Raw genomic sequence first — 71428 nt, 5'->3', positions numbered from 1 at the left:
TGACAGAGCCTTCTGTTGCCATCATCTCCCTGGGGAAGGTCCTAGGATGCTCCTTTCAGCCTCACCTCTCACTAACTAGCCAGGAGACTCGGCAAGTCTGGGCACCTCTCTCTGACTCAGTTTCCTCCTCCACACTACCTCCCCCAGGGTCATTATCATCTCCATTTTACAGAAGAGGAAACTGAGGCTAGGTTGAGATGAAGCCACTGGCCCATGGTTATCACCACAATTCAAGGAAGTGTCAGAGGCAGGATCTGAACCCAAGTTTTCATGACTCCAGATGTAGAGTTCTCCCCACTGCACTACACTGCCTCTGGGGTCTGACATCCCTCCATATGCTATGTTCTTCTCTGTATAGATAGTGTTTTTAGATATAAGCTATTATCATTTTTAACACCTTTATCAGTGATCAATGAGCTTTTAATTGATACTTACTATATGCCCACTATTCTATGAAGCTTTGGGGACAGGAACAGGAATAAGGGACTGTACTTGTGATATCATTCCTATAAGAGAGGAAACTCTCTTAGGCACTGGGGATAGAAAGGGGAAAAAAATGAAAGAGCCTGGGGTGGGGGTGAAGGGAAGTTTCCATTCTATTCCAGAAACCCTAGAATTCCCCAGCCCAAGCCCTGACCCTTACAGAATAAGCAACTGAGCTACAGAGAAAGGAAGATCTTTGTGGGCATGAGGAACCTCCTTCATAAAATCCAAGTGATTCCTGATTCTCTTGCCTTTGATCCTTTGTCTCTTTATCTGTTTCAAGCTCTTTCTGTTTGTCTGTCTCTTTCTATCTGTATCTCAGTCAATCTGTGACTGCATCTGTCTGTGGGCCTGTCTCTGTCCTGGCTCTTTATGTTTCTCTCTGTTTGTCTGGGACTGAGCTTGTGTCTGTTCATCTGTCTCTCTGTCTTTCTCTGTCTCTGTCTCTCTCTTGTGCTGTATCTCTCCACCCTCTCTCTTTCTGTCTCTGTCTGTCTGTCGTGCTCTGTCTCTCCATCCTCTCTCTGCCTCTTGTCTGTCTGTTTCTCTCTCATGCACTCTCACCACCCTCTCTCTTTCTGTTTCTGTCTCTTTCTCTGTATTTCTATCACTCAGCCTCAGATTGACCCTGTGGAAATATGTTTGCCAGCTGAGACAAGTTCTGTGATTCAGTAGCAAGGCAGAGATGTCTATCTGTCCTGTCTGAGGCTGGCTTCAAAGGCTCGGTGACTCGTGGATGGTGGGTGTGGATGGAGGGTGGAGCAAAGAGATAAAGGCAAGGAAACACTCCCTCCCTCCTCCTCCCCATCTTCTCCTTCCAGATTTGAGCTGCCTGCAGTTTAAATCACCATTTAGATCTGAAATATGGAAAAGTGAGTCAGGAGTGGCTGTCCTCATGTCCCTTCCTTCCTTCCAAACTTGATCACTCGTCGCCTTGGCCCCAAAGACACTTCAAGTTGGTATTGAAATCTTAGGAAGAATCAGATGATGTTAGAGGGACCTGGGGACATCAATCAAACCAAACCTTGTTTTCACAAGCCTGGTTCTGTGGCTTTTTCTGAGAATTTAATTGGATAAACATTTCTTCCAGGCCAATTACAGGCAAACTCTAAATAAATGAATTTCTATAAAGCGCAAGGAATAGTGAGGTAGTACAGCAGATAGCACACTGGGCTTGGAATCAGTCATCTTCCTGAGTTCAAATCTGGTCTCAGACACTTACTATCTATGTGACCCTGGGCAACTCACTAACCCTGTTTGCCTCAGTTTCCTCATCTGTAAAATGAGCTGGAAAAGGAAATGGCCAAGAAAATCCCAAATGGGGTTATGAAGAGTTGGCAACTCAACAACAAAAATAAAGTGGAAAGAAGGTGCTAAATACATGTACTACCTTGAATCGCTCCCTCCCTGCCCATAAGTCTGAGTTTCTTTTTCTATAAAATGAGAGAGCTGGAATTGATAGCCTTGTAGGTCACTCCCAGCTTTAAGTCAATCAACAAGTATTTGTTGGATAGAGCACCGTCCAGGAGTTGAAAGACCTGAGTTCAAATCTGACTTCAGATGCTTGGTAGCTGTGTGACCCTTGCCAAATCATCTAACCCTTATTTGCCTCAGTTCCTCATTTGTAAAATGGAGACACACTGAAGCAGTGTGAAGCAAACCACTCTGGTATCTTTGATAAGAAAACCCCATGGACAAAAGACCTGGAGAAGACTAAGCAACTGACCACCATCAACAAATGCGAGGAGAGAATGATCCCTACTCATGAGGAGTTGGCATTCTGATGGGACTCTGCGTGTCCAAGCACATATGAATGACATGAAGAAATAGGTGCAGGTTAGTTGGGGCATCAGGAAGGGCTTCATTCAGAATATGGTATTATGATGATGCCATGCCTTATTTTTTCCCACTTAATAGTATGTCATTTTTTTCCAATTACATGTAAAGATAGTTTTCAACATTCACTTCTGTGAGCTTTGAGTTTCAAATTTTTTTCTCCCTCTCTTCCCTTCCCTTCCCCAAGACGGCGTGCAATCTAATATAGGCTATACGTAATTATGTTAAACATAATTTCCACATTAGTCATGTTGTGAAAGAAGAATTAGAACAAAAGGGAAAAACCACAAGAATGAAAAAACAAAACCAAAAAATAAGTGAAAATAGAATGCTTTGATCTGCATTCAGAGTCCATAGTTCTTTCTCTGGATGTGGATAGTATATTACATCATGAGTGTTTGGGAATTGTTTTAGATCCTTGTATCGCTGAGAAGAGCTAAGTCTATCAAAGCTAGTCATCATACAATGTTGCTGTTCTTGTGTACAATGGTCTCCTAGTTCTGCTCACTTCATTCAGCATCAGTTCATGCAAGTCTTTCCAGGTTTTTCTGCAGTATACTTGTTCATCATTTCTTATGGAACAACAGTATTCCATTCCATTCATATACCACATCTTGTTCAGCCATTCCCCAATGGATGAGCATCCCCTGAATTTCCAATTCTTGGCCACCACAAAAAGAGCTGTTATAAATATTTTTGTACATGTGTGTCATTTTCTCTTTTTTATGATCTCTTTGGGATACAGACCTGGGATGGTATTGCTGGATCAAAGGACATGTACAGTTTTATAGCCCTTTGAACAAATTGCTCTTCAGAATGGTTGGATCAGTTCACAACTCCACCAACAATGATGCCACATCTTAAAGGAAGAGAGAGATTCTGTGAGTCAACAGTAAGGAGGGACTTTGTACCAGATATGGATGACATCTAGGGCCAAAGCGCAGAGATGGGACATCATGTGAGGAGCAGAGACGAGGACAGTTTGGCAGGATCACAGTGAGGGATGGGGAGTAATGTCCAACATAGCTTGAAAGATGGAATGAGGCCAAGTTATGAAGGAACTTAAGAGCTAAACAGAGTAATTTATATTTGATTCCAGAGGAAATCAATTCCAGGCTACTGAAGTTAAATGAGAAGAGGAGTCATGTTCAGATTTTTATTTAAGGAAAAGAGTTTCAAATGGATTGGAGTGGAGGGAGACAAGGTAGAGAAACATCATCTAGGGGAGAGATGAGGAGAGTGTGAACTAATATGGCAGCTGTGTGGCTGTAGAGATGGGTCAGATGTGAGAGGTGTCATAGAGAGGAAATGACAAGATTTGTTAATATCTGATATGGGGGGATAAGGGAGGATGAAGAACCATGGATAGCGATGAGTAAAGGACCTGGGAGATGGGAAGGATGGTGGTGCCTCTGGCAGAAATAGAGGAGGCCTTGGAAGGGAGGGGAATGAAATGAGTTCAATTGTGGCATGTTGAATGTAAGATGCTCTAGATCTTCCAGTCCCAAATGTCCACTAGGCAATTGACAAGGCAGGACAAACTCCAGGGTGATGCTGGAAGTAGATATAGACATCTAGGAGTCATAAACACAGAGAAGATAGTTAAACTCATGATGAAGTCAAGTTTGGATTGTAGAGGATAGAGTGAGGGGAGTGGTAATAGAAGCAGCAAGTGTAAACAGCTTTTTCTAGGATTTTTCTAGGGAGGAGAAATATAGGATGATAGCTTGAGGGGATGGTAGAGTCTGGTGAGGATTTTCTTTTCTTTTTCCTTTTAAGAATGGAGGAGACCAGTTGATAAAGAGAGACTCAAGGTTTGAGGGGAGGGGAAATAATTGAGCATGTGACCTGATGAAGAAGACAGGAGAGGATGAGATTGAGAGAACACAGCGAATGGTTGACCTTTGAGAAGGGCTGGATCTTGGTCAGAGACTGGGAGAAAGGAAGAAGGTTACTGGAGGCAGGTGGGGTGTGGGGTCTGCCTGAGCTTTGGCTTTTTGGATTTTCCCTTCTAGAATTCCTTTTAATATATAATATTATAAAATATAATTAATACAATATGATAATTCCTTTTCATTAATAGAGGAGGATGGTAGCCCTGTTGGAAGTGGTCAAAGTGAGCTCTGGAAAGAATCCGGACTGATATGGAGACACATGGGAGTCATCCTCAGTCAAGTCTCTGGAGGGTTATCACTTGAAAGGGACCAGGGAAATTGGGGGAGGGGGTCAGGAAAAGAGTACCCCTAATCATCACTGTTCCCCAAAAGAATGGGCTGCCTTGGGAGCTTGTGGCTTCCCCTCACTGGGGATCTCCATAGAAAGGCTGAAGGACAGCTCAGTGGGGATATCCGGACTCACTCTTGTTCAGGTATGAGTGGGGAATTCAGATGCTATCCCTAACAATGATGCCAAGCATTTATATAGAGCATTTTATGGTTTGCAAAGTCCTTTCCCTATATTACCTGTTTTATCTTCACAGCAACCCTGGGAGGTGAGTGTGATGATCGTTCCCCTTCTGCAAATGAGAAAATTGAAGCTTGTGGAGATGAAGTGATTTATTGAGTGTCTGAGGCTGGATTTGAACCCAGGTCTTCCTGATTCTGACTTCCCAAGATTCATGCTGTCTCCTCTGCCCTTGTCTTTCTTTCCTTTCACAGCCCCCTTTCCTTCCTTTCTCTCAGTGGCCTTCAGGGTTCAGAACCACAATAACCTTCAGGAGGAGCATCAGTGAGGAAGCCTGGGGCCCTGCCTAGGAGCCCTCAGGTGGTTCAGAATGCCTCCCTACTTGGTCTGCTAACAGAGAGGGTGCAATCTGCCTAGTGCCCTTGTGGCATGGTACCTTCTCCCCCAGCTTGTTTGTGCTAATGTTGGGCATGAAGCATCTAGCTGGTGAGCAGAGGCCCACACCTGGTCTGCCACACCTGCCTCCCTCTATAGAAAGGAGAAGAAAAGATGAAAGATATAGAGGAAGAAGGGAAGAGAGACAACCAAGGGGCTGAATTTGGGGGAAGGTCTTTGCTTTCATTTCGTCATGAACATTGATTTCAGCTGAATCATTCAGGCCACAGTGGAGAAGGAGGAAGCCAGGTGGTTTAAGTTTTATGCTTAGCCTGATCAGATAAAGGTGTGTCTACTTCCTGCGCTGGGGCTAATGGAAGTTGGTACTGGGGCTCTCAGGTAGAAGGAATGCAGGTGGGGCCAGGGGGGCAGCTCCAACTGGTAGGGGCTGGGCCTCCACATGCACTGGAGCTGTGGTTGGCCGAAGCAAGACAGCCGCTCACCCCTTTTCCCTCTCTTGGCTCTGGAGGTACCACCATTACAATTAGTAATGTTATTCATGATATACCCATTCATAATGAGGAGAATGGCAATGTTTCTTGCTAAACAACCTTACATATAAATGGTCTCATGTGAGCTTTACAATAGTTCTGAGAGTGAGGGGCTGCTATGATGGGGCTAGCCCATCTTAAGCGTAGGGACCCAGTGGATGGTTTGTTGGGAACTCCCAGGTGAGGACACCCTCTCCTTTGCAGATGAGAATCTTCTTTTGCCTTTCACCTCTGCCTGCATGATCCTATAGCCCCACTCTGTCTTTTGGGGTGCAAGCTGCTACAGCAGGTCCAATAAACTACAAAGGCTGAGCAGTAGCAGCTGCATGTCTGGCACCCAAAAGTCTGCCTGCCAAGGTAGAGTAGCCATTAGTGGCTCACCCAGGGAATTTGTCAGCCACTGGAGCTCCCAACGATGGGTTGTGTGGCTGAGGAGGGGACCCATGCCAATGAAGCACAGATGCCTGAAGAATCCTTGTGGGATAGCAGATGGATCTTGGGTTCAGATCCTGCCTCAGAGCCTTATGGGTGTAAAGCAAATTGTACAATCTGTTTGAACCTCAGTTAGGTTAATCTATAAAATGAAGAGGTTGGTCTGAGATTCCTTTAGCTCTAGATTTCTGATCCTATGAAGCCAGTTACTACTGCCTTTCTATTTTTCAGGTGTCTGGGCAGGGCCAACCATCCATCAATGAGTACCTCTCTATACAGGCCTAATCCCTATTGTTCAGATATAATCTAGAAGCAATGATTGAGGTGACTTGAGACTGAAATGGGTGTTTTGGATAATTAATTAGGTGACACTCATAAAAGAAAGACCTACCTCCCCAATTTTAAGGGGAAATTAGGAGGAATTGGCCTAAACTATCTCAATAAATGTGGATATATTGACTCCAGAGAGTTATGTGAGATGAGAGAAAGAACACTGGGCTTTGAGTTAGGGGAAATCTGGATCCCAATCCCACCTTTGACAGTAGTTGTGTGGCCCTGGGCAAGTCCGCCTCTCTGGAGGTCAGCCAATGTCAAAGGGTTTCTGTAACGCTTAGATGAGATAGCTCATGCCTAGTACTTTTCAGCCTTTAGAAAGGGCCACAGCAAGGTCTTTATCACAGTTGTACCTCCTTGACCAGTGAGACAGGTCTGACAGTCACTATTATCACACTAGAAAACTGAGATTCCCAGAAGACAGGTAACTTGAAGAGAGCAGAACTTTAGTCCAAGCTGGTACCTGGTATAGAGAACCAAGATTATGTCCACTGCTGTCTTCCTCAAAAACCAAGGAAAGTCAGTCCTTGTTTGGGGCATATCCACATGGATGGAAAAGCCATTATCTCTATAGAGCTCAAAATTAAGTTAGGTCAATTTTAATTTGATCCCCCCACCCCCAGCAATCCTGGGAAGTAGGGTTTGTCCTTATCCTCATTTTCCAGAGAAGGAAACTGAGGCTCAGAGAGATTAGTCACACAGCTAGTACTAAGGGTAGCAGAGAAGGTAGTTGAACTCATATCCATTGTCCTCACTGCTATATCGCCGTTCCTCTCTACATGATAGCAGAATGGGTGGAATTCTTCTCTGGAATCTTGGAATACCCTATCTCAGAAAAGTTAAGGCACCGACTCCCACTCCCAGAGTGATGGAGAGACACAGGGTAGACATGAGTGGATTGCAGTGGGATCTCAAAGAAGTAGAGGGAAGGCCACCATTGATGTTCTCTGTAGGGGCCAGAAAAGGAGGTGAAGAGCTAGCCACGTAGCAAGAATGAGAGGCAACACCTGGATGGCAAGACAAGGTCCAGGGTACCCCAGAGTTATAAAAAGACACAAGGACTTAAGAGGGATACAGCGGAGGGACCTTTGGGCTTAGAGTCAGGACCTGGGTTCTGATCATTACCAGTCCATATGCAGCCTTGGGTCAGTCACACCCTCTCTGGGCTCCCACTTCCTCATCTCTATAATGATGGGCAGTTGCACTAGGCCATCATTAAGGTCTCTTCTGGCTCTAAGTCTTGTTAAACTACAAAAGGGATCATTGGTGTGAAGCTCTGTCAGCCCCTAAGAATGCAGGGCTACTGCTCAGAACAAGTCTTCCATGTGCTCTTTGGAAAAGGTAGGCTTCCTGTTTCTCCCATTTATAGATGAGTCTGTCTTCTCCTGTCTCTGGTTTTTATAATCTGTTCATCCCCTTCCCCTCTGGGGGAAGCAGCAGGATTGTAAATACAAAGGTTAGGCCTCTGTCTCATCTTGACAGGCCAGCCTAGTTCCCAGAAGATCATGGGGGACACAAAAGAAGGATTCAACAGACCCAAAGGAGTTAACTCCTATTTCTCTCCTGTTTTTTTGTTTTTCTTAGTACCTTTCTTTTGCCATAATCCAACCTTGTTGAGTATTCTGGCAGATGAGCATTCAAATTCAATTTTCATATGAAACCTTGGGAGCTTTGTGAAGGTAATGCCTCTGGTTTAGCAAAGAGAGTTTGTTAAATGTATGAAAAGATTCCACATGTCATGAGTAGTCCCAGGGCAGAGGTCACTGCTGATTCAAGACATAGGGAAGCCTCCCTAAAAGAACTGAAGGATGTGCAATCATTCAGTGTGGGGGTGAAGCAAGAAGGATGGGAAGGGGAAGAGAGAGGAAGGGCCATTCCAAGCATTCAGAACAGAGTGAGCTAACACACTGACCCAGGAACATGTGGACCATGGAGATTTGTCCATTTAGGCTGAAGGATGCATAGGGTAGCATAAAATGAAAGATTGTATAGGACCAGCTTGTGAAAGGCTTTGAATGATGAGTTAAGAAGTCTGAATTTTGTTTTCTGGGCAGTAGGGAGCCATTAGTGAGTCCTGAGCAAAAGAGTTATGAGACCAGGTGAAGAAGCCATGCATCATAGTATCATACATTTAGAACTAGAATGGAAATTCTAGGTTAGAATCTTAGAAATTATCTAACTCACTTTATAGTTGAGGAAATTGAGGCCTAAGTCACAATTAGGAGAGCTGAGATTTGAACTCAGCTTCTCTGACTCCATCTCTGGGGACCTCAACATAAGGAAGACTACTCTGAGAGTGATAAAGTTAGAGGGGGGAGAGAAAAAGGAGGCAGAGAGAGCCGGTAGGAGGTTATGAGATAGGTCATAAAGGTCTGAACAGAAGGGTAGCGCTGAGAATGGAAGGGAGAGGCTTTTCAGAATGCAGCTCAATAGGACTTGGGACCTGATTGTGAGAAATGAGGAAGGGGAAAGAGTGGCAGATAGGCAGGGTGGTGCAGTGGGGAGAGCACAGGTTTGGGATCTGAGGGAGCCCTAGTGCAATCTCTTATTGGCTGTGTGACCTTGGATACATTGCTGCACCATTCTGAGCCTCAGTTTTATCCTCTGTAAAATGAGAGGGTTGAAACAGATGATCTCTCAGGTCTTGTCTAAGCTCTAAATCTGTGACTGAATGCCTTTAATCATAGTTATCACCAAGGTTTTGAATGAATAAAGGATAATACTACCAGACAGAAGCTTGAGGTCAGAGCAGGTTTGGGAGGAGGAGGAAATCACCACCCAAAAGACTTTCTGACCAAAGTCTGACCTAAAATATCCATAAGGAATTGACTCAGATTTATTCAAGTATCAGCTACTTACTCCCCAATAGATAGTCAAAGGATACGAAGCGAAAATTCATACAAGTGGTTAGTGGCTCACCTCTGATGTGTACTAGCTGTGAGACCCTGGGTTAGTCATTGACCTACTTCTGTCAAAAGCCTTTCTCAAAGTCTTTTATTTTTAGTGGCTTTTTTATGTTGTTTCCCATGTATTCTGTTTTGGTCTTGTTGGTATGTAATTGTTTGCTTGTTGTCTTCTGTATCAGGCTGAATTTCTTGGGGGCAGGGTCCCCCTTTCTTTACATTCTTTCTTTGCATCCCCAGAATTTAGTCCAACACCTGGAACGTAGTAGGTGCTTAAAAATATTTACTGGTGGACTAACTGACTTCTCTCTGAATCTCTAGAATGGACGAGTGTCAGACTGGATGACATTTCAGCTTAAGATGCTGTCAAAAACCAATTGAAAACCTGTTCAAGCTCTGAAATTCAAGCAACGGTTCACTCCCCAAGTTAATGCATTTAGGGGCTTAACTCTGTGAAGCTGTCATCTTTAGATGGTATACATGGTATCCCAAGATTTTCATAATGGTGAACTGACTGGGAGATCCTGAAACAAGCCCCATCTCTTCCCACCGCCAATGCCCCAGTCCTCCACTATGCTGTGCAGACTGACCTATGTTTCTAATCCTTGTCCAGTATACCACAGTTTATTCCTTTACAGAAATCAGCTGAGCTCTGTCTGGCTACTCAGCTTGGCTGTTTTCAATGAGGTGTTAATTAGTGCTGGAGTTTAAAAATCTTGAAAAGTGTAAGGTCAATGTTTGAGGAGGATCGTGCAGCACAAATTTTGAATTCCCTGTGAGCATGGTAGGGATGGGCTGAATTAGAAGGCTGTGATGAGATGTTAGCATCGCTGAGAAAACTGACAGAGCCACCTCTGGGACAGTAGGTGCTGGCAGCATGGATGGGGAGAATGGGATTATAAACAGACTAGGATGACTGGGACTCTGCCGAGGGAAGGGGTAGGGATGAAGGGATTGAAACCCAGAGAAATGCTATGACCATTAGTGAATGGCCATCTGGGACCCAAAAGTGGCTCTCTTAACTCTCCTCCTGTCCTAACTCCTCTTAGATTCTTTCTAAAATGCCATGTAGTAGGAAAAAGAGACAAGGGTGGGGGGTGGACATGACTGACAACTTTAAATTGCCTTTGGGATTTTGAGAACAACAGAGATCCCAAAGCTTTCTTGATTCTTTTAAAGTTAAGCAGGGAAAAGAACAGTTCACTGGTCACTTCCCTTATTTAAGGACTAGAGGGTATTAGAGAGACCACTGGACAGGTGAGTGATCCACTCTTTAACCTCACTTATCTAGTTCTAGGACCATGGACAGTCCCTGCATAGAATTACAGAATATTAGGGTCAGAAACTCTGTCATTTAATACAGGAATTCTTTCATGGGGTCCATGAACTTGGATGGGAAAAAATACATCTGTATTTTAATAACCTTTGACTTGCTTAGTAATCCTGTGTATTTTTTATTTTATGCAATTAGGAAGGAAGAATGGAAAGAAAGAAAGAAGGAAGGAAACATTCATTAAGTACCTACTATGTGCCAGGTACTGTACTAGGTACTTTACAGACGTTATCTGATTTGATCCTCACAACATCCTTGGAAGGTAAATGCTGTTATTACCCACCTTTTAAAGTTGAGAAAACTGAGTCAAAAAGAGATTAAATGACTTGCCCGAGGTCACACAGGTACTAATTGTCCTCTAAGGTCCTTTACAATTGCAACCCTATAATCCTTGGTGACCCCTAAGTTTCTTCCTGCTCTGACATTCTACGATTCCAGATTTGTAGGGAAGTCAACAATTAAAAGGTTCCCATGCCATCTGTCAACAAGACAGAAGATATCTGCTCTTGCGTCTGCGTTGTTACAACAGCAAATAGAATTAGTCATATTGGCTGATATGGGAAAGAAACTCATGTTATTGTGACGATGCAATGTCATCTTCAGTTTCATGTCTCTCCAGTGCCAGTTACCATTTCTGGAGCTGAGTGTCAGAATTCTGTGTCATCTCTGGGATTTGCTGGTGAAAAGGCTATTGGGCGGGGGGGGAATGTCATTGCAATCTTTTCCAGATCTAAGTGGTTTGGAAGCATTCTCACTAATCCGACTTGACGTGAGAGAGGATGCTTTTTTTTTTTTTTTTTAACCAGATAAAAATCACAAAGGGAAACTGCCCTGGAGCTTTTGCTGTGTAAGAAATCCCTTCCATTCTTCCTTGAGGAGTGTTCATTCCCCACTCCTTCCAAGTACTTCCAAGCCTCAATTATTGTTATTTCCTTTCTTTCGGTCAATGTTTAGCAGCATCTGTTGAAGGAATGAGTGATGCTGTGCTTGAAAAGACAAGCAGGAAGTGGAGTGGGCATGAACAGTATCTTCAAGAGTATAAATGACTGTCATGTAAAAGAGGGATTAGCTTGGCTCTACTTGACCCCTGAGGGCTGAACCAGGAGCAGTTTAGACTACTTAATTTAGACTGGATGTCTGGACAAATTGGCTAACAAGGAGCCCTGTTTCACAATGCCTGGGGAGGAGGTGATTTCTCCTTCTTCTGTGGTCTTCAAGCAAATGTAGGGGACCACTTGTTGGGTGTGTAGATTACTTTTGTGTATGGGTTGGACTGGTGGGCTACCAACACCCCTTCCGACTCTCAAATTCTGTTTGGTTAGTTACCTAGACTGGGCTGCCCAGAACCAGATTAAGAGGTAGTTGAGAAATATTTAACAAAATAAATAGAAGTACAATAAAGTATAGATAACATTTTAAAACAAAGTCAATATGTGGCCAGCAGAGATCCTTAGGTCTGATTCTGTTTGACACCATTGGCCTAAATGACTTGAGCCTTAAACAAAGTTTTTCCTGACTCTCTGCTCCCCTCTCTGTTTTTCACATTTGTTAGGTGTCTGCTGCATGGGAAAGAATCATGAATTGGGAATCAAGCCCCTTGAATTCAAATCCTCGGTCTCCCTGCCCTTTTGCCGTGCGAGCTTGGGCAAGTCTCAGTTTCCCCCTCTGTCAGATGTGGTATTTGCAGTATATGATCCCTAAGGTCTGTTCCAGCTTTAACCATCTATAAAACATGAATGCGAATCGAGAGACATTCTCTCGTTCAGCCCCCTGCCTTCTGGCCAGGAAGATGACGTTTGTGGGGATCTTCAAAGGTTCTGAAGCAAACTGAAAAGACAAAGAAAACAATGGTTTTGGCTTCCACCATGCTGTTCTGAATCATATATCCTGGGGAGGGGACTTGAGGTAGAGACTCCGTATCAGGCCTGGGGAAGAGAGGTTTCCCATGAGGCGAGTGCCCAGCGTTATCCTCATGCCTTCTAGCAGGGACACCTGCGAGAGAGGAAATGAACCTGTGGCTTCCTGGTGTTTATAGATCCCCACACCCCCGGGCCCAAAGCCAAACAGTACTAAAGGTCAGGTTTGGGCTCACACACCTGCTCAGACTAAAGTTGAGACCTGCATGTCTGCCCCCTTGGGGTGGTGGGCCAGGGAGTTTAACCTGCAGGTGCAGAAGAGCCAGGAGGGACAGAGGTTTTCCTCTGTCTTCTTTTCAGCTGTGACAAGGCAGTAAACTGTTGGAGGTGCTTTCAGATCTTGACTCCCAGCCCTGGTAGTCCTGCCCCTGGAGGAGGCAAGTGCTGTTCATAAGCAGATAAAGTGAGATGAGTTCTAACCTCTCTCATCTTGGAGAGAGACAGTCATGTGTTAAGAAATTGAAGGGGATTTCTGGATATGATTAAGTTAATGAACAACATAATTTAAGAAAGTGTCAGAGGTGGAATTAGAATCCAGGTTTTTCTACCCCCAACGCGTCCCCACATGCACTATGTTGTTCTAGCTACCAGAGAGAAGTGTAACAAGAGTGAAACAAATGAGATCCTTGCCTCAGGATACAGAAAAACAACCATTTACTGTCTTAAATATGCCCCAAAAGAGAGGGCTTTGTGGGGAAGTGGAGAGAGGTTTTGACCTGGAGCCAGGAAGGGCTGAGTTCAAACCCAGTCTCAACCAATTATGAGCTGTATGACCCTGAGGAAGTCAGTTACCCACATCTGCCTCAGTTTCCTCATTGGTAAAATGGTGTTAATAGAACCTCCCTGGGTGGTTGTGAGGATAAAATGAGAGAACTTTTGTAAAGCTGTTTGTAACTTTAAGTGGTTACATCGCTGCTAGTCATCGCCCAGGGCAGACAATTGAGTTAGTTATGACCCTGCTAGTAAGATAAATTTAGGGAGGGTCAAACAAAGAGAACATGAGGCTTAGAGTGTGACCTTGGGCAAGTCCCAGAATAATGAGAAGACGTTGGCTGAGATTTCCATTGTGGTTTTAGGCTTGCAAAATACTTTACGAATATGATCTCATTTGATCCTCAAAGAACACTGGGAAGTAGGTGCTACTGTTATCCTCATTTTACAGATGAAGAAACTGAGGCAAACGGAGGTTAAGTGACTTCCCCAGAGTCACACGGCTACTAAGTGTCTGAGTCTGGATTTGAACTCAAGTTCCTGAGTGGAGGTAGGTCCAGCCCTCTGTCCATTGCACCACCCAGCTTCTCTCTGAGGCTTGTTTTTTTCATCTGGAGAGTGGGTATTATGCAGTCCCTTTACTCACCCTGTAGGAATGCTGAACAGAATAGTGACATCATGTATATAGGATGCTTAAAACACCTCAGTTCTGGGTCGAGTCCAATTTTACTGTCATCATTTTTAAACAAGAAAGAAGACAATTATACTTGTCACTATTCTGTAGGTTATGTAGACGATGAACAGAACTGTCTAGAAGTTAAACAAATCCCTCAACAAGTATTGGTAAGCATCGAGAGGCAGTGTGCTCTAGTGGATAGACCACTGAGCATTTGGATTCTAATCCTGCTTCAGACACTGTAGCTTAGTGGTGCTGGGCAAATCACTTGACTGGAGTCCCAGTCTCCTCATTTGCAGAAAGGGGAGATTGAAGTTGATGACTTCTAAGGTTTCTTCCAATTCTAAATGGAAATTCTCTCCCTCCTCAGATCCGCTTCCTGCCTTCACTGGCTTCCTTTGAGTCTAAAACCCCATCTTCTGTAAGAAACCTTTCCCAGCCCCCTTAATTTTCCTGTCTTCTCATTGAAGTTGTTTCCATTTTATCCTCTTTGGTTCTTGTTTGTACATAATTGTTTGCTTGATATCTCTCCCATTAGATTGGAAGGATGGCAAGGAAAGATTGGAACGGGGATGGCAAGGGTGTTCTGGGACAGCCCAATCTAGGCTGCCCCGAGATAAGCCAGGCTGGCCTCCTTGCCCAGCCCTCCTGCCACCTATACATCTAATTGTGAGTTGCCTGACACAACAATTCCCTTCAAAGGTGCTGCCTTGGCCCCAGTTCAAGTATTTAATAGAGAAACACTGGGGCTTGTTGTCTCCCTGGTATTTCTCTTGACTGGCTGGTGGGGGCTCCGCCCCATTGTACCTGCTCCTCACCCTGGTTCTCAGGAACTTTCCCCTCCCAGGGGCATTCAGCCTCTGCCTCACAAAAGAGCACAGCTCAGACACCCAGCTCCAGTTGGCCTCTGACCCATCACTAGAGGAGAGTTGTGTTCAAGGTGTCTCTGCCGCCATGGCGGTAAAGATCTCCCTGTGGCATCATTGCCTTCAAGCTATCCAGTCTCGGGAGACACCCAAGATCCAGGACTACCAGAGGGCTGAGAATGTCCTACTCACTGTACTCGAGAGGGTCCAGGAGTTGGACTCCAGGTTTCGGGTGGATTACTCCAGGGACCTGGAGGCCTTTCAATTTGCCCTGCGTACCTCTGAGGATGATCTGATTATGGAAGTGCCACTGTGGGTGGATTCTGACACCCTTTTGGTCCAAGAGGCATTAGACGGTCAGCTTGAGGGAAGAAGGATCCAGGAAAACCTTCCCAGTCCAGCTTTCTACACTCTGGGGGTTCCTCATAATGCAGCTGGCTTAGAGAGGTGGATGACTGAGGATATCTTCAGCCCATCTGAGAGCACTGAATGCCAAGGCTACATCCTGCCCAGCAAAGTCCTCAGGCGGTTGAAGGACCTTCTTGTGGCTGCCATTGTCCACTGCAAGCACCACTGTCTCATCATGCCAGGTAGTATGAAGTGTGTGTGTGTGTGTGTGTGTGTGTGTGTGTGTGTATGTGTGTGTAGAAATCTGGGGTGAGTTTTTTTGACATTTCCACAGGATTGTAATCCTAGAACTGGAAGAGGATTTGGAGGATAGCTAGTCCAATCCTTCTCTCTTTTTTTATGGCTTAGGAACTTGAGATCCAGAGAGAAGTAAAGTAGCTCACCCAGGTCACACAGCAAGTGTCAGAGATGAAATGTGAACCCAGTTCCTCTGACTCCCAACTTCATGGTTCTTCCCACCTTCTTTCATTACCTGAGTGTTTCTGAAACTGCATCTTCTCAATCTACGGGCTCTTGGAGCTCAACCCACGTAGGGTGTCCAGGCAGCCCACAGAATGAGATTCTGTCACTAGCAGCATTGTTTTTGTAGGGAACCAACTCCAGGGAAGGGCCTCTGCTGACAGGAGGGGCACTGAGGGACAATCTATAGCCATGACAATGAACCCATGTTCAACTCCACAGAGACTTACTCCATTCAGACATTCATTTACTTTTGCTTTGGGGCAGAAGGCTGCATCTCCATCTCATCTGAATGCTGAGCCACAGATGTTGGAAGGGAGACACTGAAAAGGCTGTCTGGTAGAGGAATGGTAGAGGGAGAATTCTTCCTGAGTTTTATGATCTGACAAGAACTTCCAACTCTAGGATTCTGGGATTTTTCTTCTTTGGACCATGGTCTTTGGGGCCAACCATAATAATGGTGACAGCGACTGATGAGCATTTAAAAAATCTTACTTTGTGCCATGCAGTGTGCCCTGGAGACACAAAGACAAATAATGGTAGTAATATAATCATAAAATATATTAACAATAATATTATTATTAACTTCCAAATATCCATTTATTAGCCTTTGTAAAGGACCTTATAGACATGATCTCATTTGGTTCTAGCCTCCAGGGCATCTTCTTTAGGGAGGATTTGCAAGGTCTGAGGGCAAGCATCCCTCTGACAGGAAGGTAGTTGGGGAGCTTGATCTCCATTGCTGAAGGGAGTCCCAGGCAGACAAAATCACAGATCTTCTCAAGCGTCCATGTAACCTGGCAGGGGTTCAATGCCTTTTGTTTTGACTTTAGGAAAGAAGTGTTACAGAAAACAATGCCATGAACCAAAAGAGGTAACTGGGGATCTGAGTAGGACCCTAAATGAGGGGGAACTCGGGGGTCAGGAAGGAAAGAGCGATGTCATCGTTCAAATCCCTAAGAAACAAATTTTTGGTTTTTGAGTCGCCTTTATTGGCCATTTCTCCTAACACCTTTCTCCTCTCCTGCTCAACCCCACTGAGCCCTTCAAGAGAACAAATAAGCAAAGCTGACGCCCATCTGTTGTCTCCACCTCTCTGATATATTTCATGAAACTAGTAAAAGTCAAGGACTAACAATGATTCCATGCCTTAGGGCAGGGTTCTTAATCTGAGAACTGGAGTCAGGAAGATTGAGTTCAAATCTGGCTTCAGACAGATTTGGTCCAAGAGGCATTAGACGATCAGGGTTGTGTGACCCTGGGCAAGTCACTGCACCACTATTTGCCTCAGTTTCCTCAATTGTAAAATAAGGATAATAATAACACCTACCTCACAGGGTTGTGTCAAGGCTCAAATGAGATAAGATTTATAAAGTGCCTTAGCACAGTGCTTGGCACGTAATAGAAGTTGTATAAATGTTTATTCCCTTCCTTTTCCCTTCCATGACCTTGTTTAATTATTTTTGATAACTCTTTCACTATGATTAGTTTCCTTTGCAATCCTCTGTATCTTATTTTTGTGCATTGAAAAGCACGATTCTGAGAAGGGGTCCGTAAGTTTCACCAGACCACCAAACAAAACAATAACAGGTTAAGAACTTTGGACCAGAGAGACGCAGTCTCCAAAAACATTGTCCTGACTGTCAGGATTAGAAGACAAGGGGGAAAGGGGAAGGGGGAGGGGAGGGGAAAGTACAAGGTTTGAAATCCAAGAAATTGGATTTCTCTTTCACACTGGGAAAATAGAGTGAGAGCAAAGGAGACCTCCAGTCCAGTGGCAATGATGGACAACCAATCTTTTGATCACCAGTGTCTCTAGAGGGTTCATGAGTCTTTGCTGGGGATGATACCAAGCTCCCAAGCATGTCCTGAGCAGCCGCATTTTCAGAGAGGAATCTCTGTGAGGATCTCTTTCTCTTTTCTTTTCTCTTTGTTCTTCTATAAGCCACTAAACCACAAATCTGTGCAGTCAGGAAAAACAGCCCTGATGGTTCGTCACCATTTGTCCTCTGAAAGCTAGCGTACAATCACCATGAATTTTATGAATCACCGAAGTCCTGTTCTCTCTTCCTTGATGGCCAGCTCACTCCACTGACTTGATTGGAAAACTCCCCCACTTAGTGGTACCACTGGCTGTGGAGAGAGAGACGTTTTTGGAGGTGGAGAGGACTTTACCCTCCACCTGGCTTAGTTCTGTGAGCTGTTGACAGAGCCTGGAGGAATAATGAAAGCCAACATTTATATTGCCCTCTAAGGTTTACAGACATTATCTCCCTGGAGCCTCAACAACAACTACAGTAAGGTCGTTTGTTAGGTGCTGCTTCCTGTGGGTCAGGCACTGTGAGGAAGCTAGTCTGGACATCGTCCCTATTTTATGAAGAGGTGACAAGCTCAGAGTCACCCAGTTCACATTTGAGCCCAGGTCCTTGGCCTCTGAATGGGACAAGATTCATACTCATTTCTATCCTAACTCCAGGCTAATGTTCTTTCCACTACCCCTTGGCCTCTCTTTAAAAATTAAAGTTCTCTGGTGTTCTCCTCTTGACTTGAAAACCCAGAGCCTCTTTGTCTCAGACCTCCTACCCTTGACGCATCAAACAAACTAACAAACAAAGCACTGGTTCCAAGGAGATGTAGGGAGGTCTAGTCCAAGTCCACCTCTCCTAGGTGTAAGGAGGATAACCATGTGGAGTTCAAGGGTGAGATTCCAAGCATAGTTCTCAGAAGCCTTCCTTAAAAGGCAAGGCAGGCAGCCTCCTGCTCAGGGCTCCAGTCCAGCCCCCTGCTTACCTCCCCACGGACTGGAACAACAAGTCTGACGTCTTGTGTGAGAGGCAGGTGGTAGTTGGGAGAAGCCTTGGAACCTAGCCAGCCCCTGTCCCTTTCCTGCCTCTCTGGACCAAAACTGTTGGAAAAAGAGATGGGCTTTGGTGCTTGGACTTAGTCATAGTCACAAATCTCGAGCTCAAAGACGATGTTAGAGACCACCAAATTCAACAACCTCGTTGCACAGATGGCAAAGCTGAGGCTCAGGAAACTGAAGTAGACTGAGACAGGGGAGGGTGCAGATATTGTGTGATGTCCCGGGTAACTAGCGTGGCCTAGCAGATGGAGCAACACAACCAGAGGTAGGAAGAAATGACTTCCAATCGTGTCTCGGACACTAGCTGTAAGAACTTGGGCAAGGTGCCTACCCTCAAAGCTTTAGTTTCTTCACTTGTAAAAGGGGGATGATAATAGCTAATATTTCCCAGGATGAGAACAAGCATCAAATGATGTAATATTTGCAAACTTCAAAGTGCTACGTTCATGTTGGCTGCCGTTATTGTTGTCTTAGGTACTTTAAATCTTGCCTGCTGCCTGATTGAGATGACCAATGTCATGTAGATAACAAGCTCCCAATCAAAGCTGAACAGAAGGGAATAACTCACCTTGATATAAAGCCTTAGGGTTTATGAAGCACTGTACAGACATTATCTCATTTGGTTCTCACAACAATCCTGTAAGGTAAGTTCTTAAGTTATTCCCATTTTATAGGAAATTGAGGCAAACAGAGGTTAAATGACTTGCCCAAGGTCGCAATTCTAATAAGCACCTGAGACGAGATTTGAACTCAAGTATCCCTGGCTCCAAGTCCAGGGATCTATCCATTGACCTCGATAAGATGATATTGGTCCATAACACTGATTTCAGTGCTTCCAGAATTTACTAGATGGATCTTGGACAAGTCTCTTGACCTCTCTGGGTACCACTTTCTTTATCTTAAAATGAAGAAGTTGGGTTAAGTTATTATTAGTGTTCCTTCCACCTCTAAATCTATGAACTTATAATCTTCAGCTTCATTGTTCTTACTCCGTTGATGCTGATAGCAGCCTGTCTATGACTTACTAGCCAGTCCTGATCTTGGAGATATGTGGAGGTTTGGGCCTGGACTGGCTACTGGTGATTCATTCTTGGGTTATGGCAGCTTTTGAAAACCATCCATTAGCTTAGACTCTGAAGCTGGAGAATGTAGAAGACAGAAAGTGCTGGACAAATTCAGAGAAGAAGGTGAGCCAACTTTTCTAGAGTGTTAGGTACATGTAAGGAATGAATGGCCGATATGGCCACATTATGGAGGGCCCTCCAGGGCAGGGCATATTTTGTGTGGTGGAGTGCCTAGGGTTGAGCTTGGAGTCAGGATGACCTGGGTGCAAATTCTGTCTCTCCCCTTTAGTAGCTGTGTAACCTCGGGAAGGTCATTTAACTGCTCTGATGATGTTTCTTCATCTGTAAAGTGGAGGTATTACAAATGGCACTTTCTCCACAGGGTTCTTATGGAATCTATAAAGTGCTTCGTAAATCTTCCAATGACTGCAAATGGCATCTATGGGACCTAGCACAGAGCCTAGAACAGCATTGTCCTTGTCATTTTCAACTGCATGTGATTCCATTTGGGATTTCCTTGGCAGAGCTGCTAGAGTGGCTTGCCATTTCCTTCTCCAGCTCAATTTACAAATGTGGAAACTGAGGCAAACAGGGTGAAGTGGCTTGCCTGGGGCCACACAGCTAGGAAGTGTCTGAGGCTACATTTGAACTCAGGAAGACAAGTCTTCTGACCCTAGGCCCAGCGCTCTGTCCATTGCTGCCATTTAGAACACCAGAGGCATTTAATGCATATTTGCTAAATTGGGTTGTTTGTTGGGCAATGAGGAGCCATAAAGATTGTTAACCAGGGTGTTGGCTCAGCCAGGCCTACCTTCTTGGAAGGTTAAACTAAGCTGTGTGTAGAAAATGGTGGCTCAACCCCCATCCAGGGGAGGTGAACTGTGTTCCTGAGAAGGGGGGATGGCAGAAGAAATGGAAAGGAGAAAACAGATTTGAAGATTCAGAAACAGATTTCTGCCCTGTAGACATCTCTGTCCCCTTCTGCTTATCTGGCATCTCCATCAGAATCATTGTCAAAGAAAGAGCTTTGTATGTGATGCAGGTCACCTTTGTGGAATGTCTTCATAAGCTCCAGGTGCTCCAGCTGCTGGGCTGATCCTGTTGGTACTGGAGCTCTTTTTACTTTGTTCTTGAACTTCTTGGGATGTGGGTTCTATAGCACATCCCCCAGAGGGTCAAGAAGTGCTGGCTGTTCCTAGCTCTGAGTCAGGCTTTTTGCTAGCGAAAAATACAAATTTTAGATCATCTACACTGGCACCCCCATCTCCATTCAAGAACATGAGATGTCAAGAGGAATGAATGCAATTCAAATATCTCTAAATGTTGGTTCTCTGGAGCTGAGAATCTTGGGAACGTCAGGAGCTTTCTCCGGCACCATCCAAAATTTGGAAATGGTGATAGCAAGGACCTCTCTTTACTTTCTTCCAAATTCTGCTTTTCTGCTCGTTGTGTATATTCCATGCCCAGGCCATTCAGAGGTTCATGTGTAGGGATGAGGACCCCCAACATGGAAAGGGTTTGGGGTAAGACAGTGAAGAAGCAAAACAGCTCTCTTTAGAACAGAGCCAGGCCTTGAGGTCTTATTAGCTGCAAGAACATAAGTGAGCCCCTTAAGCGCAAGAACATAAGTGAGCCCTTTAAGCACAAGAAACCTCAATTTCCTTATCTACAAAATGGGTACAATTCTATTCATACTATTGTTGTAAGCAAAGGGTCTCTCTAGAGCTTAAAGCATCATAGAAATGTAATTTGTTGTTCATATTGTTCTGTGGAAAAAGGACTGGCCTTGGGGTCAGGAAACCTGGCTTAATTGCTGTTTCTAAGACATCTTGCCTGGATCATCCTGAACAAATCACTTAACCTCTCAAAACCTCAGGCAACTCTCTGAGATGCTAAGTTGTGGAAGAATGGCCAATTAAGAAATGAAAAGGCATTTATTAAACACTTAATGGTCATCAGCTGGGGATCCAAGGAGAAAGAACAAGAAAGTGTCTGATGCTAAGGAGCTCACACAGCAAAGTGTGGAGAGGAGGGGCAACACAGGTAAGAGTTCAAGTGAAGGACAGATGGAAAGGGCTGTACATCTAAAGATGGTGGGAGTGGAGCTTATCTCAAGGCCCAGAGATATGAAAGGTGGAGCAGTAGAGCAGATGGCAAGGTCCAGTGGTCCTCCATATCATCAAAAGAATGATGCTTGATTTCTCCAAGTTATTCAAGCTTATCTTTTTCCTCCATATTACCCTATGGATAGGAAGAGACAGAGGAAACAAGTCCTTGTGGACTCCTTCTACCCAATCATCCAGTGGTATTTAGGCTACCCAGAGATCAAGTGAAAGGAAGGGCTGGAGGAAGGGTCACCCACTGCCCAGCCACCCCTTTGGGTGTAGTCAGGAGAGGTACAAAGAGAAGGGCTTGCTGATGGTGATTCTTGTCTGTCTTCTCTGAATGCCAATCTGTATCCATGAAGGGAGTTCGAGACTGGAGTCCCCTCTATAGATGACATCACAGGTTCAAATCCTCCCCCAAACAAACAAACAAAAAAAACATAAATAAAACCTTCCAGCCTTTTCTTTGCCTCCACTCCCCTCTCTGACAGCCAGGAAATAGACTTCAAAATGTCCCTTTTCATTTGGAATTTGCCATTCAAACCAATAAGCTTTTTAAAGTAACTACTATGAGATGGGTGCTAGCTGGAGATACAAGGAGAAAACAATATTGGGTCTTTCCCCTCAAAGATCATCCCAGATGGAATATGATGAACTTCCCCATTCATTCCAAAGACCCTTATTAAGTGCTAACTGGGTGCAAGACCTCCTCCTGTCTTCACTTATCTGCATATGCCTAGGCAAGCCCATCTATGATAATGTGAGGGGAGGGAGAGAGAGAAAACACTAACAAGTAATGGAGTCAGGAGAGGCTTTCTGTTGGGTGTGATGCCCGGTCTGGGTTCTGAAGGGAGCTAGGGATTCTAAGAGGCCCCAGGAAGGAAGGGAGAGCTTTCCAGGCACAGGGCAGAACATTTGCTAGGACCAACAAAGTCCCTCCTTGGTTTCCCTTAAGAGTAACCAACTATTCCCCTACTTGGCTTTTTGGCTCCAGGACACACCTAGTGCCTTCACTCTGTTCCACCTTCTATCTCTATCAGAAATATCTCCAGCTCTTTACACATCAGAAGCAGACATGTGTGAAATAACTAAATGTGCTTCCAGACATTGGGCGGTTAGATCAGTCTGAGGACAGGGGGTGTGTCCTTGAGGCTGAAATGCAGTAATTAAAAGGAGTCAACCTTGTGGAGCCAGAGAGTTTCATTTCGCCACTTCCGCCTCCCTATTTCATGGAATCTTGTCATCGGAAGGAACCTTAGCAGTTTTTCGGGCTAACTCCTTAGTCCATGTTTACTTTAATTTTTTGAGGGGGCTACTTTTCCAGTAATGGGGAGCCTACCATCTCACAAACAGTCCATTCAAATTGTAATGGTTAGAAAGGTTTTCCTGGCATTGAGCTGAAATCCACATTCATGAAACTTCCACCCATTGACTTTAATTCCTATTTTCTGGAAGTGAACAGAATCTGTCTAAGCTCTTTTTAACAAAAACCAAAACAAAACCCTGATATCTGAAGGTAGATCTAAGATGCCTTTCCTAAGACTGCTCTTTGCCAGGGTTCCCCAGACCCTTCTCATACAACACAGCTTTGAGGCTCTCCCTCCGCCCTCCTGCTATCTTGATCCTCATTCTCTGAAATCACACCCTCTTAAAATGTAGTATCTAGAATAGGACACAGTCCTCTAAGTGTGAGCTGGCTAGATGAGAGCATAGTAAAGTTCTATCTTCCTTGCTGTGGACACTAAAATTCTGGTCCTCATATTCAAGAAAGCTTTTAGGGAAGCCAAATCATATTGTTGACTCAGAATCTTAGAGTAGGAAGGAAAGGTGTTCTAGTCCTGTTCCTTGGTATATAGTAGATGCTTAATAATACTCATTTATGACTTGACTTGACATGAAAAAAAATTCCTCCACATCACATTCAATAAGTGACCTTCCAGCCTTTGTCTGATGATCTGCAGTGAGTATGAACTCACTGCCTTGAGAAGGAAGAATCCATCAAGGGTTAAGTATTAAGAGACTACCATGTGCCATGGACTGTGCTAGTTCCCAGCAAGAAGATGTCTTCCTCCTGCTCACCCTCCCAATTGAATGGAAGCCCCTTGAGGACAGGGAGTATTTCACTTTGTATCCTTAGCACTCAGCACAATGCCTGGAGTGTAATAGGTGCTAAGTAAAAGCTAATTGATCCTAGTGAATAATATTTTGAATGTGTTGTTGCAATATTTTTGTCCAGATATTATTTAAAATTTTTGAACCAATGTTCATTTGTGATGTCAGTCTATAGCACTCATTCTTTGCTTTTTTCTTCCCTGGCTTAGATATCAGGACTGTATTTGTTTAATTATAAAAGTTTGTTGGAATTTTTTCTTTCCCAATTTATTTTACAATAATCTGTGTAGTATAAGTACTAATTGTTCTTTAAAAGTTTAAATCAATTCTCCTTTAAATCCATCTGTACCAAAGGAATGAATGCTTATGATTAGTTGTAGATATGAAGACAAGAATGAAACAGACCCTAATCTTAAGAAATTTACATTCTTTCAGAGGAAACAACATAAGTAAATGCCAAGTAGTTACAAGTCATTACTTTTCTCCCGAGGCGAGTGGACAAGGAAGATGAGTGACGTGGGAGGTCAGGAAAGGTCTCCCATGGGAGGCATTACTTTCACTGGGCTCTGGAGGAAGCTAGGGAATCTAATGAGAAGGGATGAGGAGGGAGTGCATTCCAGGCATGTAGGATAGCCTATGCACGCAAGAGGAGTTGAAATGTCACATCTGAGGAATGGTAGATCAGTTTAGCTGGAATGCAGAGTGAGTGAAGGACTGTAATGTGTAATGAGCCTTCAGATAATCTAGAGTCAGGTTGTGAAAGACTTTAAATGCCAAACAGAGTTCTAGGACTTTGTGTCAGTTCCTAGGCATAATAGAGAGCAACTAGAGCACCTGTTCTTGAGGAAGCCCAGCTGCATCCTTGTAGTGGCTGCTTCCTTTTCTAGATACTTACCGACCATTTTTTGAGTGATTTGATTTAGAATGTTCTCAGAATAGAAGTCAAGCCCATTAGCCCAAGGCTCCATCCTCTTCCTTTCTCAATAACATTTGCTCTTCTCCCCTTTTATGGTCCCTTTCCCTTTTTCCATGATCTTTCAAATGTCAGTAGCAATGACCCAGCGATCCCTGTGGCCAGTTCTTTCAGTCACCAGTTCATCTGGATCATCTAAGTGCCTCTTTTCTTGAACATCAACTCCTGGTCACCCATTTTAGTTTGATCATTTTCAGGGCAAAAGGTCATTCTTGGCAAAGAAAACAGAAGCAAAATAATAGAGCTCAGGCCTCCTCTTTCCAGAAATATAGCTTTAAAAACACCCACATCTCTTTTTTGTTATCATTAGCCTTCCTTGCTGATCTTAGCTAACTGAAAGAGAGAAAGTATTTACCAAGTGCTTACTTGGTAAGTAGGCACTGTGCTAGCTGCTGGGGCTACAAATCTAAGCAAGCAAGACTGTTCTTGCCCTCAAGGAGGTCACCTTCTCATAAGTTAGATAACTTAATATATAAAAGGGAGCTGAGGCCAGGAAAGGGAGTTTGGCTCTAGTGAGACAGAAGGATGCTGAGTTTGTTCCCCAGGGAGGGGAAGGGAAGTGATTCACTCACATTCACACAGACAGTGAGAAGTGGACCTGGGACTCGAACCCAAGCCTCTGAACTCTCAGATTCAAGCAATGCCCTTTATACTAGTTTGTCTCTTCCTTCAAACCAAATATCTCCTGGATTGCAGAACTCTTCACTACATATGGCACTTGCATGCTCATTGCCTGAAACTGGTCTAGAAACCCAGAGCATCGTGGGTTACGTCTAGGCACACAAACCTTGCCTGGGACTTTACCTCAAGACCCTTCTAATCTCTAGCCCTAGCTGAAGTCCCTCCTCTATCCCATCCTAGGCACTGTCTCCTACCACATTCCCAATAACAAAGGTGTGTGATCAGCAAAGTTGCAGGGCTGGGTTTGAGAAGGCCTGCTGACACTGCACTGTCCCAGAAAGCTGGTGTCCCCTCCCACAGGTCCAAGTCAGGAGCCCGGATCCAGCCTCAGGCTTCTGGGGAGAAGTTGGAATGAAAAACTAAGAATGGGAGGGGCTGGAGCACATCCCGGGGCAAGGGATGCTCCTACTGAGCCTAGCATGCAAGACTTGGCATGGATGCAGGGGTGTCCCTTATGCACCCCTATACAAATGTGAGCACTTCATGCTCCAGGACTCCACTAAACCCTGGTGAAACTGGACCAGGTACTCACCCCTGAGCAGGCATCCCTAGGGATGGGAAAGCAAGGGGAATCTCAATTGGAATAATTCAAGTAGGCATTTAGCTATAGGTGGGCTCTGAACACAATAATATTAGCTGACATTTGGAGAACTCTTAAAGGTTTGTGAAACAAACCCAGCCTTCAAACCAGTATACCACATGGCTATAACTTTCCTTAGTTAGTTTAGGTGCATCTTGAATGAGGACCCTGGAACATTAGAACTGACCTGGCATGAGTACCTTTAAACACCCAATCCCTCCATGATGAAACAAGAGCAGTTGTTGCAGGATGTTATTGGAAATGAGGAGCCTTGAGCCACCCTCCACACTTCCACAGTGCTAACCGATGTTAGTGTAACCCAAGACTGGGCAGGGGACAGACCTAGGACAGATGCCCCAGGTGCAATGATTTGGGACCCAGCTATGAGCCCTATGGACATGGAGGATATATTTTTTTTGGCTGTTGAGGGCAGCCAAAGTAATAACTTGCAACTACTTTCTCATTATTATCTCCTTGCCAGGGGGCTTTTATTTGCTTTTAATGCCATGTGGATTGCTTTTACCTGGGGGTTAATGCATATATTTTTATTAAAGGAATTATTTACCTGAACCCTCAGGCTCTTGAGTGATCCAGTGTGTCTGATGTGGAAACTTGACCTAGCCAGTCATGCACTGAGAATGTGGCTACTGCCCCTCCATGTATAGACTGGAACTACCAGCTCCTTTCCTGTTGTCTGCTGGCTGCAAATACCCAAGTGGGAGTCCTGGTGCAAACAGGTGACCTCCTGCTAATTATAAATTATTATAATTCTATGTAATATGTAATATAAAATATAATATAAATTATTTAAAACTTTGACAATTATTTTAAATTCTCAAAGGAAGTGGAAGGGAATGTATTTCTGAGGAACATAGTGATAAGAAGGCCAATATGGTGCACCAAGACACCCAACAAAGCTGTTGACGTGGATGGTAGAAAATGTCAACACCTTTAAGACCAAGGAGAGTGAGCAGGTCAAAACGACAAATGGATTCAACTCAGTTTTAAGTAGGAGCACAAACTCTAAAGGGCTGGAGGGGCCATCGGAGGGCATCTAGTACTGTCTAGCATTAACCACCTGCTTTGTACATCACTCTACGAGCACTTCTGGGAGGAATCCAGAAAGTTTAATTAAGACTGGAGGCTTAGCTATGAATATTTGTCCCCCCGGGGCAAAGAGGGAAAGAGGTAGGGAAAGTGGAAAGGTAGTGAGTGAGGCTTGTTGAATTGAATTCAAATGCGAGCTGCTGAGGATAGAGGCTGGAGGAAGGGAGAAGGGATTTGGCTACTTGGGAGGAGAAAGTGTGCCTTGGAATGATCTTTTTGTTTCTTAAATTGTTGGTCCCTGAGGCACAGCCCCTAGGCACTATGACTTAGTTACAGTTTTGGTGAAAGCTTTAGTGTCTAACATGGGGCTTCCCTGATTCACAGAGGAATTCTTGACAGAAGAAACATCTGAGTCAGGTTTTAAAGAAAGGATCAGTGTCCAACAGGTGGAGTTAGGGTAGGGCGTCATTTCAGGACTATGGAAAAGAGTAAGTCATGAATGGAGGCTGGAAAGTGTGGGGACATGCAGAGAAGAGAGGACAGAGTTGACTTTGGCTGGAGTAACTAGAACATAGAAGGGAGTGGTATGTGGCAAGACTTCAAAGGATAGGGTGGCAGGAGATTGGGGAGAGCTTGCTGCTGGTGTCAAGCACCAGCATGGTGTAGTAGATCAAGTGTTGGACGTAGGATGCCCTAGCTTTGCCTCCCACCTCTTATGCTTATTAACTGTGTGATCCTGGATGTCACCTCTCAGAGACTCAGTTTCTTCACTTGTCAAATGGTGATAAGAATAGCACAGCCCTTATAGGACTGCCAGGAGGTGGACAAAACCTTTGTAAGTCTTGGGGAGCTATAGAAGCACGAGTTATTATTAACAGGCATTCACTCATTCAGGTAGGCATCTAGCTATAGGTGGGCTCTGAGTGCAATAATATTCGCTCACATAAATTTGTAGGTCTGATTGCTGGAAAAAAACAAAACAGGCATTATTTGGGAGACCTGTCTCTGTGAATGTTGCTGAACATTTCCCCCAGTGTCTAGCAGATGACGCACTTGACATCCTCAGCCAAGAGTAGTTATGTCTAACAATAGCTTATTAGTTTTCTGTTTATCCGGGCAGCAATCAGAAGAGCCAGTGTGGCAGACGGATGATTAGGAAGCTGGCTCTTACATCAAGAAGTGCTGCCTTTGGCATGTACTGACTGTGTGACCCTGGGCCAGTCACTGGACCTCAGCTTCCTCATTTTCCTCCTCAGTAAAATGAAGATAACAACGCCTGCCATAAGAGGTTGTTGTGAGGAGCAAATGAGATAATTGTAAAAGTGTTGATCTCAGTGCCTGGCACATAGTAGGTGCTTAATAAATTCTTCCTTCCTCCCTCCCTCCCTTCCTCTCTTCCTTTCTCCCTGCCTCCCTTCCAGAGGTACAGGGCATTGACTTCTACCAATGAATAGAAAGCCCCATTTCAATGGGCTTTGGGACTCAGATTACACACACACACACACACACACACACACACACACACAAATTCAAGGTAACTTGGGGATGAGTGGAAAAGTACTAGCAGGTGGGGGGAAGGATCAAGAAAGAGGAACAACAGTTTCGAATGGTTCTAAATTAATGACAACAACTATACATGTGTATCATCCTTTGCATAAATTATCTCGTTTGGTTGTCACAACAACTCTGTGAGGTGAGAGGAACGTGCATGATTGTTTCTGTTTCACAAATGAGAAAACTGGGGCTCAGAGAGGTTAAGTCATTTTGCCAGACACACAGCTAGTGAGAGTGTGAGGAAGGGATTCAAATATTAAAGGGCAACTCTACTTGTGCCTTCTAGTGGTTCATCTGGGAAAGATCCATTAGTCAATCAACAAGTATTTATTAAGCATCTACATTGTGCCAGGCACTCTGTGCTGGATACTAGGGATACATAGAAGAAAATCTTGGGAAAGATTTGGGAAAACTTGGGAAAATTCCCCACTCTAAAGCAACATAATCTGTTGGTATTCACTTCTAGCTTCTTCATGGGCCAAAGACAACCATCTGCCCTGCTTCTTTGGAACGCATCCAACTCAAATGAACAAACCTTTTAAGTGCCTACTATGTGCAAAGTTCTCCCTGAAAGGGGTGGAGGTGGGATTGAGGCCAACACACAGAGGAAGAATGTTTTCATTTAGTCACCACCAGGAGAAAAATCCATTCATTAATTGGGAGGAAGGATACCCAGGCTCCTTTGGGAACATTCCATGACTAACAGGACAAGAAAGGTAAACTAATGAGTTCAGAAAAAACAACACCTAAAAAAGGAACTCTGGGAAATTTCAACTTCAGAGAAAAACAAGGCAAAAAAGACTGTGCAAAGGATACTGTACAAGTTGGCTTTGGTTTAAGGCCAAGGAGAAGCTGACACCCATCTTCATCATGGTTGACATCTTGGCTGTTAATAATTACCATCCAGATCATACTTTTACACATCAATGGTTTCATGATTTCCAGAACCCAGCATAGGTCCTGGAACATAGTAGGTGCTTAAGAAATATTTGTTGTAATTGAATGAAATCTCAACCACTTGGGTTTTCCCTCCAATGTACAAATCTTATCCTATCTATGCCTTTTTAGCCTTCATGTTTATTGTCCCTTGCCTCCCATGACTCCTCCATTAAAAGTCTGCCCAATGACCTGGGAACCCATCTTCAGTTCTTTCAATAATCAGTGTTCAATAATCAATCTGTTAATCTGTTCTTTATGCTCCTTTCATGACTGAGCCACCTCTTTGTCCATTCATTTATGCCACAAATGCTTCCCTGCGTCATTTCTCACATAGAATTGAAGCTCTTTGAAGGTAAGGATGGTTTCATCTTTATCTTTGTGTCTCCAGCACCAGATACAGTGCCTGGCACCAAGACATTAAGTAAGAATTTGATGAATTCTTATTGATTGATAGAACCCAAGTCAGAACCAAATATCCCTCCCTGGTCACCACTGCCCTAGCTGTCTTCCCCTCTTAGAATGTAAGTTCCATGAAGGCATAGAATGTCTATTTGTTTTAAAAAATATCTGTCTCTCCATTGCTTAGCGTAGTGACTGATGCATGGTAAGCATTTAATTAATACTTTTTCATTCATCCATTTTTTCCCATTTTATTCATTCACTCATTGATTCGTTCATTGTGGGTGATATTCCATAGAGACCTTATGGCCACCATGGAATTCTCTATTGTCCTTTGGGTGGCCTTCCTTGCTGATTCTTCAGAGACAATGGTGGTGTTCCACGAGTAGCAGCCACACAGGATCATATAGCTGCCTGCTAATAACAGCAACTTGCCTACAGTATGCTCATGAGAAGAACATGATAGTTCTGGTTACTTATCTGTTGGGATGATTATCAGACCTGTATACCATGAGGCGGACTCTCTGAATTGACAGTACCCCGAGAATGTTAGAGGCAAAGACTGGTTGCCATAACATCCAGGTTGGTTTCATCAAGAAAAGATAAAGTACCCTCCTAATAGAGAAGGGGCCAAAGGAGATGAGCCAGTTCTCAAAAGAATTGCAAACTACAGCAACCATTTGAAAGAATGCCCCACATCACTAATAGTAAAAGAATGCCTATCAAAATAATCCTAAGGTTTTACCTAAGTTCAGGATACTGGCAAAGATGACAAAAGATGGAAGTAGTACTGTTGGAGGGATTGTGGAAAGAAGGGCACACTACTGCATTGTTAGTGGAGCTGTGAATTGGTCCAACCATTCAGGAAAGCAATTTGGAATTATTTAAATAAAGCAGCTAAAATGTTCATACTCTTTGGCCCAGCGATTCTACCCATTCATCCCAAAGAGTTCAGAGATTACAAGGAAGGCTCTTTGTACATTAAGATATTTATAGCAGCATTTTTTTTTTTTTGTGGTAGCAAAGAACTGGAACAAAATTGGATTTCAGGCGAAAAGAGGTTAATCAAATTTGTGATGCATGAATTCGTCGTGCTGTAAGAAATGATTAGCATGATGAATGCTGAGATGCATGGAAAGACTTATATCAACTGAGGGAAAGTGAAGAAAGAAGAACCAGAAAGCAGAATGCACGATGACCATAATAATGGAAATGGAACGAACAAGCACTAAACAAGTGAAATTAAATGTTACGAAGGCCTAAAGACCAAGTTGGGCTCCAAATGAGGGAGAGGAGGAAAGCCTTCCCCCGGCTCCTTTGCACCTAATCTTTTTATGATGTGTTAATTGGTTTTGTAGTCTCCCCACTCCCCACTCCATAAAAAAACAAAACAAAAACTTTGCTATAAGGGATAAATTTCTGTGAAGGAGGAGAGGGAGTACAAGGGGAAATGTAGAAAATGTCAAAACAAAATATATGAATAAAACCTATTTTTTAAAAAAGAGAAATGAACTTTCCTGTGAGGAAAAAAATAGGGGGATGACTGTAGTAGATTGGAAGAGGACTGAGCCTCAGGGGTGAATGGATGTGAAACTGGAAAAGATAGGAGAGAAAAGAAAGGAAAGGAGAGAAAGAAAGAGAAGGGAAGAAAAAGAAAGAGGAGAGAAACAAAGGAAGGAAGAAATAAAGGGAGAAGGAAAAAGGGAAGAGAGGGAGGAGAAATTAAACAAGGAGGAAAGAAAGAAAAAGAGAAAAGAGAGGGAGGGAAAAGGAAGCCAAATTCGGAGTATTGTAACAAATAAACAATTTCTACTTCTGTGGAATCAAAACCAGAGCTGCTTCTCAGAAGAAAGGTGGGGGGCTACAGACACAGAATCTTTCATACATTGGCAGAAATCACTCTATAAGTTGCTTTTGCTTGTGTTTTTGTGGACTATTTTTCTTGTTTTAAAGAAGGTAAGTTTTGGGCATGGAAGAGTATATACATATACATATGTATATGTATATATATACACACAAATGACTATGATGTACAAAGGGCATCAATAAAATGGGTACACATCTTTGTGTGTGTGTGTATGCATGTGCGCGTGTGTGTAAGTGTGTACAAGAGAATTGTTTACATTTAGGGATACCCACTAGTGTTCATTTATGGTGCTGGCCCTTGTTTCAGGTGCCCTGAATGCAGGGAACTTAAAGGAAGAAGATCTCCATATGTCCTTAGTGGTGTCCAGTGGTTGGAGGATGATCCGGTTCAACATCATTCCTGTGGTGAAGAAGAACCACAAGATTCTTCACCTTCAAAGGAAGCACCTGACTCAGGGGTTCCCAGATGGCAGCTTGGAGAAGGTTCAATGCCAAGGAGTCGACCTTATACCCTCAAGTTCCCATCATTGGCGGTGAATGCAATTCTACTATCTTTCTATCCCTCCCCTGTCTCCCAGGACACAGAGCCATCCTAGAAGAAGGCAGCGGGGGGATTCCCACATCTTATTCACACACATCTTGAAGTAGCCAGGTGATACAGTGGGTAGATCAAAAAGACTTGAGTTCTAATCTGGCTTCAGACAGTTATTAACTATATGAAACTGGGTGAGACACTTATTCTGCCTCAGTTCCCTCATCTGTAAAATAAGGGTTACAATAGCACCTCCCTCCCAGAGTTGATGTGAGCATCACACGAGGTAACAGATGTAAAGTACTTTGCATCTTTAGATCTCTGTATAAACGTCTACTAATGATCATTCAGGCTCTGTCCAATCTGGGGCTCCTTGACCAAAAGATTTGAGATAGAACTGAGCCCTGTGGTCAGAAGGAGTAGTGGCCCCCAGGGCCAACTCCTTAAAAAGCTGTTGGAAGGGTAGAGTAAGACCTTCAGAGACCACATGAACCAGCAGAAGACCGGTGCAAGGCTCCTCATTCACTGGGCAGTTTCCTCACCTGGTGATATGTAGGGCTTCTCAGGGCTGGACTCCCCAATGGATCACAATGATTAGGTCCCATCCCAGGATATTAACATAATTATCATTTGCATTCATGTGACCCCTTTCATTTGAGGTTCTCAGAGCACTTCAAAATATTCATTAAATTGGCCACACCCCTGAGAGACAGATCCCTATTATTCTCCTCAGATGAGGAAACCTTGATAAAGAAATGTTATCTGTCTTGTCCAAGGTCGCAAAGTAAACCAGTGGCAAATTTCAGGTTAGAATTCAAGATCAGTTTAGGGAAAGATGCAGATTAATACGAAAGTCTCCATTTAATCTATTTTATTCTTCACCCTAAAGTCGCATGGGGTGGGGAACCTGAAGCCTTAAGACCACCTGTGACATTCTAAATCCTTAAGTGCCACCTTTTGAAGGAATTCTGGTTTTACCGAACAAATTGATAAAATTTGAATTCAGTCAAAAGGCCTCCTTTAAGGATTTAGAAGGCCTTAAGGCTGCAGTTTCCCCAAGCCTGTAACCTAAGGGAAGTATGGCTTCCAGTCTTGAGGAAGTGATAGTCCCATCATCCCCTTCTTCCCTTGTCAGAGCCCATCTGGAGGGCTTTGTTCAGTTCTGGGTACGTAGTTGGTGCTTCATAATTGTGTATTGATTCATTGAGTCATCGCCCAAGATTCACAGTTTAGGGAGAGCACCAATAAGATAGAAACTACCGAGAGAATGGCAGTCAAAATGTGAAATGTTTCGGTGACTTGCCCTGTGAAGGGGCATCATAGGAATGGGAGTCTTTTAGCATGAAGACTCAAGTGGGTGGGTGGAGAGGGAGGGTAGGTGTCTTAGAGAATTTGAAGGACTGCTGTGCTTGGCAGAAGCTGGATTGTTCTGGAATTTTATCACTGAAAAGATGTCTATTTGGCCGGATGTCAGGAAAAATCTTCCTGGCCTTAGAGGTGCCCCAGAGTGGAATGGCTGCCTTGGGAGGGAGGGGGCGCCAACCAGAGTGGGGTTGTCAGTCATCTCTTCCTTGAAGGTGGCTTCAGGCTCTAATAATTTTTTTCTTTTTTCCTGGAAGTCAGAAATATCTGTTCTGCCTTCTCCTTTCTCACTCAAGCTTTTTGAGGTCTGTCCATCCCTGTGAGCACTGAGCTCTCAGCCTGCACCAAGGACACTGTGGCCAAGGTTTTCCTCTGTTAGCTGGTTCTTGGTGGGTGTTCTTCCCAGGAACAGGCTCCCTTGTCATCGATGAGTAACACTTCTGGGTGGGTAAGCAGAGGCAGGAAACTGTAGGCAGTTACTGAAGGGAGACACTGAGCAGACCCACTGTCCTGAGACCAGAAGGGAGATGTGAGGAGGATGTGGGATTAGATGACCTCAAAGGCCATTTCCAACTCCCAGCCTATGAGATCTGAGAGATACATGGGCCATTCGTGAAATGATAATGTATAAGCAGAGCTTTTCTTGTTAATGACAGTGATTTAATGATAGTGACTTGGAAGATTATTTAAATCACACCATCCAAGGTCCCATTAAAGGAACTAGAAATAATGTGTATGCACTAGAAAGTTCGGAGTCACAGAACCTGAGTTCAGATTCCTGCTTTGCCACCAGCTGGGTGACCTTGGGTTAATCGAATGAATAAATGTAACATACACAAAATAGCTAAAAGCAAGGTAGTTTGAGAGATGGGTAGCTAGGTGGTGTGGTGGATAGAACACTGGACTTGGAATCAGGAAGACTTATCTTCATGAGTTCAAACCTGACCTCAGACACTTCCTAGCTGTGTGATCTTGGGCAAAGAACTCAACTCTGTTTGCCCCAGTTTCCTCATCTTTAAAATGATCTGGAAAAGGAAATGACAAACCTCTCCAGTGTCTTTGGCAAGAAAACTCCAAATGGGGTCAAAAAAGAGTCAGACACAATTGAAATGCCTGAATAAATTTGAGAGAGAGGACGCCAGGAGTTGGGAATTGACCAAGAAAAGTGTCATGTAGAAGGTGGAGCTTGATCTGAATCTTGAAGAAGGAGATGGCTTTCTGGGGCAGAAGAGAGGAGGAAGTGCATTTTTCAGGCACTGTGATGGGCAAAGGTGTGGAGACTTGAGATAGAGTACCAGGTGTGAGGGAAAGAGAGTGGGTCCATCTGGCTGGATCTCAGGGTGCAGGAAGGAGAGGAATTGTGATGGATTAGGGGTGATAGGTTGGGGCCAGGCTATGAGAGGCTTTAAAAACTAAGGAGTTAGGAAGAGAAGATGGAACTCAAAGTTTTAGGAACAACTGTCAAGTACTGTTCTTGCCACTAGGAAATAAGAAATACAGGTAAAGGGGTATAGGATGGAGACAAGGGCAGAGGGGGATGATAAAAGAGAGGACAGATTGGCAGGCAGGGGCAATTAGAATGCTCGGTGTTTTGGGGTGGGGGCAGGGGACAAAAGGGGAGAAAATTTGGAACCCAAAATTTTGTGAAAATGAATGTTAAAAGTTAAATAAATAAATAAATAAAGAAGGAAAAAAAAATATAACCCTAAAGGGGGAAAACAGATTTTTAATGAAACAGAGGTTTTCTAAGCATTCCTGATGAAAATACCAGAGCTTAGCAGGAATTCTGAAAAGTAAACAAAAGAGTCAAGAGAATCTAAAAAGGGAAATTGCAAGAGGTTATTTAATGAAAAAACACATACAGTTTTGTGTAGAAAAATAAACATCAAAGTCAACAAGGAAACATGAAAACCTGAAAAAAAAAAACTAAGGAGTTAATAATTTATCTATCAATCAACACAATTGATTGGAGCATACAAAGAACAAATTGTAAAGAAAGAGCTTTATATGCCAAAGACAGGAATACACATGTAATCCTAGAGGGAAAAGAGAACCATTGGGGTTAACTGTGTAGAGAGAGGGATTGGCATGAACAGATTTGGGATTTAGGAAAATCACTTTGCCAGCTGCATGTAGTGATGAGTGAGAGTGGAAGAGAGGGATGGGAGGTGGGCAGGCCATTTTGAAGACTGTTGTGGTAGCCTAGATGAGAGGTGCTGGGGGCCTAAGTTAGCATGATGGCATTTCAAATTGAGATAACGTGAAGGTAGAAATGCCAAGGGTTGGTGATTGATTGGATACGTGGGGAGAGTGCATGTGGGGAGTCAAGATTGACATCAAAGTTTCAGGCCTTAGAGGCTGATAGTGACCTCCATGGTAACAGGGAAGTTTGCAAGAGGGGAGGGTTTGGGGAAAGATTTTAAGTTCTATTTTAGGACACATTTATTTTCAGTCAGTCAATAAACAGATGTCTCTGAGACAACCAGTTCAGTATCTGAGATGAAGCTGGAAATGCAGAACTATAGTTCTTGAGACAAGTTAGTGCTGGATTTATGGGTCTGTGAGTCCTTATCATTCTTTGTTTGTTACTCAGTACCGTGTTAATTGTCAAGAGAGTATTGGGCAAAAATGTGATTATTTTAATGAACTAGAATGCATCTGGGGGCTGTCTGTAAATCACTATAACTTTTGGTCCACAGGCTGTGATTCCATAGTCACTGGGACCTCTTCATTTGGAAATTCTCTCCTTGATGCAAATCCTCAATTTGACTGTAGCTCACAGTTTCAGGGAGTTGACTGGGACATTGAGACATCAAATGATTTACCCAAGGTCGTGCAGTCAATAAGTATCAGAGGCGATTCTGTGAATCTAGTCCTCTTGCTGCCTCTATTGATAAGAGTTAACAAAAAGCATCCATATTTTCTTTCCCAGTTTCCAAAAATATTTCCTATGAAGGCATCTTCCTTGCATAATCTCTATGCCTCTCTTTTAAAAATAGAATATAGTTTTTTTCTAACATCACATCAAATTATTTTGGAAATTTTACCTCTGAAATCATAGCCTTGTCAAGCATGCCTACCAAAGACAGCTATCTGACCTAATATAACCACTTCCATCCAGTGTAGCCAGTCTTTTCTGTTTGATTTTTCTGGGTGAATTGTTTGAGCTCTCACTTATATATCCAGGTGCTTTATGATATTGACAGAAATAAAGTAGAATTTTAAAGAACTTCTTTATGGATGTTTCCCAAGATTCCCAGCTACAGGAACATTTTGAATTTTGCTTATTGATTTCCATGTTGTTTTGTCTTTAGGATCTCCACTGACAACCTCGTTGCCAAACTCCTCAACATGGTGGGTTCCCTCCAAGGTTACCGTCTGGACAGCCTCTCCATCTTGGATAGGGTCAACAATGAGAGCTGGCGAGAGGGAGGCAAGAAGGCTGGTCTCACATTTGACCACCTGAAGGTCAGTATTTGGGGTCATCATGTGCTCCGGAGGCATGGATCATGTGCTTGGATTCCCTGTTCACTTCCTCTGATACCCCCATTAGCTCTAGAGCTTTGAACAATGTGGCTCTAGTCTAGAGCAGAGAGCTAGGGCTAGCTTTGTAAAAACTCCAATATCTCTCTCTAGCTCTTTTAATGATAAGAAGATCAATTGATCAATAATCAATCAACAACCATTTATTAAGTGCATACTGTGTGCCAGACACTAGAAGATAAAGACAGAACAATGACAGTTCATGCTTTTAAAGAGCTTCCATTGTTTTGGGGAGACAATGTGCAAGTCAATACAGAGAAGAGATACAGAAGAAATACAAGATCCAGAGGAAGGGTGGGGCTCGAGGGAGGCGAGGGCTTCCATGAAGGGCTTTTCCTGGCTTCCTTCCAGACAGTTCCAGTCTCACCTTGTATGGGAGACCTCTTTCCACCTGCTGTCCCCAGCTACTAGAGCCTTTCCTCTGAGATTACCCCCACTTTCGCTGAATGACCAGTCTTATAGGTACCTAGTTGCTGGCATGTTATCTATTATACTGTAAGATCCTTGAGGGCAGGGACTTTCTTGTATGCCTGCTACATAATAAATGCTTGGGTGAGTACAGTCCATGCATGACCAATACCCAGGGACAAGGTGGAGATGGGAAATGGAGTGATGGGTGTGAAGTTGCAGCTAGTCTGGTGGTGCTGGTGTGTGCTTGAGGAGGAATAATATATGATGAGGCTGGAAAGATCCCTAAAGGGCAAGGTTCTAAAAGTCAAGGAGGAGTTTGTAAAGGTCTTTGTCAGAAGGTGGGATTGCAGCTGAGTCTTGAAGGAATCTAGGCATGCTAAGAAGTAGAGGTGAGGAGGGAGAGCATTCCAGGCATGGTGGGGGGAGAGGGCAGCCAGTGCAAAGGCCCAGAGCTCCCATCCTCTCATCTCTAGACAAGCTGAGCAATAATTCCATGCCACAGTGCAGTTCTGGGGTCCTGGATTCAGGTTTGTTTTGGGGGAATTGCCTACAGCCTCTTTCCTTGCTCATCTCCTGTCCTTGGTTTTGAACCTTGAGTGGATGGATGCTTTGCTTCCCACAGATGGTGCTGCTATGGGCCACTGAACTCTTCCCTTCCCCAGAAGACTGGAGCGACCTGGAGGGCTCCGTGTACCGGCTGCTGGTGATACTGCTCTGCTGCCTGGCCACCAAAAACCTGCCTCACTTCCTCTTCCCCCAGCACAACCTTCTCCAAGGCCAAGGTCTTGACCTGAACTCTCTGTACCAACAAGTCGAAAGGTTTGCCAGCCAGCCGGAACAGTTCCTTAAGATCCACGTGACCCACCTGTTCCCCAGCCCCCAGAGGATAGACAATGGCATCAAGGCATTTCTGCAGCTGCCTGCAAACAACCAAACCTACTGGGATACTGCCTATTTCGATGTCCTGCTGGATAAGGTAGGCACCTGCTACCATGTACACAAACAGGGAGGGCAGGGGCACTGGCTTTGACATTCTTTCTGTTCCCAGTTCCTAGCATCATGCCCTGGCACACAGTAAGCCCTCAACAAAAGCTTGTTGATTGAGTGGGAGACAAGGAATGTCTCCTTATATAAAGTCTTATAACTCTGATGTTGGGTAATTAAAAATTCCCTGAAATGCTCATTCCCCCGAATATTTTTCACTGCTGCCTTAAAGAAAACATCTTTGAACTTAAAAATACAAAAATGGCATTTTAATATATAAGAAGAACACAAAAAGCAGATTGCCTCTGGAGCCTTGAGTCCCTGTTCCAGACAGATTGCTCTTTTCCAGTTCAACGCAGAACTTTCAAAGCAGCCCTGCTTGTCTGTGCCTCCTGAACTTTCCTCTTTTCTCTTCTGTGCAATGAAAAATAAATTTCAATGGCCCTCATACTCTCCTTTCTTTATAGGTGTACCATCGTTAGTTCCTCTCCTTAAGTCTCTCCCCAATTAAAAAAAAACCAAAACCTTTTGAAGTAAATAATAATGATTGTGGCTACCTCAGGTTTATACAGCACTTTAAGGTCTTCCTAACTCCATCTCCAATGTCACCTAACTGCTTTTAATAAATTAGCCTAGTCAAGCAAAATAAATCCATTTCTGAAAATAGCCCATCCCCTTGCTGGGGCAGGATGCTTCATCACTGGTCATCTGGAGTCATGATAGATCCTGGTTCTGTCTAGAGTTCTTTAGTTTTTGTTGTGCTATCACTACTGTTTCACTTTGCATCAGTTCATACAAATCTTTCCAGGATTCTCTGAAATTATCCTTTTTTGGTCTTTTCATATTCCACAATGATGATGATATTCCACAAAATTCATGTCCCATGATAGACATAGGTAGGGAGTGCCACGACACACAGAGTGCTGGGCTTGGAGTCAGACAGACACAAGTTCAATTACAGTCTCAGACACTTAGTGGCTGTGTGACCCTGGGCAACTCATTTATTCTCTATTTTCCAGTTTACTCTACTGGAAAATGGGAATAGTAATAGTATCTCCCACACAGGTTTATTGTGAGAACCAAGTGAGAGAATATTTGTAAAAAATGCTAGTACAATGCCTGGCACACAGTAGGTACTAGCTACATGCTTATTCTCTTTCCCTTAATTTTTTTAGCCACTTGTTTCATTGCCAGTTCTTTGCCACTGCGAAAACAATCTCTAAGGCCAGCCCTCTGTGTCCATGGTGCACATCCCTTCTTGGCCCTCTCAAGCAGAATGGGAGTTTTTGTTTCATTTTTGTTTGTCTTTATACCCCAGAGTCTAGTGTAAGTCCTGGCGCACAACAGGCACCCATACATGCTAAACTGAATCAAAGGAAATCCTCCTCAGGTGTTTCATTGTGTTCTGCTCTTGACCTTGGTCTTTCAAACAGGCTACACTGACTGAGCGGAAGCTCTAGCAGGTCTGATTGAGCTGGGGGAGAATCTATGTCAGCAGATGGATCTGGTTTAGTGGGGTTCCTCACCAAACTAGTTGGAGATGATGACATTTCTGAACACATCAGTTCTTGTCAGAGAAGTCTCATGTTCTGCCTTCATGGTGGGACCACCCCACTGAAAAAATCAGGCATCCTTCAGGTCCTGGGCCAAGGCCGCATGGTATGACTAGGAATCATTGGGGAGCCTGAGACTTATTTTTCCACTCCTATAACTTGGAGAAGTGTAACCAGGCTCCCGAGTGTGGTCACCCAGACTCACAGAAGCTGCAGTCCAAAAGGACAGTGTTCATGCCTCCTGCTTGGATGAGAACTATCCTGAGCTCTGGCCAAGTGGACAGTGTACACACATATGCACACAGACACTTTGCTTGTCCTCTTTCTCACCCTCCTTCTCTGCTCTTTAGTTCCAGGTTTACAACATTCAAGATAAAGAGCGGATTTCAGCGATGCAAAATATCTTTTTGAAGACCAAGAAATTAGAGAATTCTGCAAGTTGAGCGGCACTGCCTTTTTTTTAAATCCCTGAATGGTTATAGACTTTTTGGGATCTTCTCATGAAGCCATTGGGCCTTTATAGGAACCTCCCTCCACTGGGTGCTCTCCCTTTCTTCTCCTTGCCCTCAGACAATGCCTCAGAGTACCATGGGACATGATTGGAAGGGAGTGGCATCAATTTTCTGGAAGATCTTGGCATTCAGTTTGTTCTCCCAGAATGCAAGAGGTGATGGGCTCTGTATGAATTACAGACATGGTGGATCAATATCTCAATATTGGGATTTCCCATTGTCCACCAGAACAGGTGCTGTCATAACCATATTCTGTTACATCAAACATGGTCTTTGGTCTTGGGTTAGTGTTCAGATTTGCTGCTTTTATTTATCATCATAGACATTTGGGGTCTATCCCCACACCCACACAAAACCATTGACAATGGGTATGTGAGCGTGAAAGGGAGTTCTCAGGTGACTTTTTAGCAATGAAATGTGACGTATTTAATCTACAATAAATAAGTGCCAGTGTACAGGATCGGTGGATGGAGTAAGCATCTGGTTTTCTTTAAGTATCTACCTTTTCCTCTTTCAAGTTTTGCCTTTTGAAAGGTAGAGGAATGCCCCCATGCTCTTCTGAATCCTTTCCTGTGGCACTATTCCAGAAGTAATTCCTAGATTTCCTATGTTCTCCTATGTGCCTAGAGAGAGATATAACTAACAGTTTTTACATCAAGGTCAGATGGTACAAAACTGCTCTGGGACTTATACCATGAAGCATATCCTTCATTCACTAGTTGGGGAAGACCATGGAGGAGACTCTTGGAGGAAGCTATAGAGGGCAAGGCTGGCACAGGTAGGAGCTCATTCATCTAACAGCCTGCTGCCAAGGCATGAGGAAGCTCACGTCACTCTTGCCTACCAGATGCTAAGCCTGGGTGTTTCTGGAAATTACATGGTATGGTGGAGAGAGTGCTGGACTTGTAGTCAGGAAGACTTGCATTCAAATTCTGTCTCAGACACTAGCTGTGTGATCCTGGGCAAGACACTTAGCCCCTTTCAGCCTCAATTTCCTAATATGTAAAATGGGGATAATAATAGTACCTACAGCATAAGGTTGTTAGGAAGATCAGTAAGATATGTAAAGAGCTATCTAAATCTTAGATATTTTTATTATTACTGCTTCTGTAGTGCTGAAAGGCTGAAAATATTACCATTGACCTCTATATTTGTTGCCCTGGGGGAAAAGCCCTATCTGCCTTGCCCTGGTTATGGCTCTGCCTGGAGCATTGGAAAAGTAGGAAAAGAGTGATAGGGGAAGGAGATAGATCAAGGGAGAGGCAACAGGTCACAATCCTGTCTCTTGACTGCTCTGTCTAATGACAGTGATAAATATGTTAATGATGACAACAGGAAGATGGATGGTGCTAGCAAGAGTTCCCATTTATATCATACTTGAAGGCTTAAAAATGACTTCATTTAAAATAGCCCTCTAGGCAGATGGAAGGCAGAGGTAATTATCTTCATTTTACAGACAAACAGACTGAGGTTCAGTGATTTCCCAGAGCCACATGGGACTAGAACCCAGCTCTGCTAATGCTGAGTCTGCTTAAGAGGTGGGCGCTGTCAGACCCAAGGCTCCTCGGGAATCCTAACGTCAGCCCTCCTCTGCAGTCACCAAGCCTGGCCAACTCAGGACCCACCAAACCGTTATAGACAAGCAGATGCTTAGGAAAGAGGGATGGGGCCAGCGCCTCAATTTCAGGGGCAAATTTCAGCAGAATGGAGTCAGATACGGGTCCTTCAGCACTATCTCATTCAAAGACAGGGTCCTTCAACTAACCTCTCGAGAAGAAAGAACACAGGGCCAGGTCTGGGAAGAAGCACAGAAAAACTTAATATACTGGACTTTACAGGTGCAAGTGTTTCTGATTAGAAAGGATATTGCTTCTCTAAATCAAGGCTGCAAGTGTCAGCGTTGGGTATACCCAGTGGTGGGTTTTGTTTTTGTGTTTTGGTGTGTGAGTGGGGGGAGTGATTATAGTGTTTTCTCAGCTGATTCTAGTTCAGTCACAGGAGAGATCACTACAAGTTATTTGGAATTACAAATTGCCTTGAGGGATTAGACTAACCACCCCTTAGTAACCAAACTCTTGGAGGACTGGTTGAACAGCTGCTTTTAAGATTAAGGCATGTCTTTCTCTTGTAGTTGTAGGTGCAAGGATTTGACCCAGAATGTCTATGAATGAGTGAGAAATGAACTGTGGCCAAGGTCACACAGCGTTCAAGCCCAGGCTATCATGCTTAATTCCCCTAACCTCTTCCATGGATCAATAAAGAGGGATTAGTTTGGCTACCTTTTCTTTTCCAATGTAACTCAATTTCTCAATTGTAGCCTGGAAATTGGGGGCTGGATGATTCTTGCTCAAAGGGAGAGAATGTATTGGCCCAATTGTTATTTTCCAGGTGATGGGAGGCTGACCCTGGGATGCCAGGCTGCCAATCCCAAATCCTGATCCCCAGCTGTGCGGGACACCTTGAGCTACATTGCCCTCACTCGTTGTCCCTTTGGGTGGACTGTAGGCCTCCTGGAATCACAGAATCTTGAGAGAAGAATAGGCCTCTGAGGCCATCTGGTCTAACCTGCCCCAGAGTAATAATCCCTTCTCTCTCACGCTCCCAACAAGTGGTCATCCAGCCTTCACTTGAAGACCTCCAGGGAAGGGGAACCCATGGTCCCTCAGGCAGGCAGCCTCTTCTACTTGGGATGGCTCTCAGGGTCAGGAAGGTTTTTCTGACTTATCTGTAATGTCCACAGTTCCTGACTTTTCTCTCTGGGGCTGAAAGAAGCAAGTCCAGTGTCCTCTCTGGCCAAAACATGATTCTTCATTGTATTTTCTGAGTCTTCTCTGGTGAAACGTGCCCTCTTCCTTCAAATGACCCTTTTATGGCAGGAACTTGGGATCCTTTGCCATCCAGCTCCCCTCCTCTGGGTACTCTACTGATTAGGAACACCCTTCCACAAATATGGTACCCAGAGCCAAAGCCCTCCTCTTCAGGTGCTCAGACTAGGGATTCCCTTCCCGCCTCTCCATTCACAGTCCAGCCCAGTCCTTGCTGCTGAGCTTTGTTCCTCTTGTGCCTTCCCAGCTCTTGCCTACCCCTCTACTTCTTCCCCTGCCATCTTCGGTCCCTAGTCTACGCAGCTGGGGGTTTGAAGTAGGGTGAGTGGTAAAGTGAGGCTGCCCATTTCAAAAGTAAAAAAAAGCTGGAAAGGGCCATTTTCTCCCTCATTAAATGAGAATTTGACAGGCAGCCTGTTGTAGTGGAGTGAGGTCTGGCCTGAAAGCGAGAAAGAACTACCTCTGACTCATCCTGGCTGGGGGACCTTGGACAAGTGACTTAGAAGTTTCCTGTCTCACTGAGAAGTTAAACCACCAAGAAACAGAAGAATGGCCAACCTGCTTCAGAGGAAGGCATCTCTATACTGGGAGTTAACTTTTTGATAATAATGAGATCACAGAACTAGAGCGATTTGAGAATGAGTGATGAGTTTCTCAGTGTTTCAAGGTCTGCAAAACACTTTCCATATGTTGCTCATTTGATCCTCACCAGAAGCCTGGAAGGGAGGTACTATGGACCATCTCCACTTGAGAGATGAGGAACTGAGGTAGACTTAAGTCACTTAGCTACTCCAATCCCAGGGAAAAAGGTCTCAGGAGGGATTTGAACCCAGGTTTTCTTGACTCCAAATCATATTGGCCTTATCTAGTATGCCTTCACACTGTCTGATGGAAGGTCAGCATGTGGGTGCATGGCACTGTTGCTGGGGATGGGGTAGGGTTGGCGGTAAAGTATGTGTGTGTGTGTATGTGTGTTTGTGTATGTATGCATGTTTGTGTGCGTATGTGCATGTGCATATGTATGTGTGTGTTTGTTCTTGGGTTGGTCCCTGTTGAGCTAAGTCTGCTCCAACTCCTCACCAGAGGTTCTCAAGTGTTTTGAGTCTTCCAATGCACTGGTGCTCAGTAAACCTTCCTACTGTCCACTCATTCTAAATTTTACCATTGTGTGTACACATAAAAAAGAAAATAGAGGCTGATGGATTTCAGTTTTAATCAGTTAATATGGTGACTTTTTGGAGAAGCCCTCGCTGAGCTTCTTTTGGGGTGCACAATCTTAGACTGGGAGCTCCTGCTCTAGACCCTGGCCTCATTGGGGCCATTCTCATGTCTCTCAGATTTCCTTAGGGTCCTTCTACGGGGGCCTTGAGGGCTGTTGTACAGATCATTGTTTGGTCTTCTTTGTGGGGAAGATTGGGTTGAGAGGAGAAAGAGACGGAAAGGTCGGGGGGGGGGGGATCAAACTGGTTCTTTAATTAAAGAAAGATATGCACAGGTTGGACTGACACATTTCCTAGTCCCAGAAAACCCTTGAGAAATCAGGACCTGCAAAGACTATTTTCCCAGAGGTTTGGGGCTCTGAGCTCTATAGGAAAGGGACTGAGGGATGATTGGCCTGTAGAGGAGGATGCACTACTAGAACAAAGGGAGGACCCACAAAGACAGGGAGCAGAGAGGGGCCCTGGCCCCCGTTACTTTGCCTGTCTGCCCTCTCTTTCTTTTGTCAAGAGCACACATGATCCTCTCCCTTTCCTGGCTCCCTCTCTTTTAGATTCTCACCTACCCCCAAACTAAACCTGAGTCAACTTCAGGCTCAGTTTCTTTCAGATGAGGAGGGGAACGAGGAGGGCCAGAGCCCCTACAACTTGTTTTTGGGGCAATCTTTCAGGGCATTCTTCAAGGCCCGGATGACTCGGTCCACGTTGGCTTTGGTGGCGTTGCACCCCAGGAGACCAATCCTCAGCACCTAAGATGGGTGAGAACACAAGAACATGGTCACCTCCATGGAGGGCAGCTTCAGCCAAAGGTCAGGATCCTTGGTGGGCCCTTCCCCACAGAGGCCTGGCCGACCACCCAGGCTCCCTTTTGTGCACTGGGCATTTCAATCAAACTGGCCTGTTTGTTGATACCCAGACTGAGCGTCGAAGTTCCAGCTTAGGGTAGGACTAGACCTCTGGACTAGGAGTCAGAAAGATCTGGTAATAAATTCCTCTGCTGACACTTCCTAGCTGAAAGACCTTGGAAAAGACACCTATCTGTTCTGAGCCTCAGTTTGCTCATCTGTAAAATAAGAACTAGATGGTTCAGGCTTTCAGTCCCTGCCTTTGACTAGGCTGCCCCACCCTGCCTCAGATCTATTACCTATTTACTTCTGTCTATGAGAACCTTTACTTCCTTCCAGGCTCACTTCATGGGACTCTTCCTGAGGTAGCCTGTAGAGTCCCTATAACTTCAGCTGTTCGAAACTTCTTCCCTCACATCAAGGCTCCATTTCCTGCTGTGCCTTTTTGTCTGTTCTATTGCGTCGCTGACTTACGGGCTTGAGGTCCACTGAGATGCCCAAATTTTTTTCAGACACATTGCTGCTTAGGCATACCTCCCCCTCCTTGCTGCCTCTTCAAACTCCAGGTGCACTGAGAAGTCTGTGGAGACTCATCATATCCTAGATCAATTTGTTTATTTGGCTTTTTGTGGTTTCCCCAAGGAAATGACTGGGTCCAGGAAGACAGCTGTCATGACTTGCTCCTTTGATATTTTACCCCGTGGAAGGCACAGAATAAGAGAATAAACCCCTGTCACTTACCGTGCCTGGGCTGCAGTTTCCTCATCTGTAAAGTAGGGCTAAAAATAGCACCTACCATACAAATGAGATAGCGTGCTAAGTGCTTCGCAGACTTTAAAGCCCTAGACAAATGACAACTCTCATTGCTACCGTTATTTTTGTTACTTGATGTGTCCTAGAGAATGGTATGTGGAAGGCAGTAGCTTCTGCCTGTGGGCAGAATGTGGATGACTTCTTGCTGGTGGTGCTTAGAGGCATTCTTGGACCGGATGACCTTAGGGTCCCATCTGTCTCTAAGATTCAGTGATTCTGTAGATGAGTGCATCTTAACACACACACACACACACACACACACACTGAGAAGTGGCAAACATCTGGAGCTTTTCCCCATTTCAACACAGAGACATAGATCATAGGGTTATAGGTTAGATCTAGAAGGGAAGCTAGAGATCACCCAGTCCAACTTTCAAATTGTACAAATGAGGAAACTGAGGCCCAGAGAATGGAAGTGATATGCACAGAGAGTAAGTGGTAGGGCTCAGGTTGGGACCCAGTTGCTCTGACTCCAGATCCAAAACTCTTCCCCCTGTACTACAGCCAAGAGGTTATAGCTTCCTTGAGCACAAACAGACATAGAGCCCAATGAGCTTCATGGTCAGGTCTCTGGGTCCCATTGGCCCTGCCTTCCCAGATTTACCAGTCCTTCAGAGGGTCCCAGGCCTCCTGAGATCTCAATGCCATGATGCTTCATGACATAGGAGGTGATGTCCTTCCAGTTGTATCCTAGAGGCACAGCCACTGCAGTGATTGTGGGTAACCTCGCCTTCTAGAAAACAAAACCACATGCAGGTGCTCACAGGCATCATCTTCACATCTGGAGGAGATCAGAAGGGGAAAGCAACAAGCTAGGTCATTTAGGCCTGAGTTTTCCAGGGGGATACTCCTTTTGGCTTCCTGAGCCCAGAGTGGTGGGTGACCAGAAACTCTGGGTCCTGTGTCCAGCGGCGCCAAAGGAATAAATTTTTAAAGATAAATTCAGTTGGTGGGAAAAGAGCCTGAACCTTGGGATGCTAAATGGAGAGACTCCAGGACACTGACCCATGGTGGGGCGGGGACCTTGTCTGGCCCCTGCTGGAGAGATTGTCCCCTGGGAAGGCAGCAGAGTGGGACTAGGCCTCAGGGCAGCTCCGCTAGGGTGGTTCTATCAGGGAACTATCAGATTCTTGTTCTAACTAGATACCCTTGCTAACAAGGTGTTGAGTTCAGTTGCTAAATGAGTGCTGTATTTCTAAATTTATGTATTTTTAATTTGTATTTTATTGCATTTCTAAATTTCAGTGCCCCGAGGCAAAGCTCTGGTGGCCAACCCTAAGTTAAGGGTAACTTTCTCAGATTCTCAACTTGACTCGGGCTCTGGATAAATGATGTGGCATTGACCATACGACACTCATAGGCTAGGAAAAAGGGCTGGATCTATGCAGAGGTGCAAGGCTTTGTGCAACACTCCTGAAGCCTCACCAGATTAAAATGTAATTGGGAAGTATTTAATAAAATATGTTTACAAATACAATGAGACATGGAGAATGCTATATTAGAAAACTGCGTCAATAGGAAGCCCGCAGGGACCCTTAGGTGCAGGTTTGTGACCTCCGCTTTCTCTCTCAGTTTGACATTCCTGGGTTAAAGGATGCATATGAACCCAGATCCTCCTGGCTTCTCAGTCTACTCGGCCACAGCAGCAGATGCTGATGCTCATAACAAGGATTTATCTGGTATTTTTAAGGTTTTTAAAGTTTACTTATTTCTTTATACACTTTCTTTTTAAAGACTGAGTGCCCTTCTCTCCCATCAGCCTTAGCTTCCCTGGAAGCAGGGATTATAGGGACGCGTCTGCCACTAGGCAGGCTCTCCGTTCCCTTAGCAAAGACAGGTAGGTCAGTGTCAGGGATGATGGGAACATGTCATTATAACAGAGATGACTGTGTCCAGAATTTCATAGGGCTTTTATTGTTTGTAAACCCTTAAAGGGTCTAGAATTTTGGCACAACTGAGATGGATCAAACTCATAAGTGCCTGTGAGTGGAGTAACTGACCCAGATTCCCATAGCTGTTGTCTGAGGCAGAATTTGAACCCAGGGCTTCCTGCCTTCAAGTCCAGCACCCCATCCACCCACTGAGAGGAAGTTGGGGTGCCAGGCCCTGAGCCCATCTCCTCTAGCTCTACTAATCCCTCTGCTTTCCCAAGGTCTGTGTCCAGACCTTGCCCCACCCCTGCCTGGGCTGGGAACCCCAGAGGGTAAGACCCACGCTTCTTTTCCTTGGCATTTTCTTTCCCTTGACCCTGAGCTCAGGCCCCATCTTTGTGCATTTCGATGGTGCTGGACCCCAGAGATGCAATGGGGGAGAGTTCTCCCTTCTTGCCAGACCCCCCAGCCTTCTGGCCCATTCCTCTGGCCTTACTGGGTCCTTCACAAAGAGCTGGAGGCCCAGGTTCTGGAGCCCTTTGTGCAGGTATTCCATGGCCTCCCGATGCTTCTTCCAGCTCTTCTCCAGGCCCTGAACAAAGAAAACGGAGGCCTTGAAGTTCTATGACTGCAGAAAGGAAAAGGATACCCCACAGAAAGATGATGAAGAAAGATGAGGGCCTCCCAGGTGCAGCAGACAGGGATCCTGGAGTCACAGTGGACCCCAGACTTCTTACTGGTCTAATGTGTAGAAAGGAGGCTGAGAACAAGTAGAGAGAAATAGAGGAAAAGTAAGGAGGGAGAGGAAGAGAAGAGAATGAGAACAATTTAAAGCCAGAAAAGACCTTGGAGGTCATCTAGTCCCATGCTCTCATTTTACAGGTGAGTAAACTGAGGCCCAGAAAGTGAAACAAAAGGAGCAGCCAAGTGAAAGAATTGGATTCACACCTAGATCCCTGTCTCTGAACTCATCCCTTGTTCTGTTGTGTCCCCCCAGACAAGAGGTGATGGTGGCTGACCATCTCCCTCCAAACTTCCTTTCCCATCTAGTCAGGACAGTCTTCTGGGGCAGCCTGTGAGAGAGCATGATATGTTCACTTTTCTAGCGAGCCTTCCCTTCACCTCACCAGCAGCCTGAGTAAGCCACTCCACAATGGTCTCAGCTTTGTGGACCCCAGGGATGTGAACCTCTCCTCCAGCAGGCAATGCCAGCTTAGGATTCTCTCCAGCCATCTCAAGCTGCTGCTCCCTCTTCCCATTCCAGCTGCCTGAGCCACAAATCATGAGTGATTTATTTTTATGTGACTTTCAGCGATTAAAAAAAAATGTCCACCAATCCATGGGGTGAGACATGGGGGAGTAGACAAGGAAGCAGCTTGTAATCTTTTTTGGTGGGGGTGGGGTAAATCCCTCAGCTAGAGAATATTGTGTTCAGTTTGACTCAATGCCTGTGGCAGGCTTGGAGACATGAAGAATATTTGAGGAAAAACCCCATATTGCAAAAATACTGGAACATAAAACTTGTGGATACTGGCCATGCCCAGTCTTGAAGTAAAAGGATCATTGCAGAAGATTTTGCAAGGTTAAAGTCAGAATAAGAATAAACAGACTTAGCCTTTAGGGGGAGACATTTCTGCCACTCTCAGGAAGAGCTTTCTCTGATCAGCCTTTGGTCAGGGTGAGAATGGGGCATCCACAGGGGCATACCCTTTTTAGGAAGAGTTTAAAGGAGGATGATCTGTGGGACACACAACTTCTCAGAACTTTCTAGAGACTGAGGACATCTCTCCATCATCTCTCTGCCTTTGCACATCCTTCAGGAAAGCCTTGGCTATCAAACCAACTGTGGTTGTGTTACACTATGTTCAGCCAGGCAGAATCATGGCAGTAACAACAGGTAATGTTTAGATAGCAAATTAAGATCTGTAGAATGTTTTACATCTGTTATCTCATTTGATCCTCACAACATCTTGATGTTACTAATATTTTTATTTTACAGATGAAGAAACTGAGTCAGGGAAAGACTAAGTTACTTGTTCAGGACCATGTATCTAGGCAGTACCTGAGGCAGGATTTGAACTCAGGTCTGGTTGCCTCCTAGACCTGTGCTCCGTCTACTAAGCTAGGATGGGCACATGTCCCTCAAGGCTCCTCCTAGCCTTCCTAGGTCATCATACTATCCTAAATTATGATTTTATGTTTAGAGAACTCCTGAGATTGTCAAATGTTATAGTCTAACTTTATTATTTTTTCAATTAATGAACATTTATTTTTTTTCTCTTTTAACCCACCCCCATGGCTGAAAGAGGGAGGAGAAGAACTTTTGTAATAACTGTTCAGAGTTAAAGAAAACAAATTCCTACATTGGTCATGTCCAAAAATGTGTGTCTTCCTGTATACAACTGATAAAATGTTAGAGAGCTTCCTAGGCAACTGGGTTAATGACATTTCCAGGACACACAGGATGGTGAAGAGGAACCTGAACCCAAGTGTTCCTGCCATGAAGGGCAGCTCCATACCCACCATACCCCACTGCCTTTCCTGGTTATACATCAAGGGTCCATAACTTTGCTTTGGAATAGAATACAATCCACCCCCTCCTTACCCCCAGCAAAGCTCCTGATGAACAAATCTGCAGAAAGAGGATCAGATGTTCATGGAGGCTTTCCTCCTCCCCTCTCCTGGCCTTCCCCTCCTCAGCCGAGGTTGGGTTATCAAGAAAGTGCTTACCTCTTCAGCTAACAGGACCAAGCTCTCTCGAAGGCTATAGAGGCTAAGGATTGGGGTGGTGTGATGATACCTGAAAGACACCAGGAGACATGGAATTCGATGGCTGTGTAGGTGATGGAAGCAGGACTATCCCAGCCCAGAGGAGGCTAGATTCACAGAACCTTGGAGCTGGAAGGGACCTAAGAAGTCATCTCATCGGACCAGTGCCTGGTTAAGCTTCTCCTCTACAATTAAGTCCATGAGTGGCCATCCAGCCTTTGCTTGAAGACCTCTGATAAGGGAAAACCCTCCTGCCACCTGCCGAGGGGGCCACTCACTCTTAAACAGCTCTGATTGTTAGGAGGCATTGGCTGATGTCAACCCTCCATCTGCTTCTTCCCTGGAACTTGAGGCTGGGTCAGATGCCTCATGTCTAGTTCTAGGCTCCCATGACATAGCTTCATGTTCTATTACATAAGACCAAGCAGAATGAGGCAAAAATCTCTCTTCCACTTGGAAGTCTTTCATACACTCAAAGACAAATAGCATGCCCCATTAAATGTTCTCTTCTCCATGTTAAAATAGCTTTTTTGTCATAAAAATGTTACTTGACTTACTGAAATTTTTAATGAATTAAGAAATGTTTAAAATTTTTATTAGTTTTGATTTCTAATATGCTAAATATCAATAGATGTACTTAAATAAAAGCTCTTCAGGGTTCTCCATAATTTTTAAGAGAAAAAAGGGATTCTGAGGCTAAAAATTTGAGAACCCATGTATTACAGAACACTATGTGGGCCACAATGGCCCCTTAAATGTGACATTTATATGCCCTTAATGTAACCTATAAGCAGTGTTTTTTTTTCAGCATCTCTCTGTTTCTCTGTCTCTCTTTCTGTCTGTATTTCTCTTTTTCTCTTTTCTCTCTATATCTCTCCCTCCTCTCTCCTCTCTGTCTCTGTGTATCTCTGTCTCTCTTTTCTTTCAATGAGATATCATTTTAGGGGTATACACTAAATTCGGGCGCAGTCTAATTCATGTCATTATTTGGAAAGGTGTGAGGTTAGGTCAGGCTTCTCTTTGGAAGCTTGTGAAAAGTGAAAGCCAATTACTACGTGTGTGTGACCTTGTCTGTTCACCTATAAACTGTGGGTCTCCAAGGTCTTTCCCAGCTTTCAATTTGATGGGTCTAATTTTACTATCGAGTGGCATGAGAAAGGCTGGTTTTCTAAGTGCACATTCTTGCTATGGATACACAGGGAGTGTAGCTCATAACCCTTGATTACTTACTTTCTAGGATTGTTGTCACAACCCCAAAAGTTGGACAGCCACTTCATATCCAAATTGAAAGAAACAGGTTTTGTCTTTCGATTAAATATCTTACTTCTGGGAAATAGAAAAGAGAAAGAAAATTCAACACTTATCCTTTGCCTAGTGTTACAAGAAGGCTCCAAACCAGCCGGTTCCTACATGTGTGCCTGGTGGTGATCCTTCCCTTTTACAAAGAAAGTTGCTTGGCCAATCCTGCTTCATAAACAACAATAGATCATCATGACTTGATATACGGGATGGAATTTGGTGCTGCCATCTGGTAAAACTGAGAAACAGGAAGAACTGAGACATATTTGATGGAATACCTAACCTTGATTCTGCTTCTGGGGGTCACCAGGGATAAATGAAAAGCTAATCACAAGAATTACGATGTTTTTGTTTGTTTACACAATTTGTATTGAGGAATTAGCTGGTGTGTGTGTGTGTGTGTGTGTGTGTGTGTGTGTGTGTGAAGTGGAGAAGCTGGCAGAAAAGGAAGTTGTTTTCCTCTAATTTCCAGGAAGACTGAATTTAGAAGACATCTAATGATGGAGGAAGACAAGGCACACTAAGACCTGGGAGAATCAGCAAAGTCTGCTTCATTGATGCCTTCAAAGGAGTAAGGGGATCTGTGATATGCAAGAAAGGAGAGAGAACATTCCAATCATGGCAGACGCAACCTTTGGATGGAATGTTACGTACGTACAGGGACGAAGTTGTAAGTCAGAGAGGTTGGAGTGGAGAGTGCAGGAGGAGGGGAGTACTGTGTCATCTGCCTAGAAAGAGAGGCTGGAGCCAGAGCCTTTAAATGACAAAAATGACCCTATCACTTCTCTGAGGGATAGACTCCTCGAGCTCTTCTCCCTGTCTCCATTTGGCCCTGCCTGTCTGTCTCTCTCTCAAAAATACTCTGAAGGAGGGTACGTATAAACACTGCATGTACATACTTCCTGGGGAGGGAAAATCTAGTTCTGGTGTGGTGCCTGAGCTGGGTAGTTGAGGTTAGTAGGAGAGGCTGGTGTTGATAAAAAGTGTGGTATTAAATTAATATTAATTAAATAATATTAAATATATGGATATCAATGTGTGTATATATGCATGTGTGTGTATATTATGCACACATACATATAAAGAGGGGGAGTGAGACAGAGAGAGAGAGACAGAGAGACACAGATACACAGACAGACAGACAGAGGCATAGAGAGAGAAACAGAGAGAGACAGAATCAGAACTAAAGTGATAAATATAGAGAATGCAGAACTTGGTCCAGGAAATCCAGACTGGTCAAGAGTGCCTAGTCTGTGTTCAGATACCTTGGGCCCCATGATAACTCCACCAATCCCCCTCTATTGCTTCCACATCTTATTCCTGTGCCTCTCATATTGGCCATGAATTTTCCCTGTTCTCTGTCTTCCCCCAGCTATTGCTATCCCTGGGGCTACATGGTTTCCTCTTCACCTAGGCCCTCATAATTCCTTGCCCACTCAAATGTACAGGCTTCCCCTCTGTGAATCCCAGTCAAACCTTCTTGCTCTTCTGTTCTCTCTACCTCTCAGTTTCAGTCTTCTTGGTTCTATCCAGAGAACCAAAATCGCAGAACCATCTCAGAGATCCACCAACCAAGACCCAATCCTTCATACGCAGGATAGGGTCACTGGTGAGTACCCTCATTCATCCCCTGTCAAAGAGGGATCATCATAGTCTCAATTGTACTGTGTGTGTTCCAGGAGGGGGATACTTATGCTTTGGATAAGAAGACATATCAATAAAATCTCCATCCTTTAACCTTATCAACCTCAACCAGATGACTCTGGGTTGCCCTGTCTAAACAAGCATTACTATTTAGTATGAAGATATTGAGTAAAGGCCCAGGATGGAGAAACTGGGTGGTATGTTTTCGTAAGGTGACTTGAATGCCCATGAGTTCCCAGAATGTCACACACACCCGTTAAGCCACAAATTAATGAGTTTTGGGATTTTTTGCCATTTCCGAGTAGCTCTTTGAAGGGATATAGCATGGAAGTGACTAAAAATTTAACAGCCCTCTCCTGCTGAGCCTAATTAAATGTTCAAAGGTTCATAATAGGTCATGTTCACATTGATCCAGCTTTTGGATGCCCAAGCAATTCTATAATCCATCCAAATGAATGGTCCCATTCATGAGGATGTGAGTAAAAGAGTTGTGTTACCAAAACAAATATTTTCTTTTCTTTAGATATTTATGGCCTTTCATGGATTTTAAAAACTCTCTAAGCATAACTATACGATATTTGTAGGACACCCAAATATGAATGCTGATTTGGGCTACCAACCAGAGACTGACTCATTATGAGGCCAGCAGCTGGGGTAGACAAGGGACTGTTCCAGTGCAGAGAAGACATTTAGTTATATGACAAGATAATGGGGAATGAACTTTTCAAATTTCAAAAAACACTTTTTAGAAGAAGAAATGCAAATGTTCACTGTTTGGAGAAAAAAAAAATGCTCCAAGACACTGATAAGGGAAATGTAAATTAAGGTAATTCTGAGGTGAGCTCAGACTCAGAAAATCAGTGACATAATGAAACAAAAAACAAAAACAAAAAAACCAGCAAGTTGATGTTGGAGGGACTATGACTATAAGAATGGAGCTAAGAACTGGTCTTCCTATTCTCCACAAAAATTTGGAATTGATATGGGAAAAGTCATCAATCTACTCCTACCCAGTGAATTTGTTATTGGAAATATCTCCCCAAAGAACTCAGTGACAGAATCAAAGCTTGTGATGATAACAAAATATTCATAACATCACTTGTTGTGGCTACAAAATTACTATAAATAAAATGGGGGTGACTAAAGAAATTGTAATACACGAAATCAGTATGTTCAACATAGAGGAAATTGTAGCTTGTGAAATTAATATACAACAAAGTGCTAAATAAAGGTATTGACTTGACTCAAACACAATCTAAAAGTATCGGGAGTCCAAAAATGATGACTATGAAGAATTTGAAGGAATGGGGGAAGACTTGCAGGAAGTCATGAAGACAGAGAATATCAGAACATACCCAGTGGTTATAATAATGTAAAGGAGGACAAGTATACTCAGACTAATTACGATAAGCAATCTTGGTCTCCAAGAATAGAGGATGAAACACATTCTTCTTGGGTGAGAGGTGGAGGATGGTGCATGTGCAGTCAGACAGGTTTGCCTTGTTAGTCTATTTTACTTTATTGTTAACCCTTGTTTCTAGGGGGAATTCACAGGGGTGGGAAGCATGTCAGGAAATCAATGAAATGGGAAGACAAAGGGATGATAGGATAGCAAGCTTACCTGGCTTTTTCACTGAAGGAAATCAGGGAAGTGCCAGGAGGGGCATTTAAGACTTTCTGAGAGCCAGAGTACAAGATGTCAATGCCTGGTTTAACAAAGAAGAATTCAAGTGACATTTGTTCTTTGCTCTGTAAGAATGGGGCTTAGTGCTCCAGATCTCTCCCTGAGGAGTCAGGCTTGGAGCACTTGGGGAGATCCTTCTCAATATTCTTTTTCAATTCCTTCAAACAGAATTCTGGTTGGGGGCAAAGTAAAGTCTTGGTGATTAATTCTGGTCTGTGCAGCACCTAGTGCCTGGGGCAGGCTCATTTAGTGTCCATTTTTCTACAACAATCCTTACCCCAATATTTGGCTCTCCAATGCCCTCTTGGAAACTTACCCTGCTGTGCTCCTGTTGGGCAATGTCCATTCTCCAGACTTTGCCCAGCCCTCTCTTCTCCATTAGGAGTGACCCATCTCAGATCTTAGTGCCCCAGGGACTTGCTTTCCAAGAATTTAGTCATTAGTCTGGGTAATCATTTTTGCTAATAGGACAGTGGTGCTAATGTAACTCTTCCTTTCCTAGGTAAGAAATTTGCATTTAAAAGGAGCCACAATCAAAGTAGTGTTACCCATGAGGGAATTTGGTCTTCATGGTAGATGAAAGGGTCAAATATAGTGGGTTAGGTGTCTTTCTATATGATACAACTGAATCATGTAGGAATCTCAGCACCGCAGCCCATCTGGCAGCATCTGGAAGCCCAAATGGGGGCTCATCAGTGTAGGGATTAAAAGGGACCTCTGAGTGATTCTTACCTTGTTTGTCCATGTAAATTGGAGCTCCCCCTAAAGAGGCTACAGAGTCCACTAGGAGCAAACAATTATGCCTGACAAAGAGAGAGAGGAAAAGTTCATGGAAGAAGGTATTACTTGATGATCTTTCCAGCACAAAGTATTGAGTATCCCTTATCCCATTTGATCTTCTTATAGTCCAGTGAGGTAGTTATTACAGGCATTGATACTCCTGATGTATAGATAAGGAAGCCAAGGCTTGAAGTGAATTATCCATAGGCAGTCAGGTGGTGCAGTGGTTAGAACTCTGGGTCCGGAGTCAGGAAGACTTGAGTTCAAATTTGGCCTCAGACTCATACTGGCTGTGTGACCCTGAGCAAGTCATTTAACCTTTGTCTGCCTGTTTCTTCGACTGTACAATGCGGATAATAACAGCACCTATCTCATAGGGCTGTTGTGACGATCAAATAAGACTATTAAAAAAAAACTTGGCACATACTCTACATACATGCACCTAGGTGTGTGTACTTACATGTATGTATGTGTATACACATACACACATAGGTTATGTATATATGAGTACATACATGCACACACAGTCCCAAATGTCAGTTCAGTTTTAAACTTTAATAGGTTTTAAATTCTTGGAAAATGGGTGACCTGGGTGTAGGATGTAGCTTTATCCTTTTTTAATCAGGATATTTAATTCACTGGGAAACTCCTTCCCTGGCCAGGTTAGATTACAGTTTATTGTGCTTGAGGGAAGTAGGTCATATCCACATGGTGAACCACAAAGTGTCCCTCAAATAATTTTCTAGAAAGTATTCTGAAATTCTACCAAGGAAAAGTTCATAAAATTTACCAAGGTAATGCTCCTGGGGAGGTTAAGGGGTGGATCATGAGGGGTAAATGGATTTCAAGCCAAAGTAAGGAATCTGGGATACTGATAGCCACTCTTCTCACCTTACCTAGGGGGTCTGTGGGACTAACCTGTGGCAAAGATCACCATATCCATCCAAGGGCTGAAGTATTCCACTGGATGATTCTCCATGGACGAGAAAGAGCACCATGGGTTTATGTTGAGTGAGACCCTAGGAGAGAGAGAGAGAGAGAGAGAGAGAGAGAGAGAGAGAGAGAGAGAGAGAGAGAGAGAGAGAGAGAGAGAGTTTCCTCCCCTATACGAGGTTAGACAAGGGAGGCAATGGCCTCCAAGGTGCTTCCAACTCTACACCCATATTCCTAGAGTCGTCCCCAAAGTTTTTTTCAATCTTCCCCAACTGAAATAGCTCTTCCTCATGTTTTCCCAGAGTGCTTTGTCACTGCTGTTCTTTTGACTTAGTCATTCTCCACTGGCCTTGTGTGATGCACATTTATGTACTTGCAGTGTCCCTGGTAGGTTGCAAGCCCCACTGGTGCAGGACCTGAATCATTCTGGTGTTTGTGTCCTTGGCACCTCACACAGCACCTTATCACAGCCACTCAATATATGCTTGTTGAATTCAATTAAATCCATGCAATGGAGCTGACAATGGCTCTGCTACCAGCAGACAGGTTATGCCTTGAAGTCCTTCCAAACATTTGATCTATTGGTTGGACAACCTGGAGCTACTGTTGGGGAACCCAGAAGAGATATTCACTTCATTGACTTTCTGCCTTGTGCTAGCTCTTCCTCTTTATCATCACCATCATCGTCACTGCCACCATTATCACTGTCATCTTCGTCACAATAATCATAACTGACATTCACTTAAAGCCTTCAGATTTCTGAAGCGTTCACACACACATACTATCTCATCTGAGTCTCACAACAACTATGTGAAGTCAAAACGACACCTCTTAAGGTGTAAGGATTAAGCTTGCTCTGCTTGGCCCCACATGGCAGGACGGGCTGCAGGGAGCGGTGGTGGAAGCTGCAAAGAGGTCAATTAAACATTAATGTAAGGGGGAATGTTTGAAGAATTCCACCTCTCCCAAATTGGAACAGGTTGTTTTGGGAAGTGGCAAATTCTTCTTGTAAATCTTCAAGCAAGAACTGGGCAGTCACTAGCAAGGTATGTTGTCATAGTTTTCCACTCGTATAGATTAACTGAGATGACTGAGTCAATAACAAATAAGCCATTAATGCTTTTTTTTTCTGTGTCAGGCACTGTGCTAAACACTGAACATAGAAAACCAAAGCAAAAACAATCATTCTAACTCTTAAATTCCATGGTGTGATCAGGGAGGAAAGTGACTTACTTGGGTCACACAGTCAGTAAGTGTCAGAGGCAGGATTGGAATCCATGCCTTTCTAACTCCAAGTCCAGCTTCATATCACTGCAAGCCTATTTATTCTAAGGATAATGATGATGAAGATCATCATTTTAGACTTTCCAAAGAGTGTGAACTGAATTGTTCAGCCTTATGTAACACAATAGCTGTGTAAGGCAATGGAGCATGTATTTTTCTGTTAGGTCTAAAGAGGTGAAAGGAACATTTTTCTTTTCAATTTTTAAATATTGTTTTATTTTTTCCCAATTACATGCAAAGAAAATTTTTGAAAGGAACATTTTTAAGGTAGGTGCTCCCTAAGACTTTGGCCATGACCTTCCTTAGTCCTGTCACTACATTCTATGAAACAATAATCTCCTTAATTCCTGTGACTTCAGTCTTCACCTCTTGACAAAAGACTCCCTCATTGACATCTTAACTCCTCATACCTCTTCTGGACTTTAGACCCTGATCTTCAGTGGCCTATAGAGTTTTCCTTTCTAACCATCAGATGGCACCTCAAACTCAACTTTCCTCCAAATGAAGGTCATCCTTCCCCTTAGAATCCCTTTCCTTTTGTTGTCAGTATTTCTGTTAGTGATCCCATCATTCACTTGGTATCCCACGTTCAAAACCTTGGTGTCACGACCAACTCATTCTTCTCCTTCACCCTTTCCATTTGGGCAACTTCCTATCATGCCTACATCCACAAAATCTCTCACATTCATCCCTTCCTTTAAATGAATGAATCAAAAATCATTTTTTAAATGTTTATTATGCACCAAGCACTGTGCTGAGCATTGAGAACATAAATAAAAAACCAAACGATCTTGCCCCCAAGGATCTTCCTTTCTAGTGGGGTCAGACAACACATGCAAAGGAGTGGTGGTCAGAGAAGGGTGTTTTAGCTTGGAATGTTCCAGGGAAGGTGAGTAGAAGAAAAGTAAAATGGATTGACATGCCCTTTCCAGCAGCAATGGCAGTGTTGATTTAATTATGGTTCTAGAACAAGAAGGCAGAAAGGAGCTGGATAGAGATTATATATGATGCGGTCAAGTTGACAAGAAGATGGCATTACTCTTTTACAGGTCTTCATTTCCACCTTCTTAAAATATCATAATAGCCCACAGAATCCCATGCCTTTTAAGTTGAATGGGACCCTCCTATGGGTCTTTCAGTTTCTACTACCTGAGCCTGCAATTCATTGCACTCCTGGCAAACTAATATTTCCTTATTCATTGATCTGGCCATATGACTGCTCACAAATCTTCAAGCCTTGCTATTGCCTATCCAGTAAAGTTCAATCTCCTTTGCTTGATATTCCAGACTTTTTACAGTCTGGTAATCCCCCTAGCTCCCTTCTGGGCTTTTCTCATATTCCTTTCCTTTTCAAATCCAACTGGCTACATCTGTGCCTCAAACATGCTCTGGGCTATCCACTCTGTGTTTGCTCCTGCTGTGAGGTGTCTGAAATATCCTCCCCTTTCTGTCTTCAGTACTTCCTAGGGAGTTCCCACCCACCTTTTGAAACCCATTTCAAAGATTACCATCTCCATGAATCCCAGCACTGCTCTCACCCCCCTTGATAATGAGGCGCTCCTCGCCCTGCTGCCTCTCTTTATTGGCACCTCTCTGATGCATTTCTCATTAATTATTTAGTACGATAGCTATCTCTTTATTTGACATGTTCTGATAGTAAACTTCTAAGAGGACAGGGACAATATTGATGATGAGAGTGATGGTAGTTAACATATATGTAGAACGTCATTATTTTTGGAGCTTTTTACATATTTTCTCATTTGACCTTCACAACTTTGTGAGGGAGGTTCTATTTTTATCCCATTTTATAGGTAAAGAAAGTGAGGCTTAGAAAGGCAAATGTTTGCTCATGATAATATTTAATCATAAGTCTTGGCTACCCCTAAGTCCAATACTGGTCATGTCCAGCACCGTTTCATCTCACTGCTTAACATCTCAGCATTACATCTGCCCTAAGTGCTCAGCACAGTGCTATGCGTGCAGGTGCTTCACCAGTGTTTGCTGAGCTGAGCTAAATTGAATGGGTTTGGATTATCTGGCTCCCCACTCATTATCAATATGACCACAAATGGATTCCTAGCTCCTAATCCAGAGTGCTTCTTGTTGCACTCCCTTTACTGTATAATATTCATCTGAAGTCCATTATAGGGTAGAAGATTGAGCGTGGGATGGCTGAATGCCAGCCTGGCCCTTACCTTCTCTACGTCTTGCAGTGTGTAATACTCTCCAGGGACCTTCACCATTTGGTGCACTTTGGCTCCTGATGAGAAGAAGAAATATAGGAGGCAGAGGCTCAGAGGGAAATCAAGGAGCAGTCATCTACTTCTGCAGGTGGCAGCAGCGTAGTGGGAGAAGGGGGCAAGAGGTGCTGAGCAGTGCACTATTTTTAGACTATCTGTAAACATCTGCTTGGTGGCTGGTATGCCAAATGTGCTATTTGTTCAATGACAGACAAGTGATAAGTACTGCTAGCTTCATTTCAACGGTTCATAAGGAATACTGTCATTGGGCAGCTGAGTCTCACAGTGGATAGAGCTACAGGCTAGAGTCAGGAAGACTTGAGTTCAAATCTGACTTCAGAAGCTTGCTAGCTGTGTGACCCTGGGCAAGTCACTTAACCCTGTTTACCTCAGTTCCTTATCTGTAAAATGAGCTGGAGAAGGAAATGGCAAACTGCTCCTATTGGACTTTTCCTCCACATTCCATTTGAGTTCACAGTGACACTGTGGCTGAAGGATCAGCCTTGAAGCCAGAAAAGTCTGGATTCAAATCTCACCTCTGATAATACTCACCTCCTGAGCCTTGGTTTGTTTCTTCAATTGGAAAACAAGGTTGATGTCTGTAGTCACAGGTGTGAGGGGCTCAATAGTCTGATATGCAAAATTTGTTTAAAAACCTTCAAGTGCTATGTAAATATACTCATTATTCTTTTTCTGGGAAGTTTATCGATAGCCTTTGTCTTTAAAGAAAGTGCCCATACCTTCCAGTTGATTGCCCACTTTTCTTGACAGTTTTTTAAATTCATGGGGTCATAGGTTTAGTATTGGAAGCAAACTTAGAGGTCATACAGTGCAATGTGTCCACTTTCCAAATTTCAGTGAGGGAAGTGACATTTCCAATGTCACTTAGCTAACAAGTGGCTTTAAGTCATGCCCACTAACTTTAGGTTTTGTCTGGAAAGGAAATTTGGGAAACGTTTTCCCATGAAATCCCACAGTAATGAAAAATTCTGTAGCTCCCTCTGTGACTATCTTAGGTTGTCCATTAATAAGAACTTGGAGTAATGACCCATCTCTTTTGAATCAACTTCATAAGAAATCACCCTGGAAACTGTGGCGAAATGTGTGTAAACAGTTCAGTCAATCATTAAGCCCATTGACATCTACACTCCTCCATTTCATTTCTCCTCTTTTGAGCCAATGTTGCTATGCCAAGATGAGAAACTCAAATGTGGTATTAGCTATGTGGAAGAGCTTCCCCCAGACCCATGAGTTTAGCTCATTCTAGAAAGCTCTGGAAGATAGAGAAATTCTTGGGGTTAGGGGGCCACCTTTTTTTGGGAACTTTTCTATGTGGAGAGTGGTGTGGTGAAATGTTTGACCCCAAATGTTTGACCGCCTGAGCGGGATTTGTAGTAATCAAATAAAGGTATTGCTATGTGCCCTGCCACTCTTCCTGGAAATATCTCTCCCTAGTTGATAGATGACTACTCAGTATATCCATGTCCTAGAACTGTGGGAAGGTAGGAAATTTAAGCATGGCAAACAAGGGATTTGGATTAAACTGGCCATTAAAGTGGGCAGCTAGATGGCACAATGGGTAGAATGCTGGTCCTGGAGTCAGAAAGAGCTGAATTCAAATTCAACTTCAAACACTTACTAGTTGTGTAACCCTAAGCAAGTCACTTAAAAGAGATAAACCCAGTCACATGCAAGTTCCTTGAGAGTAGGTATTCTTTCATTTATAGCACTCCATTAGGGATTCACAGTTTCCTCATCAGTAAAATAAGAGAGGTGAACTATGCTTTCCAGGGTCCTTTCCAGCTCAAAATCTTCTCCCTTGTAATGCCATTCATCCAACAGTAGCCTACATTTCTCTAAAGTCACTTTCCTACCCAGTCTTGGTCAATCTGGAACTCCCCCCAAGACAGAATTGGTTTATTTACCAATCCTCTCAGCCATGTTCACTATCCGCTGTCCCCAGATGCCATTCACTCCTACCAGGATAGAGTCCCCTGGTTCAACGAGGTTGAACATGGCAGCTTCCATAGCTGTGTGTCCAGAGCCACTGAGGGCCAGGGTGAGCTGGTTCTGGGTTTGGAATGCGTACCGGATGCCATCTTTGATGTCATCCATGATCTGAAGTAAAAGACAAAAGGCAATGACCACCAGCTGGGAATTATGCTGATCAGGACATTTTTATTTGAACAGAGGGTTCTCAAAGACAAATGTTTATTAAATGTCCCCCATATACAAGGCACCATGCTAGACAGAGAAGTCAATACAGATACAACCTCTAGGGAAGGATTCAAATACCCTCTCTCCATCTTTCTCTTCTTTTCTCTCTGTCCACGTCTACCTCACTCTTTCTGTTTTGGCCTCTGTCTTCCTTTATTCATTTCCTCCTCCTTCTCTGTCTATCTCTGTTTCTCTCCACCCTCCTTGACTTCTCTCTCCTCTCTGGGAGGGAGAAGTCCTACCCACAAGGAGACAAGGGAAAACACATGATATAAGGGCCACCACAGCCCATGAGATCATCGATCTAGAGTTTCGAAGAGCTTCCAGCCACCTCTAGACTAACCTCCTCATGAAGAAATTGAGGTTCAGAGAGATTAAATGATTTCCCCAAGGACACACAGATAGTAAGAGAGATCCAACAGAACTCTGATCAGAAATTGAAGGAGGCAAAGACAAGTATGGTAAAATAGAGATTTAGAGTTAGGAGATGAGTTCAAATTCTGGCTTTGAGATTAATTAGATGTATGTCCATGGACAAGCAACTTAATGTCTCTGAGTCTCAGTTTTCCCAGTCATAAAATGGGCACATTAATATTTATATTCCTTTCCTACCAGAATTGTTGTGAAGGAGCTGGGAAAAATAACAGACTATCTCATGGAAGCATACAGAGCCAACATTATGCCGTGGTGGAATTTGTACCAAAGTCCTTTCTGCCTTCATTTTATTATGATGATGATGAGGAGGCTGATTCTATTAATAAATAATGGAATCACAGTTCTCCATAATCCCTCCTTCTGTCCTTATTTCACTCTACTTCCTTTTATGTATTCTGAATTCAAAAGAGACTGAACTGTTCTTGACCTCCTTTCTTATCTTTTTTGGCATCTCCGTTTGACAACAATTTGGTAAAATGAAGAGGCCACTGAGTTCAAATTCTGCCTTAGACACATAATAGCTGTGTGATACCCTGGGCAAATTCCTTAATCTATCAGCCTCAGTTTCCATCTAGTTATGTGCTCCTTCCTCCCCCTCAAATCACTCTGGTCAGTGGCTAAAGAATTTGAACTTTTCTAAAGACAGTTCTTAAGTTGGACAAATAGCTGGTTTCTTTGTTTCTTAGAACTGTAAGCAAGGATTTCATATTGACAATGGAGTTGTTTTTACCTATTTTCGGCTGGTGACTTTGGAACAAGCAAGTGTGAAAGGGATTGTATACCCAGAAAGGATTTTAATGTGGAAAATATGTGATCTTAGCCAAGTCACTTTGCTTCTGGACTTCAGTTTCCTCATCTGTAAAATGAAAGCATTGACCTGGATGGAGTCAAAGGTCCCTTCCAGCTCTGAATCGGTAAATATGGTAGAGTAAGAAAAGCCTGGCTCTGATGCATACTACCTGTGTGACCTTAGGCAAATCAATTAATGTCTCTGGACCTCAATTTGTTAATTGGTCAAATGGGGCACTAGATAGCCTCTAAGGTCCCTTCTAACTCTGATTTTAGGAGCCTCTAACCATAAACACCCCTAAGCTCCTGGTCAAGGTGTAGTGGAAAGAACAATAGATTTGGGTGAATTCCCAACTATTAATGACTCACATTACGAACTCTCTTGCTTTGGGTTCCTATTTACACCTCTGGAAGATGAAGAGATTGGACTTTAAAGGTTAACTCTAAATCATATGAACTAAGGCAAAGAACTAAGCATGACCAGAAAGTTACAGGGCTATCTTCAGTTTCCTGAGAAATGGAGAGAGAGAGATAAACAGAAGAGAGTCAGGAACGAGACCCTGAAAGGCAAAAGCCAAAGCTAGTGTCCTTTTTGGCCCTTCTGGAGAGATGCAATCAGAGGGAGGCTGGGCAACTCTCAACTATTTCTCCAAGGTCATTAAGTATTTACTAGATGGAACACCCTATATTAGAAGGAATCCAATTTAATTCAATTCGACAGACATTTATTAAGTAACTGGAAGTAACCTGAGAGATCATCTAGTCTGGCCCTTCTAATTTACAAATGAGAAAACTGAGGTCCAGAGAGGGGAAGTAGGTTGTGCCAGGTCATTATATTTAGCTATTGACAGAGGCAAGATTAGGACCCAGGCTTCTTGAAATATCTTTTTGCAACTGTTATTTCATTTTACAGAATTGTAGAATCTCTGAGTTAGAAGAGACCTCAGAGGTCTTTTGGTTTAACCCTTCATGCTCACCACCACCACTAAAGTCGCCACCACCCTCACCACCACCACCACCGCCACCACAAGTATCAATTATTCTTCATAACTGACCTTTCCTTTCCCATCCCTGTGCCTCTCATATTTATCCCTCATGCCTGAAATACATTCTTTCTCATCTGTGTCTCTTATGATCCCAAGTTTATTAAAAACTCACCTCAAGTGTTACTTTCTACATGAGTCCTGATCTCCAAACTGCTCGGCCTCCCCCAACAATCCCCTTGAATCTGTTTTGTGGCTGTATGTGTATACCTGTGCATATTGTCTCTCTTGAAGGAATGTTAGCCCTTCAAAGAAAGGGACTGCTTTATTTTGGGCATTATATCTTCAGCACGCCAAAGTAGGTGAATAATACACTCACTGATTAATTGATTTGTATCCCCAGCACCTAGGACAGTTTCTGCCACAAAGGATTTAATAAGGCTTTTTGAATAATTGACCAAAATAGTTGACATTCATATACAACTTTAAGGTTTGCAAAGCACTTTATGTACAGACAGCCCTACATCTAAAATGCCGTGATTCCATGATCTCTAGACCTCATTTTACTCCTCTGTAGATGAGGGTGTTGGATTTTCTGCTCTCTTGTTTCTCCTGGCTCTAGGCTCCTGTGAAACTTCAACAAGAGGTTCATAGCATACGGTTTTGTTTTATTTCATTTACACATATATGACTAGTCACTCCCACAAACAACACTGGGCTAGAAGCACTCCAGGTACTGTTCTCTCCATTTTAAAGATGAGAAAACTGAGGCCTAATAATGCCAAGTTACTCACACAGATAGTAAATGCCAGAGCTAGGACTCAAAGCCACTTCTCTCCTGCCTCCAGGTCCAACATGACCTCAGACTCCAACTATCTGCTATCCTGAAGTTGAAACGCATTTCTAGAGAGAGTTTTGGAGAAGGATGTCAAAGCCAATTTTCCCGTCACTTACCTGATACATTTCATCATGCATGTGTCCAATAACTTGGTGGCCCCCTGCAAGCATGACCCGAGAAGAAATATTGGAAGGTCCAGGTCCCAACAGAAGTCTGTCTGGGATGCTCAGGGGCTTTCTCAGGGAAGCTGGAGGAGCCACAATCAATGAGTGACTGGCCATGGCCTGATTCTGTGCAGGTGTCAGGACAGGGACGTGTGACTGGACCCAACCTGCTGCCTGGGAAGCCAAGTACACAGTGCGTGGGATGAACCTGTGTATTTCCCAGCAGTGCTTAAAAGCACTGATTGATTTGCTGTTTGCAACAGGTCAACAGGTCTTTTATCAACAAAGAAACAAGAATCAATAGGTTCTGTCTCTGTAAACCTGGAGTAAGCTCTCTCTCATTCTCTCTCTCTCTCTCTCTCTCTCTCTCTCTCTCTCTCTCTCTCTCTCTCTCTCTCTCTCTCTCTCTCTCTCTCTCCTCCCTCATTCCCTCCCCCGTCTCTCTGTCTCTGTATCTCTCGGTTTCTGTCTTTGTCTCTCTGCGTCTTTCTCTCCCTCTCTCCCTTCTTCCCTCTCTCCTTCCCCTCTTCTTTCTTGCTTCTTCCCCCAAACTTCACCTGGTCCTACTTGTTGCAACGACAGGACCTAACTTTTAAAGGCTACTGAGTCCTGTTTTTTTAGGGTTGAAGGGGGTTCCCTTGCCCCCTTCAGGATCAATAAAACAGTCTGATCTAAGCCCTCTGTTATTACCTCCCTTTTCTATGATTTTCTTGTTCTTGATCTTTTGGTTAAAAAAAAACCAAACAAACCTCTTAATCTACTAAAGTTTCTTAATGAAAGCCAATGGCATCTGATCTCTAATTATCACCCTCCACCCCTGCTCAACTGCTTCTTTAAAGGAGTGGGCACTTCTCATCTCTCCCTCCCTTTCTCCCCACCCCACGTTCCCTTAGACATTGAACTCTGAGCCTCTGGCTCTTGGAGGGGCCAGATTTCATGGACTTGTTCAGACTCTTTGTCTCTGTTTAGAAAAAAAGAAAACAACACGAAAACTGAAGCAGAAACCCCTATATGAGAATTCAAAAAGAAAAGAAAATCATGAGATAAAATAAATGTGAGTTGGATACTAGGCCATGATGTTGATAGGACTTCATGAGTTTTATGAAATGGTTGGGTCCATTTCCAGGACAGCATGGTGTCCCTGTCAGTTTCTTGGACTCCCAGGTAAGGTGCTAGTGCCCAAGGCTCAGCTCTGCCCCCACTAAGCTCTGCAACCCAGGGCAAGCCCCCTAAGCCTTCCGTGCTTCAGGTTAATAATTTGTAAAATGGGGATGATGCCCAATAGACATTGAAGGCTGATCAGGAGCAAAGTGCTTTAGAAGTCCCAAACTACTCTTAGTCAACAAACATTTACTAAGCACTTATTAAGTTCCAAACCTTGTTTTCCCAGCTGAAACAGCCCCTGCTTTCTGGGGCAGCTATAAAAGCATCAACTATTAGTCTCTCATTTAAGCTTCAGAATAACACCATGAAAGTCACAGAAACCTGGAAAGGATCTGAGAGAACATAGTTCAACTGTTTCATTTTACAGAAGAGTAAACTGAGATCCAAGTAACATAGGGTCATATAACTAGAGCTGGGAGGATATCACAGCTTACTTGCTCCAACCCTTGTTTTATAAGTGGGGAAGCTGAGGCCAAGGTAGGGTAAATGACTTGCCTAGAGTCACATAGGGAGTAAGCATGAGAGACAGAATTTGAACCCCCTAGTCCTTTGAATCCAGAACCAGGACTTTTACTGTGTGTTCTTCTCTGTGGAACATGTCTCTGTACTGCCAGTAATATTTCTCACTCCAGTATAAACATTTCTTACAATGAACAATCTCTTGTGACCGCAGACTTTTCATTAATAGATGAGCACTCTAAGAGATTCAATTATTTGGAAGGTGTGGTTATGACACATGTTGATCCTAGGAGGATTCTGTGACTGCAGAACGTCCCACATGGCCATGGAAAAGGGCTAAAAGTAAGGCTTTAGCAAGGAGTTGAAGCAGGAATCTTTCTGGAGGGGATACAAGAGGAAGGGTATTAGATTTTGCATCAGAGGACTAGCATTCAAGTCTTAGCTCTCCCTCTCACTAACTGAACAGCTGACATAATTTCTTATTTTGGGGCTTTTATCTTCCTCATCTGTAAGGTGAGGGAATCAGTCTGCATGATCTTTAATATTCTTTCCAGTTCTGAATCGATGGTCCAGTTTCCTTGCACTTATGGTTGTAAAGGCCAAGGCCTTCATCTTTAAAGTTCTAACATCGTTGGGGAACAGAACAAAGAAAGGCCTTAGAAAAATAATGAATTCAATAATTACTGAGCCTGCAAATAACGAATGAACATGAAATGAAGATAGAGTCAAACCGTCTATTTGAAAATTGATATTCCCTCATAGTCTTGCAAGATAACATGGTCCATGTCTCTTTCACGTCCATCCCAGAATGAAGGAAGCAAGGAGAGAAGAAGGGAGGAAGGGAGAGAAGAAGGGAGGAAGGGAGAGAAGAGAAGAAAGTGGGAAGTGAGGAAGGAAAGAAGGAAAGGAGGAAGAGACAGAGGGAGGGAGAGAAAGGAAAAAGAAAGGAAAGGAGGAAGTGAAGGAGAAAGGAAGGAAGGGAAAGAATAAGAAAGGAAAGAAGGGAGAGAGGGAGGGAGAACAGGAGACAAGAAAAGATGAAAAAAACATTTATTTAGCATTTTTATTTGACATTTCCTGTGCAAAGCATTATTCTAAGCCCTAGGAATAAACTAATGGAAAGGCAGACAGAAGCTGCTCTCAAGGAGTTCCCATTTATTAGAGGGAGATCACACAGAAAAATACAGAAGGTCAGTTAGAAGGGCTTTCAGAGGTCAATCAGTCTGAGCTCTGTCCAAAACAGAATCCCTTCTACAGTAGAAAAGGGATTGTGGGTGATTACCTAGAAATGAAGTCACACACCTTCATTCAACCTGGCTAACTTTCTTTTCTTCTTTTTTAATTGAATCAGTAGAATAACAGATCAGGGATCTATAGATCATCAATAGAACATAGTTTACCTAGAGTTTAGTAAAACATCTGATAAATAAACTCATCCTATTCTTGTTGAAAATTTAGAAAGGTATGGGCTAGACAATCTAGCACCCATGATACAATAGTCATCCAGCCTTTACTTAAAGGTATCAAAGCATCCAGGCATGATGGTGCTGGAGGATCTTTTGGCATCAGGAGGTCTGAGCTGCCTAGGGCTAAGTCAATCAGATATTTCCAAAGTCTGGCATAAATATGATGAGCTCCCAGGAATGGGGAGCCAGCAGGCTGCCCAAAGAAGGGTTAAGCAGCCCAGGTTAAAAAACAGTAGATTCAAGCTTCCATGCTGATCAGCAGTGGGGTTAGACACATGAGTGGCCACTGAATTTCCAGCCTAGATGAGACAGGGAGACCTAGCATTGATGACAACGATGAAGATGATGATGATGATGATGGCAATGATTATAGTCCAGAATTAAGGGAACTAGACCATGGCTTCAAAAGTAGAGGAGGCCAGGTGTGGGAAGGCATGCCTGAATTCTCTGCTTTTGAGGATCTTGAGGTGGGGGGGATTTCTTGAGTTCAGGATCTTTCACCAATCGAGGGCTATGAGGTTGCCTACAAGGGGGAAAGTGGCATAGGTTGAATCAATGGAACAGGTCAAAGTTTCTGTGATGATCAGTATTGTGAGTAGCTTTTACACTTTCAACCAGGGTGAGGTAAGGAGACCCAAGCTAAAAAAAAAGTATAGGTGTTATTTGTTCTTTGAATGCTTGATATAATTCATTTGTGAATCCATCTACTTTGGGGGGCCTTTATACATGGAAGACCATTAGTAGTTTGTTTATTTCCTTCTTCTGAAGTTGGTTTATTTAGACTCTTTCCTGTTTTATCCATTGGATATTTCGGTAAATAGCCAAACATTTCTTTTATACTGTCAATTTTTGTTGACATCTAGTTGTGTACAAGAGATTCTGACAGTTTTTAAAATTTCTTCTTGATTTACTTTATTATTTCTATTTTGCCAATTTGATCTTTATAATCTTTTTAAAAATAAAATTTGCTATTGTTTCATCATTTGTGTTGGTCTTCATAAAAACAAACTTAAAAGATGTATCAGTCTAAGCGTTCTTTGAATTCCTATTTTGTTTATTTCTCCTTTTATTTTGTTTTCCATTTTCAGTTTGCTTTTGGCGTATTTGTTTGTTCATTTTCCATCTCTTTCAACTATAAACTAAATTCGTTAGTCTTCTATTTCTCTTTCCTTTTAATGTAAGCATTAAAGGATAGAAATCTGTTGCTGACTATTGCTTTGACTCCATCCTTTCATTTGTCCTTTCCAAGTTTTAGTAATGTAAGTACAAACCAAATAATCTCACAGTCTCTTGGAAATATAGTGGACTGAATTGGACTCAAATCTTCGCTAAAATAAGTGACCTGACAGAGATAGACATTTAGGTTCAGTCCACACAAACAGACTTGAAGTCAGCCGAGAACATGTGCACCAAGAAACAATCTATAGAAACAACTGAGGAGTAAGCTTGGTTGGGTTGGGTTTCAACTCCTTTGCACCAAACAACTAATTTGTGCTTTTGTTTTGTCTTTCTTCGGAGCTCTCTCCTACCCCACCTCATCAGTTTTTAACTGTTTGTTTTGGCACTGAATAGAGAGAACCTCTTCTTGTGCTTTCTCTTACACATGTGTGGATCAGGAGAGACTTTGCAAAGGGCAAACCCACAACTTTAGCAAGCAAGGAGGGTCAAGGCTCTGTCATGGCTTCAGGAATTAAATATCCAAGACCTCCACTAATGCTGACCTGAACACAGCATGGAAAGAAAAGTAAACCCAGAACTTTCCTCTCACTTCTCTCTCACATTAGATATGAAGAGAACTTTGTCTAATTTAGGGACTCCTAAGACATCCATCACATCTTCACAGCTGCAGAGATCAGAGAGAAAGATGACATGATGGAGAGGAAAGATGCTTAGATATGAGGTCTGAGGACCTGGATTGAAATTCTAGTTTTGTTACTACTTGTA

General features: G+C 43.5%; 2 protein-coding genes across 2 annotated transcripts; one reads left to right on the top strand and one right to left on the bottom strand.

Moving 5' to 3' along the window:
- The first annotated feature begins 14786 nt into the window (after positions 1 to 14786).
- Positions 14787 to 41225, top strand: MAB21L4 (mab-21 like 4). The gene is made up of 5 exons (XM_072618752.1): positions 14787 to 15408; positions 32176 to 32401; positions 37077 to 37230; positions 38339 to 38692; positions 40604 to 41225. Exons 1-5 carry the CDS (start codon positions 14907 to 14909, stop codon positions 40694 to 40696), a joined length of 1329 nt encoding a protein of 442 aa, XP_072474853.1. The 5' UTR covers positions 14787 to 14906; the 3' UTR covers positions 40697 to 41225.
- Positions 41226 to 44786: 3561 nt separating this feature from the next.
- AGXT (alanine--glyoxylate aminotransferase) lies at positions 44787 to 66630 on the bottom strand. The gene is made up of 11 exons (XM_072618754.1): positions 66348 to 66630; positions 62895 to 63087; positions 60925 to 60989; positions 57431 to 57531; positions 56465 to 56535; positions 55670 to 55754; positions 52336 to 52431; positions 51067 to 51136; positions 48833 to 48928; positions 47070 to 47198; positions 44787 to 45556 (listed from the first exon to the last, which is right to left on the bottom strand). The coding sequence occupies exons 1-11, from the start codon at positions 66510 to 66512 to the stop codon at positions 45449 to 45451; spliced, it is 1179 nt and encodes a 392-aa protein (XP_072474855.1). The 5' UTR covers positions 66513 to 66630; the 3' UTR covers positions 44787 to 45448.
- Positions 66631 to 71428: the final 4798 nt, after the last annotated feature.

This window comes from Notamacropus eugenii, chromosome 6, assembly GCF_028372415.1.
Source record: "Notamacropus eugenii isolate mMacEug1 chromosome 6, mMacEug1.pri_v2, whole genome shotgun sequence".
Classification (NCBI taxonomy): domain Eukaryota; kingdom Metazoa; phylum Chordata; class Mammalia; order Diprotodontia; family Macropodidae; genus Notamacropus; species Notamacropus eugenii.
Note: the sequence above shows the minus strand (reverse complement) of the source record. Positions and strands in the feature narration are given on the sequence as shown.

Coding starts and splice junctions, on each gene's coding strand:
- MAB21L4 (XM_072618752.1), top strand. CDS start 14,907: ATGGCGGTAAAGATCTCCCTGTGGCATCATTGCCTTCAAGCTATCCAG. Junction 15,409..32,175: donor CCACTGTCTCATCATGCCAG/GTAGTATGAAGT, acceptor CCCTTGTTTCAG/GTGCCCTGAATGCAGGGAAC. Junction 38,693..40,603: donor TCGATGTCCTGCTGGATAAG/GTAGGCACCTGC, acceptor TCTGCTCTTTAG/TTCCAGGTTTACAACATTCA.
- AGXT (XM_072618754.1), bottom strand. CDS start 66,512: ATGGCCAGTCACTCATTGATTGTGGCTCCTCCAGCTTCCCTGAGAAAG. Junction 60,990..62,894: donor GAACATGGCTGAGAGGATTG/GTAAATAAACCA, acceptor TCTTCTCATCAG/GAGCCAAAGTGCACCAAATG. Junction 57,532..60,924: donor CACTGCAAGACGTAGAGAAG/GTAAGGGCCAGG, acceptor TCTCTCTCCTAG/GGTCTCACTCAACATAAACC.